Below are 72,089 nucleotides of genomic sequence, written 5' to 3'. Positions count from 1 at the left end.
GTCCTGTTCAATGAATGAAATCCTTTTCCAAGATGGCCGCCATGGAAAGCGACTGAGAGGCTCTTCGGAGCCCTTCTTCCTTTTCCATGGTGGCCGGAGAAATGGGGAAGTAGCTGCGGCGGCCTGCATCGTCACAACAAACAAGTACATGGGGGTGAGAAAAGGGGAAAAAAGTTTACAAAGGATGGGGGGGAAGATGCGGCGGGGGGACGGCCATCAGACAGCATGGAACGCGGGCTTGCATCCGCCGTTCAAGCCTATGTTCCTAGCCACCTCATTGGCTGCTAATTAGAAGTAAAACAGAATCCTTTATTTGTGCTTTAAGCTGCCAGGAAGGCACACCATGGGGCTGTGACTACTCCCCTTTCACTTCCTTCAACCATTAAACAATTATGACCTTCAATATCTTCCCATATTGCAAGCCAACAGATTAAATCAGTAAATACATACATATTAAATACCCGCGCTGAATATGGACTTGGGTCCTGCAAGCAATCGGAACAGTACTTGGCTCCACATTTGATTTGCTGTATAATTCCGAATAAACCTATTAAATCTCATGACCCCTGCAGTGCGATTCATAACCTCCAATGGCGAAAGCGATCTGGGCCCCCCATTGCACTTGGTGAAATGTTGGCAAACACAGGCAAACATCAAAGGCTGGCTTGTTTTGCATGATCCAGACCATTATGAATGGAGCCTGGGATTTGCATTGAACAATGCTGGATCTACAAAACTGAATGTCAAACATGCAACGTGGCCTTGTTAAAACTTTACTATGAAAACAGCAGTAAAGCATATGCGAGAACGGAGATCACCACTGTGCTTAATAAAAATCAGCTCCTAATAAAGGTGAGAAGGAAGAGGAGAGAGCAGGATACAGAAATGGAACATTTGTACACCTTGTTGACAGGACAATGCTTTCCAGGTCCTGTTGTTTTCCTGGATTTACATTTGTAAGTTAGGCACGGGTCTTCTCATTAGGCAAACTAAAACCAAAAAAAAGTGATTTATCAGAACCACTGGCATTGCTCTGGCATTGCTCTGGGCAACCTTCCACACCACCGTTTTTTTGCAAAAGTCGTCCATCATGTGCAAATCAGTCAGGAACTGCCAACAATGGTAGCAGCCCAGCCCGTAACTGCTAGGCCAGGTCCTATCTGCACGGAAACACAAGCAACCCTAGACATGTTTTGGCCTTGCTGGGCCTCCTCAGTAAGGCGCAGCTTGGTTCCCTATGGCACAGCGAGCAAGGGTCCCACGTCTGGGCATACCCTTTCTCACATAGGGAGACAAAGTAAAACCAAAAAACTGATGGGTGGAAGGCTTTGAATTAATCTGAGCCACTGGCATTGCTCTGGGTAACATTCCACACCACCTTAGCCCGTCTGCGCCACTGCAAAAAAGGGTCCAGCTATATGTAAATCAGTCTGGTATTGCCACCAATGGGAGAAGCTTTGGACAAACTGCTTTGCCAGGTCCCCTCTGGACGGAAACACAAGCAAACCCTGGCATCATTCGGCCTTGTTAGGCCTCCTGCGTGAGGTGCTACTTGGTTCTCTATGACGCAGCAAGCAAAGGGCCCACGTCTGGGCATACCCTCTCTAACATAGGGAGACAAACTGAAACCAAAAAAGTGATGGGTGTAAGGTTTTGAATACATCTTAACCACTGGCATTGCCTTATGAGGATGAGAAGGAAGAGTAGAGAACACTACACAGAAATAGAACATGTGTACACCTTCTTGACAGGACCATGATTTCCAATCCTGTTGTCTTCCTGGCTTTACATTTGGTGTTTTCCTGGCTTTAAATTTGTAATTTAGGCACTGGTCTTCTAATTAGGCAAAGCAACTCCAGAATGGTTCTTGGGATTGTTTTCAATGGTTAGCGCATTCTCTTATTTGTCAATTCAAAATCAATGGAAGTATTTGTTTTAAAAATGTGATAGCTATGTGTCACCTCTTCAAGAATTTACAGAATATACATTGAGTTTACACTTCCAACATGTCAATTAAAAGTTGGGGGTGGAAAAAGCAAAGAGAGAAAATATCCCTGAAAATAGAAACTATACCAAGCATCTCATCTCCGGTGATTGCGCTATGGGGAGGGAGCTGAACGCCCATACGACCCTCAGAACATTGAGGGTAACTACCACAGCATATTATGATTCATGGCATGCGATGGGTTGACCTATATGGACACACTAATAGAATGATGGAAGGAGAAGAAAGTGGACTTTAGACTGAAAGTAAGTACTGTGCATACCTCAGGCCACTAGGTGCTGCCCAGGTCTGGAACAGCAATGCTGGTCTATTCAAATCTGGTCAGTAAGAAGGCAATCATTTTCCTCCAGCAGTCAGGCAGATTAGAAGGAGTGAAGGCTGGTGTGTGCTCGGCGAGGGAGGGTCTAATGGCCCAGCCTGCCGGACGACCATTCAAATGAGGTTTGGGAGATATTGACCAGGGAGGTAGCACAATAGGTCTCACATCACCGGGACCACATGGTGATCATGAATAACCAGCGGTTCCTGATTTAGGAGGATAGCTCAGCGGCACCGTGCTCGCCTTGGAAGCAGGATGACATGTGCCAACACAGGTTTGATCCCCGGGTCTGCGCTTAGAAACCTCTGGGTATTAAGCACGTTATAAATAATCTATCATATCATTATCATATCATGGCTACCCCAGACTAGGTGGTGGTGAGGTTACCCCGGCCTGTGCTTTCCGAACTTACCTTTCCCGGAGGGGGTCGGGGGGGTTGTGATTAAGCTGTGACGTGAGCCTCTGGAGAGGCTTCAGTGCCCAGATAGGATAGATGACAAATGACGGGATGGAAGAGCGGATAGAAGGGGAAAGAGAGAGGGTGCCTTGTAATGCCCACAGATTACGGCTTACGCAAAAGGAACAGGTGAAATGCACACAGAATTAGAGGGGAAAAGGATAATAGAATGGTGGAAGGAGAAGAAAGTGGAATTAAGACTGAAAGTAAGTACTGTGCATACCTCAGGCTAGGCAGCAGTAGATCAACCACATCAGTCAGAACGAGGCTGTGCTTGCACCCACTGACCCTGAGAGTATAAATGCTGTCTTGCTTTGTCCTTCCACAGAAGTCTGTGTTTCAATAATTTGCCCATCCTGTCCTAAGGGTAAATCGTTCACAGAGATTCAAAGCATCCTTCGGGATATATACACAAGTCTTTCTCCTGTGTAATGTATTTTCATGTGTCTTCCACTGTGTTCCAAGCAGGAAGGAAGATAGTGTAAATTGGTTGAAAGACCAATGAAATATAACTCAAAGGGGAGTTAGACTGCTCGGCCAACTCTGTGCGGTGGAGGATAAATGTTAACCAACTCTGTGTGGTGGAGGTTAAAGCTCAGCCCACTCTGTGAGGTGGAGGATAAAGCTTGGCCAACTCTGTGTGGTGGAGGATAAAGCTCGGCCAACTGTGTGGTGGAGGCTAAAGCTCAGCCAACTCTGTGCCGTGGAGGATAAAGCTTGGCCAACTCTGTGTGGTGGAGCATAAAGCTCGGCCAACTCTGTGCAGTAGAGGATAAAGCTCAGCCCGCTCTGTGAGGTGGAGGATAAAGCTCGGCCAACTGTGTGGTGGAGGCTAAAGCTCAGCCAACTCTGTGCCGTGGAGGATAAAGCTCGGCCAACTCTGTGCAGTGGAGGTTAAAGCTCAGCCCACTCTGTGAGGTGGAGGATAAAGCTTGGCCAACTCTGTGTGGTGGAGGATAAAGCTCGGCCAACTGTGTGGTGGAGGATAAAGCTCAGCCAACTCTGTGCCGTGGAGGATAAAGCTTGGCCAACTCTGTGTGGTGGAGCATAAAGCTCGGCCAACTCTGTGCAGTAGAGGATAAAGCTCAGCCCGCTCTGTGCGGCGGAGGATAAATGTCGGCCAACTCTGTGAGGTGGAGAATAAAGGTTTTTGTGATGCAGATGCAGTTAGAGCCTGTCAGAGTCAAAGTGTACATAGTTGTGTACAGGTAAATCGAGTGAGGACTGGGTTATTGGCATGTGCTTGCCTGTCCACCCTAATGGGACTGGTGTGTGCACTCCAGTGCTTGGTAAGAAGTCATGATGCTCACCGAGCTAAGGATATCTGCAATGGAAGGGAGTTGGGGGGTCTACAGAATGAGGTGTAATTGGAAGATCCCAGAGTGGCATGAACTCTTCAATCTGTCTCCTGTTGAATTATACAGGTGGCACCTAGAAACATGGGAAGAGGAGGTTGCACACATGTCTCTCCACTGGCGTGGGAGGGCAAGAGGGCAGGTCTAGTGAAGCGGGTGTAGATGGAATCTTCTTTTTTTTAATTGTATTTTGTTAGAAAAACCTTTTTACAAAAACAACACATGTGACCATCATAATTTAAAAGACAAGTGAAACAAATGACATCCACATAAAAATGAAAAGGAAAATAAAAACGAAGCATACCATCACTTAAAAGAAATTCACATAAAATCATTTGATAACTATTCTTAACCAAAAAGCAAACATGGAGGAGGTGTAAGAAAGCGGAGTAGCAGAGGCATAAGCACTGAGAAAAGGGGCTTTGACCCCAATATCCCCCAACTCACAGTATATCATCATTTCCAGCGTTTGGACTAAAACTGTTTGAATGCTTGCAACCTTTCTATTGCCAATCTGTCCTCAGTGTGTCCAAACCTCTGCTGTGCTTTATAACTGACATGTTAAAGCACTGTCTGACTTCTTTCCAACACCTGAACCACTGCGATTACGAGAGCCTGAACTTGGCCAGAGACCAATCTGTCCCAAAAACATGTCAGGCATAAAGCGTGCAGTTCCCAGCCCAAAACCTGCAAAGAACACAGATCGCACCGGCCAGGTTCCCTCTCAGTCCATTAACAGGTGTTTTAAAGATTGTTCTTTGGGATGTTTGCATATGTTGCATAAAGCAATCGAATCTGCCCCCATACCTCTCCTAGAAAGGACTTCCCCTGTATGCGCCACATTTAAACGTACTCTGAGGAATGTTTTTCCTAAACTTCCCATCAAGGAACTTTTGCCAAATAACCCTGCTTTTTGTCAGCCAGCAAAAATGGATTGGGCTGTACTGAAGCGTGCATGGTAACGAGTGTGCCTACCCAATCCATTTCACGCCAGGATTGCTTAGCCTTCTCTGGATTCACAATTAGGGGTTTAAGATTTATGTTTGCATTTAACAGAGCTTCCTCTTCCCATGCACTCAGACTTGTAAGCATTTTGGATTTTTTGTTTTCCAGATGCGAGTTGATATCTGCATATAGTGACCCCTCTTTAGCTGTTATCAGGAGGCGAAAAAGAGAGATCAACTTCCATCCTGCTTGGGCCTTTGGAGAACATAGACCCAATTCAAATCTGAGACTTGGCATAGATAGACTCAATGGGAGTCCAAGAAATGTTTTCCGTAAAAGACCCTCCCGTTTTTCCTAATTGCCAAACCAGAGGAGGGGCTTTGCTTCCAATCCATATAGGTCAACAGGGAGAACTTTTGCCGGGTAGTATTTAATTAACGGGATGATTGACAACTTGCAGTCCTTCCCCATTACTTTCTTAATTTCTGCGGTGAGCTGCAAGATTTTGTTGTGAATATCCTGCTCCACGGGTGGAATCTACTTTATTCAGTGTTGCCGATTAGAATCTTTGTTGTCTTAGGAAAGCGGGCGGAACTTGGTTAATTTTTCCAGGCGTGGTTGATTTATCGAGGTGTTGGCTTGTTTTTTAAATATGCTGGATCATTTAAAATAGTGACCGGTCTGGGGTATTCTGTTTCCTTTCAGTCATCTGCTTAGTCTATGGTGGGAGATTTTGATTGACAGTTATTGGAAATTCAGGTAAACAGTGTTGAATGCTAATCGATTCCACGGGTGGTCACTTTTGGTGCTGGTATTTGCATGTCTAGGTATTTAGTACTGGTGTAGGGTTACTCACCAGTATGATACACATGTATCTTTTATTTTTGTTTATACATTTTTTTCTTTTTTCAGTTTTGATTCCTTTTTCATTTCTTCATTTTATTTGTTACTACATATTCCTCTGACCCTTAGTCCATTCTTTTTTAAGCTATTATGCCCGCTGTCATTAACTATGATATATTAGATCAGGCTTGCTATACTACTGTTTGTACATTGTGTATCATTTGTGTATTTTTTCTGATTTTAACCATGCTGTATGCATTTTATTTGTACTTTCACATGCTTGTGTATAGGTGTTTTGATTTGGTGCTTGCTAAAGGGCGACTGCTCCGAAACGCGTTCAGCAACACCTTTTTGTGCAGAATTCCTACTTTGACGATTGTTTGGATGGAACTAGTTTTGTTCTGTGTGAGGAGTAATGAAATATTAAGGACTGTAATTCTTAAAGTTTGACGGATCGCTTTTGGTCCCGAGATGTTGTGCACACCCTCGGCGGGGGATCCCTCCACTGATTGCAGGTCCAGTCAAGCTGCCTTCCATTTCATTTGGGATTAGAGAACCTGTGGTCCAAACTGGGCTCTTGGGAATTTCACCGATGAGCACACCCTTTGTTTAAAAACCTACTCTATACCACCCTTCATCACACATCCACAATGAACAGATGTGGACAAAAAGTGACATGTCTGACTTTAGACACAGAATACTTGTGTACACATAGTTGCAACCCCACTTAACTAATCTTCATAAAGAAGCTGGAAGGCAGCATCTCGGGGTACGCAGCCCCTTGAATCTCTTTACCCATAATTCTTTGCTTGCAAGTCCCTAATGCATTACAGGGAACGGAGGGCGGCGAGCAGCAGTCACTTGCTACAGGTGCAAGGGACCCGCAGACAGCTACTCCATGCATTGACTGATTGACCCGATGTAGGGGGGGGTCTGGGGTACCTCCCTATCCACATGGGGTCAGAGAGCGCATGTGCTTGCATGCGTCAGATTAGAAAGTGACTGTAACCCTGCTTGATAGGTGCTTCCTACATAAAGCAGTGAACATGTGAGGCACAGCTACTATAGAAGACGCTTGATACAATATCTCCCTATTGTAATAAGCCAAGGAAACCAGATACACATTGAAGGGCTGATTGTAGATAAATAACCATTTTATAATCTACATATCATAGAATAATCTGCCAGGGACCAGCCTGCATTCACAATTTGCACCAATCACTGCTAGATCCTCCCAAAGAACAGATCGGAAAATAACAAAAGGTGCTGCCAGTTGGTACTAGCAGGTCTGGGAGAGCTAGCAGGTCTAGGAGAGCTAGCAGGTCTAGGAGAGCTGACAGGTCTAGGAGAGCTAGCAGACCTGGGAGGGCTGACAGGTCTAGGAGAGCTAGCAGGTCTAGGAGGGCTTGCAGGTCTGGGAGGGCTGACAGGTCTAGGAGAGCTAGCAGGTCTAGGGGAGCTAGCAGGTCTAGGAGAGCTAGCAGGTCTAAGAGAGCTGACAGGTCTAGGAGAGCTAGCAGGTCTAGGAGAGCTGACAGGTCTAGGAGGGCTAGCAGGTCTAGGAGAGCTAGCAGGTCTAGGAGAGCTAGCAGGTCTGGGAGAGCTAGCAGGTCTGGGAGGGCTGACAGGTCTAGGAGGGCTAGCAGGTCTAGGAGAGCTAGCAGGTCTAGGAGGGCTAGCAGGTCTAGGAGAGCTAGCAGACCTGGAAGGCTGCCAGGTCTAGGAGGGCTGGCAGGTCTAGGAGGGCTAGCATGTCTGGGAGAGCTAGCAGGTCTGGGAGAGCTAGCAGGTCTAGGAGAGCTAGCAGGTCTGGGAGGGCTGACAGGTCTAGAAGAGCTAGCAGGTCTAGGAGAGCTAGCAGGTCTAGGAGGGCTAGCAGGTCTAGGAGGGCTAGCAGGTCTAGGGGAGCTAGCAGGTCTGGGAGGTCTAGCAGGTCTGGGAGGGCTAGCAGGTCTAGGAGAGCTCGCAGGTCTAGGAGGGCTGACAAGTCTAGGAGGGCTAGCAGGTCTAGGAGAGCTCGCAGGTCTAGGAGAGCTCGCAGGTCTAGGAGAGCTGACAGGTCTAGGAGGGCTAGCAGGTCTAGGAGAGCTAGCAGGTCTGGGAGGGCTGACAGGTCTGGGAGGGCTGACAGGTCTAGGAGGGCTAGCAGGTCTAGGAGAGCTAGCAGGTCTAGGAGAGCTAGCAGGTCTGGGAGAGCTAGCAGGTCTAGGAGAGCTAGCAGGTCTAGGAGAGCTTGCAGGTCTGAGAGGGCTGACAGGTCTAAGAGGGCTAGCAGGTCTAGGAGAGCTAGCAGGTCTGGGAGGGCTGAGAGGTCTAGGAGGGCTAGCAGGTCTAGGAGGGCTAGCAGGTCTGGGAGGGCTGACAGGTCTAGGAGGGCTAGAAGGTCTAGGAGGGCTAGCAGGTCTAGGAGAGCTAGCAGGTCTGGGAGGGCTGACAGGTCTAGGAGGGCTAGCAGGTCTAGGAGGGCTAGCAGGTCTGGGAGGGCTAGCAGGTCTAGGAAGCCTAGCAGGTCTAGGAGGACTAACAGATCTGGGAGGGCTAACAGGTCTAGGAGGGCTACCAGGTCTAGGAGGGCTACCAGGTCTAGGAGGGCTAGCTAGGCAGAGTAATTGCATTTGTAATTGAAACATATTACAGAGTTCTCAGTACCTAGCGGGGAGGTAAACATTCCATGCATAAAAGGCACTGTGATCATCTACGTGTGCCACTCCAAGTTTTATACCAATTTCATATATTTATCTTAAATTAGTGTGGGTGACCGAAAGAGAAAATGTTCTTTCAGAGATCAGTGTTATGTATGTACCCAGTATAGTACTTTATATACTGAAGCCCCTAAATTAAAAAAGGTTACAGCACACTTGCATTTAGTGTCAATCTGTGTGACGCATCCAACAGTGCTTTTTTGCCCTCTACATTACACATTGGACAGAGGTCTGCAACCTGCAACTCTCCAGATGTTTTGGAGTATGACTCCCATAATCCCTCACCATTGACTATGCTGGCTAGAGCTGATGGGAGTTGTACTCCTCATCATTTGAAGAGCGAAGGTTGCAGCTCCCCGACTTAGGATGACACTGCATAAGGCCATCTATTGTCTGGTGAAGACATGTGTATCCCCGTTGCTCCAGGATAGTGGTCTGCCTGGCTCCAAAATGACCCCCAGAAAAGTGCTTAACCTTCCCAAGTATCAGTAGGGACCACCTTGTACTGGCTCCGCCCATCCTCCACGCACTGTTTATTGCCTTCATGTAGGTCACAGGGACTCACCATGGTTGATGTCAAAGTCACAAATGTCACATCACCCTGGGGACTGAAACCTCAAACCACATTAGCCTTTGCTGACATAACACGATGTTAGAGGAGCCAAGGGATGTCCATGGACTTAAGCGTGTAAACCCATTAATTAGTAGTGCTGGTCCAAATAATTTGTGTGAACTTCAAACTATTCAAATTGACGGTAGTTGGACACAAGATTGAACCTATGAAAAGTCTAAACCAAATATTTCTGATTGTATTGTCTTGGGCAGCTTTCAGAGGGGCAGGAGCATTTGGGGGATACAGGTTTTAGAGATTTTTTTTTACAAATACAAGCAAATAAAAAATGAATCATTCATTTTAAGAATAACATAAATAATACAAATTATAAAACGATATATAGAAATATAAAAAATAAATATAGAGGTTAATATAATTAGAATTTAAAAACACATATGTATTGGGTTGGCGGAAAACAGAAGTGTCCCTGCGCGCTCTTCTGTATGTTGGTGCCAGTCAAAGCGTTGTGCAACACCACCTAATATTTTTAAAAAATACAAAAGACACAAAAGTGTCAAGACCGAACTAATGGTTTGCTCAGCAAGAAAAGGCAGGATGCCACAGTGTAATGCCACAGTATTTTCTTTATTTAGATCCAGCAGGCGACAAGTAGGACGCCAAGTCGACGCGTTTCACACCAACCAGGTGCTAGACCACCTACAAAGTGATACTTGCCCCGACAGGAAATATAAGCCCAAACAAGTCCTTGAGGCGTCGTTGTCAAGACGGGAAAACACAGAAAAAGAGGGCGAGGGCTAGGAAGCGGAAGGGGATGGAATCACTCATCAGGAAGAAAACCATACAGAGAGCCCCGGGGGTGGGCTCAAATTCCATCGCAGGAGAGACCTGCACGCTATGGAGGCCGGGCAAGAAATACATGGGAGCTCTAATATGCAAGTGTGTAATTTATCCAAACACTAGTTGCCTAACAAACAAGCACAGGTTCGGAGAATGGCCTTGAATTATGACTATGTCCAGACTAGATTGCATTTCAACCGTGTCAGGCGCAGCGTTAAATGAAAAAGAAATGATTTGCCATGAATTCCAAAAAAAAGCCATACATGTTCCAAGGAAAGGCAGGACCAATCTCACGACATGTGGTGTACCTACTTTAACAGATTGGATGCATATATCGGATGATGGAGCTGCAGTGACTGATATAAACCTGCAGGACTTTGACATCGATCCGGAATGTCCCGGTACAAGCAAACTAAGTTCAACCCTCCTCTTCTAACTGGGGGTTGCTCAGAGGCATTACACAATCTGGTTATAGCTGATTTGCAAGAACTCAGGACCAATGGTTTTCGTTGAAAATATAGGGCCTCATTACCAGCATGCAGGTCCGGTAACAACTCCGGACTGAGGTCCGGTAACAACTACCGGACTGGCACACTCCGAGTCTGCGGGTGGCTGCTGTCCCGCCCACCAGGCCTGCCCTGGCGGGTGGGACGGCACCCGCACGCAGACTTTCCGGGAAGCACCAGCACCGTTATTAGCGGTGCCGGTGCTTCCCTCATCCCCATTCCCATTGAGTCTTGTGGGACTCAAATAGGAATGGGGATTTACATTTTTTCGCTGCCTGACTTCCAGGAACATCGGGGTCGTAATCCCCCGGTGTTTCCGTGGAGCCAGGCGCTGGAAAAATGCACGAGTCCGGCGGCAGCCTGCTGGTTTTACCGGCACGGCTACCACTGGACTTGTAATGAAGGCCTCTGTGTTTAATGAAAAATCTGTGTTAAAGGGACGTTATGTTTAAGTTGCACTAACAAAACGCATCACATTCAGTGAGAAAAACATTTTAAAAAACAAGAAACTTGTCAGTCATGGTAAGCTATGCAACCATAACTTGTGCCACCAGTCATCAGTGATGCCATTTGTGATGTCATCTTTGATGTCCTGGGTGTTAGTGTTAGCAGTGCAAGGTGGTGGCACAAGTTATGGTGTCCTAGCTTCCCATAACTGGCACATTTCTTGGGTTTTTCAATTTTACTTGTAACCATAACGTCCCTTTATCAACATCTTTTCACTGAATTTGTTAGGTTTTCATTAGTACAACTTAACCATAACGTTCTTTAACAAAGTTGTTTCACTTAATTTCATGGGTTTTTCCCGGTGCACTCCATATTTTACTCACTTATAACATTTGTTGTAAACTTTACATAAAAAAATAATTTTGCCCACTATGCAGCAGTTCCGTCCGCGGATTTACCTGGCTGCTGGAGGCATGAGCTCAACCCAAAAACACAGGGGACAACACCATTTTTATGTTTTATTTCCACAGAAACAATATAAATAAATCAACTTTGCTAGCAATTAATACAACACAATGTCCATCTATACACACTTATATCTTTTCAAATCTAAAATATTATACTTTTACACATTACACAATGTTATGTATTATATCAAATCCTGTACACCTCATGTTGTTAAGGTTTTCAATCAGGCGACACACCCTGGTCTCAGCCTAGTATGCAGCGCACGACTGAAATGCTTATTTATTTATATAAAGATTAAATATTTGAGAGATACACCACTCATATACACATTCTTTTCAAATACCTCAGGTCACGATGGACCAGGAACCAGGCTGGTGGGTAAAGGTAATATGTATTTATTTATTTAAAAATTCAAAAGAAATCATACATGTTTTAATAAATGGGGCAGCAATCACCAATGTGATGATAATAACAGCAGGAATGTAGGCACTGTACTTAATAAAACCATTTAGTAACACAGATAGAAAACACCAGGGAATAGAAACACTTTTGGATTTTCGGAAAGATAGCACTCAAGTGAGGATTTCACCCTGCAATGTTCCCTCAACCCACAAATAATCACTTCTGAATGGATGTAAGGAAGCAGCAGGCAGTTAGGAATATGAATCTGGAAACATAATTCAAATCTAATTTTCTCTCCTCAAATGAGAGTGAAAGACGGATTTGAAATCCTTGCAATGTTAAAATGACACTCGGGAATGGCTGAATAAAACAATGAATGTGTATAAAAATCTTGAAACAAAAACAATTCTTTACTGGAGCAACACTGGAAAGATACTAGCAATCACAAGCAATGGATTGAGCAATAGCATACAATTCGAAATTTAATGGAAGATTTAAAACAGTTTATAATCAAAATGACACGTGGGAACGTTTGCAAATATTTCGATTCCTGCCTGGAGTTAACCAAACGGTTTTGATTTGGAGTGCGGTTTTTTGTTGGGGTGTAGCTATTGATCTTTCTTAGGTACAATATGGATGTAGAATTAGGTATCTAGCTGGTAAATTGAGTTAGTTATGCTGGATATAGTGAGGTTCGTTTTTAGGAAAATAGAGCAGAGAAAAACAGAAAAGCGACTTTAAAATGGATTGCAAACTTGACTTAAACTGGATTTAATGACTAAGGAAAAGAGATTGTCACCAGTGAATCTCCACAGTTTCGCAGCCGTTGTACCCTGTTTCCTTTATGGAAAATTAATTTATTTAATCAAAATCACAAATGATTTATATTCTATGCAAAACAAATATGAAGAGGTAAATCGGTGGTGACACAAGGAATCAAAGGTAGGGTTTAACGGATAATGCTGACAATTTAAGATATCGGGATCAGAATAGGATAGCTTAGAGACTGGGATAGAACAAAGCAAGACAAGGTATACTATGGTTTTCTATGGTTCCAATTGATACTCACAGTCCACTTTTTAGTTTTTGGATTTTGGACTGTCAAAGGTTCTGGTCACTACCCGATAAGGTGCCTGGCAAGACAGCTGGGCAGTTCTGGTCACCAGAGGGCACTGTACTGGCACTGGACTGGCACTGGACTGGTCACTGGATACTACAGATAAGCTAGATGGCAGATTTGCAGCAGGCATGCATTTAATGATCAGCAAGCCAGGTTAATTCAGGATGCTTCCCAAAATACCACAGCTTTTCCTTTGGTTATTGGGATTACTTTAAAATTGAGGCCTAGCTGAAGCAGGATCAGTAATGCTTGGCCTTGTGGTTGGGATCTGGAGTCTAGATAGATAAATGCGAGATGAAGACAGGAACAGACAGGAACAGAATGTCGGCGTAGGAAATCAGGAATCAGTGTCTCCCTGTGTGTTGTCAGGGGCTCTTATTTATAATGCCTAGTGACATCATAACAGTATATGACTGGGGCAGGCTTTACTAGACCCGCATCTAACAAACCGGATTGGGCAGGGGTAATGTCTCCACCTAGCTTTTTGCTGGTTGGATGGAAAAATTATGTCAGGTTTATGGGGTGAGTCTTACAGTGTCCAGAAACCTCCCATAGCTACTGGAACCAAAATCTAATTTCTCCACAAACATATATTTACCGAGTTGCAACCTCTTAGCAAATCAGATACACAGGTTATATATTTTGTGCATCACATTTCAGTCTAAACCTCCATTCCGTGAGGCCTGGTTTCACTCCTCTACCAGTTTTTCGTGCTTTTCAATTGGATTTATATCACTCAAAATTCTAAAACTTTATACAGAAGTGGGGATTGTCATTAGGGATTTATATACAAACATTTACATTTGCAACGTGCATGTTTTTCTTGTAATCCAACATATATCCCCTTTTCTTTCCACAAGATATCAATATATTCTACCAAGTTTTAAAATAAAGCCCATAAAATTAGATTTAAATTTGCGAACTTTTTACATTTTACTAATTCGTGCTGCAGAGATAAAACGTTTTAAAAGTTTCTTTATAAGATAGTCTTTGTAACCAAAAGGCAGTCCCTTTGTTACTAGATCCTGTTTTTTTTTCTTCCTCCAACTGGGAGCAACTGTCATTTCCTTCAAGGCAAGGGGGGTTTCCCATCTTAATTGAAGGTTTTATTGCCCCTTACACTTGACAGGTTAGTGTCCCAGGACTTCCATTGTTTGGGTCCCAGCAGAGACAAAAGTCTGTTCAATGCCGCCATTATCAGGGGGTTGTCAGTATCTGCTGAGTGTTTTTATGATAGACCCCTTCACCTTCGAGGAGGTTTCATGGCTGTCAACTGGAATGACTGTTTTTTCTGAGAGCTTGCAAATCCAGCCCATGTGCTTTAAACTCTTTAATTTCTTATTTTGGGTCTTGAATTAAACAAACCTGTGAAAGAAGATATGTGTGTATTATCACCACTAACATAAACCCTTTACATTGCAGGTTTTTATGCAACAATTTATTTTTAAACAGGCCATTTTTTCTCCAGCCAGAAAAAGACAATTTTTCCACATGTGTTAAAACTGTTAGCATTTCTTTCTTTAATTTTGGTTTTGCAGATGACTCAGATTGCTCACACTGTCTTTTCAGCTGTAGTCATTTCCTTGAAGCAGGAGTTTTATCTAAAGTATAGATACATTTACACTTGACCTGGCTCAGATATTAAAAATTCTCTTTGAACTGCTGCGCCTGGATACATTTTGGTAAGAAATAAACGCGTGTTCCTGTGCGAGTGAAAAGAAAGTTGCTTCTTAATTTCTCTAAGAGTTGGTTTGACTGGGCCTGTCACTCAGGAATTATGCCTGGTTTTGGTAAAGCACAGGGTCATATCCTGGGCATGACAGGGCTTTTTACTCACAGTGGTTTCAGAATGAACAGATGGAATTATGAAAAACAGCATTTTGAAAGGGTGAAAATGTTTCATTTTGAAGGGGAATATTGGGTTTTCAGCAAACCAATACTGCCTCTTGACTTAATTTCACTTATGTCTATCAGTACTTTATAGATTTTGGACAGGATTCCCTTTCTTGATGGGGCTTCGCTAATGAGCTTCTCAAAGGGAGTGAGGCGTCTAGATATCTTGGGGAGCCACCTCAGGTCGGACAGGATACCCTTCGGGCAAAGGTTCTCAAAAAAGCTCATGTAGTCCACCCCCAGGCACTCGGACAGGGGAGGGAACTCAATAATTGGACTCCCGGGAATAGTTGACTAGCTCTCTGTAGGCCATTTTCGGACCATTTTTGTGAGTGGAGAAAGCCCCTTCCACCAATCTCCAATGGGCGACTCCCACACGGAGCTCAACGGGGAAGGCCAGGAAGAGAGGAGTTTATTACTTCTACCCTTTTTCCATATGCTGCATAGGACAGTGAGAGTGGGATGCCTCCTAACGTGGACAGGGATAGCGTTTGTCGGTCACCACAGTAGATCTCTGACTTTCTTTGGGTGAGTACTCAGGTCTTTGATGTAGACTAGTATGTGCCTAGGTGATCTCTAAGGTTTTCTAATATGACTCGAAGTTGGGCTGCCTTGTAGTGCAATCAGAAGTCGGGGAGCCCAAAGCCACCAAACTCTCTAGGCAGGATTAGCGTTGTCATTTTAATTCTAGGCCTCTTCCCGATTCCAAATAAATTTGTTTATCAGAGCCTTTAATTTGGCAAAAAGGAATTCAAGGAGAGGGGTAGGGAGGGTAGAAAATAGGTACAGCAGTCGGGGAAGTGCATTCATCTTAACTGTCACCATTCTCCCAAACCAAAAGAGTGTCAGGGGGGCCAGCGGGTTAAGTCTGATTTGATCTTCACCAATGTAGGTGAAAATTTGTGGATTACTAACGTTGCAAGGGCCCTAGGGATTTTAATTCCCAGATATGGGGTCCCTATGTTCTCTATTCTCATCCCACCTAAGGTTCTCATGTCTCTAGTTGCAGAGTCGTCGATTCCAATGGCCATTATGCTAGACTTGGTAATATTTATTTTCAGGCCAGAGAACCAACCAAATTGGTTTCTTTGAGAGAGCAGTTCCGGCAATGACTTATCTACATCTTTCAAGGAGTTTAGGATATCATCTGCAAACAAGGAGAGTTTGAATTCCAAGATACCACAGCGAATTCCAGTGAATTCTAGAGAGGTGGAAGGGGACTGAGATAGTGCTGTTAACTGCCACTGTGTCCATCAGGTCTTTATAAAGGGCCACAATCCATTGTCTAAAGTTGGTACCAAATCCAATTTTTTGCAGGACCTTCCCCATATTGCACCATTCTACACGATCAAAACATTTCTCGGAATCTGTTGATACCAAGCTCTCATCCCCTTATTTTGCACCCTGTGCATTAAGTTGATCGATTTCCTAATATTATATGAACCCAGGCATACCGGGATAAACCCTACTTGGTCCCCGTGGACCAGGGAGGGCATTGTGTGATGGGGTCTATTGGCAAAGACTTTTGCCATGATCTGTACGTCAGTATTCAACAAGGAGATTGGGCGGTAGGATTTGCATAGCGATGGATCTTTGCCGTCCTTTGGGATAACAACTATGAGGGCTGAGAGCATGTATCACAGGAGGGATCCAGTTTCAAGGGTGTCATTATGGATCTTGGTCATAAAGGAGGCTAGGGTAAAGCAGAATGTTTTAAAGAATCTAACTGTGAACCCATCTTCCCCTGGAGCCGTACCACCCTACACTTTGCCTATGATATTGAGAACTTCCTCCTCAGTAAAGGGGGCCTCCAGGGCATCTTCTTTGTCCGATGACAGACAAGGGATGGGGAGAGCATTTAAAAATTGCTCAATGTGGGGGCCTTCATCATTAAATTCGGCCGTGTAGAAAGTTTCATAATATTAACAAAAATTCTTGTGCTATCTGGGCGTAATCTAGGGGTTTTTCGCCTCTCTCTGATTGTATTGCTGCTAGCCTCTTAGAGTTTCTCTTCTCCCTTAACCTCCATGCTGAGATTTTGTCAGCTTGCTCACCCTTGTCCATGTGTTTTTGTTTAGGAACGCCAATTGACGTTCCGTTTAGTGGATGAGGAGGGCCTTTTGTTCTGCTCTAAGCTTCTGAAGTTTCTCCTCGTCTCCAGGCTGCATTTGAGACCTTAGTTTCCCCCCAGTTGCTGATTTTCTATTTTGCCCCTAAGTGCAGACTCTTGTGCTGCTCTTTCTCTCTTCCTATTGGCTCCCACTACTATTAAGACTCCTCGGATAGTAGCTTTTAATGCCTCCCACACACCCGGTACCCCCACCTCACCATTGTCATTGAAGTGAAAGCATTTCAACAGTGTTTGGGCTACCCCTTTATCTTTTAATAACAGGTTGTTAAATGACGATTTTGTATTATATTTGTCTGAGAACCATTCCCCTAATCTGATTCTAATATTAGGATGCAGGCATAAGAAGTTGTGCCCCGGCCTGACCCCACAATCTTTACATTGATTCTAACCATGTTGTGGTCGAACCACGGTATGGACACCAAGTGTCCCCCTCCACTGTGCCTGCTCCCCACGCACCAATGATGGCCTCCTCACCTCCCCTACCCTCTCTCATTCCCTCCACAACACACGCTGTTTCCATGACGCAGTTTGCTTTCAAATGTCGGTTATTCGTGGCTATTCTGTCCATAGCCGGGGCTACAGAAAAGCTTTGTTTTGCAAACTCAGTCCCTAGACCCCCTCTAATTTGCATATTTCCATTGGTGTCCTCTTACCCCCACCTTTAGACCAATGGCATGTGCATGTTTTATTACCTGCAAATGGCTTTTTTCCTGCGTTTCATTTTCAGATAACCTCGGCTATATTTCCAAAAAACCTCAGTTTTGGCAATTTACCCGAGATATAGCTAAGGAACCCCCTTCTCTGTCAAATATTTAAAAATAATTGCATGGAATAACCCCAAACCACAAAAGGGCCTCCAGTAAATGCTTCATGCCCAAATTGTTTCGGACCTGGTCCAAATCTGTCCTGTGGTATGGGCTGTGCAGTCCGGCAAAAATTGACCTTTTGCCTGTGGGAAGTAGGCCACAACTTTTCTTTTTTTTTCTCAATAACTTTTTTATTTTTAATGAATCTTTACCAAACACTTTTCAGTCGTGGGGGAGACCATGCGTCCCTAATTGGCTTCATATATATATATATTCAGTGAAAAAACTTTGTTAAAGGGACGTTATGGTTCAAAGTAAAACCGAAAAACCCCTGAAATTCGGCAGTTATGGTAAGATAAGCAACCATAACTCGCGCCGCCACCGTGCACTGCTAACACTAACACCCAGGACATCAAAGATGACATCACAAATGTCATTGATGACATCACTGATGACATCACGTGGCTGGCTCTCCCTTTTTTTCCTTTCCTGACATATCTAGGCCACATGATTTTCTTCAGTAACAGTCAGGAACTAAAAATTGTAAATTACTATATTCGTAGACTTATCCTTCAAGTATGTTCTTAGAATAATTCCATTATGGTCCAGTCATATCATATGAAACATATACATAGGAGAAGTCACAACCTTGAAAGACAGCAATCCTTTTTGTGCATTAAAATTATCAGTAGATTTATCAGCACTTTCTGATACTTTTGATGTTTTTTTATTACTGTACTTTCCCTGTATATGCACATATTTTTATATGTTGTACTCACACTATTTTCCTTAGGGTCCAGACACATCATGTGATATATATAGATAGGGTAAGTAACAGCTTTAAAACAGAGCAATCATTTCTCTCCATAAAGGTAATCAGTTAGGTTATGAACACTTTCTGCTACTATTGCTGTTTCTTTTTCCTACTTCAATTCCCTTGTATATATTCATATTTGTATGTGGTGTTGTCTCTTTGTGATTTGTGTATAATAATGCAATTATGTAGTAAGTGGGTTTTATTACCTACTTATCACAAGTTTCACTGTACGCAAAACTATAATATGAAAACAGTTATTTCAATATTCAACATGGCAAGCTTATGAATGTTGCACCTCCATCATGTATGCTGCACACAATGCCTATGTTTCTACATGAGTACCTTAGTATACTGGATTGAAGTTAATAATAGAATGCTATTTATATCAATGCATAGCTTAATGCACTGATTAGCACTTGATATTTTTTCCAATAATCTTTGACACTTTTTTTTTATTAACATTACACTAAGAATCCCTTGTACAGACTTTTCATGAAAGGTAAATGCACATGTGATGTCATCAGTGATGTCATAAATGACATTTGTGATGTCATCTTTGATGTCCTGGGTGTTAGTGTTAGCAGTGCACGGTGGCGGCGCGAGTTATGGTTGCTTATCTTACCATAACTGCCGAATTTCAGGGGTTTTTCGGTTTTACTTTGAACCATAACGTCCCTTTAACAAAGTTTTTTAACTGAATTTCATAGGTTTCTAGTAGCGCAACTTAACCATAACGTCCCTTTAACAAAGTTTTTTTTACTGAATTTCATAGCTTTTTAGTAGCGCAACTTAACCATAACGTCCCTTTAACATTTTCACTGAATTTCATAGGTTTTTAGTAGCACAACTTAACCATAATATCCCTGACTTCATATACATGTAACATAGAACATACTAACCTCCTCGTAGTGATTTTCATGTCCGCGGATTATCGCCATGTCCGCGGACACATCAAAAATCTGAGCGTGGTGAATGTAAATTTAAATATTGTGCCCCATTTCACCTTTGAAGTTGGCTCTGAAAAGAGCCGTTGTTTTTTTTTTTTTTACAGATGCTTGACAGACACCTGTTATTTTGTAATTTTTTTCTTGTTTTTTTTTCTTACTTTACTCCTAAAATCTTTACATAACCTTCTCCAAAGCAACCCTTATATTCCAAAATAGAAAGGCATTTCCCGTAAAAGATAAAGAAATGCCATCTTCTTTAAAATTAACAGCATTACTGGCATCAATATTGTCATTGTTACAGAAGAACATACCAGCTCTAAGCATGAAGGCACACATGCCTCGGTTGATGACACACCTAGCAATGTTTTGCTGAGGACAAAAAACTGAACTATTGTCCCATATTGCCCTAGGTAGTAACTCCTAAAATCTTTACATAACCTTCTCCAAAGCAACCCTTATATTCCAAAATAGAAAGGCATTTCCCATGAAAGATAAAGAAATGCAATCTTCTTTAAAATTAACAGCATTACTGGCATCAATATTCTCATTGTTACAGAAGAACATACCAGCTCTAAGCATGAAGGCACACATGCCTCGGTTGATGACACACCTAGCAATGTTTTGCTGAGGACAAAAAACTGAACTATTGTCCCATATTGCCCTAGGTAGTAATCCAGAAAAAATTACTTTCGCATTTGGAAGGATCTTCATTACAGCTTGAACCAAGCGTTCCAAATCAGCCAACAAAGTAGGGGCACTGACGTTGCCCAAATGGAAAGCACCATAGTACAAAACTACCACATGCCTGCTGTTCATCGTGGCCATATCCTCACAAACTTGTACAATTCCCTGTACATTGCAATCAGGCACAGTGCTCCACACCACCTCCACTCCTTTTACATCAATGTTCTTTGTAACATGCCTGCATTCAGCGTACTGCTGTAAACCATGCAAAAACATGTCTCCGAGCACCAACACCCTGACTTTCTCCACTTCTGCCATCTTCACCACACACAGTCTCTTTCAACACAAATCCACAACCTCGACATCTGATTGGCTGATCCGTACAGTCTTCTTTCCATGTTGGATTTCCTGGAAAAACCTGGATGTAGCACGCTCTGTCCACGAACAGCCGCGGTGTCCGCGGAAGGCGTCCACTTTACAAATAATTTAACCGGTCTATAGACGGTCAAGCGCTCTACTCCCTGTGCCACTTCACTGTAGCCTGTCAAATGGCACAGCGAGTACAACGCTCGCTTTGACATCCGTGCACAGCTTGCTAACGCAAGTTCGAATTCCGGCAAGGCCAAACTCAGCCTTTCATCCTTCCGTGGTCGATAAATGAGCACCACACACCGTGGTTAATAATAAGCACCGCTTAGATACCTCACGGCTCTTAGCGCTATATGAATGGGAAAATATTATTATTTTATTATTAACATACTTCGTTCCACTATCTTCGATAGCAAATAGTTTCACGCCCTAATAAATAAAATGATGATTTTTAATGAAGATCGGCTGGTGAGACTAATTTATGTTTTTTAAAACAGGTATGTGGCCTCATTTTGCCTATGTCACGATTTACAGACTCCAGCGGATGGGGTCTTCAACTGCCAGGTGCATGTCCAAATATGCAACTTCATGACCCTCACCATTTTATGGGACAATCGCCAAGGACAAATATGCCCTTATGCAGTACTAGCGGCTACAAACAACATATCAACCAATAGGGTGGTCTAATGGCTCGTTTTTGAAGCAGCCTTCCGATTATCAGAGCAACCATTTACTGCTTTTATCATAAACCAACACCCTCTGTACCGCAAAGGAACATCGCGTGCCTCAACATGAACTTTTGCGGATCGACAACAAAGACAAATGCAAATTGCTGAATAGTCTCTAAACATTTGATGTCAAATAAATGTACTTTACAAAATTTACAATCTTGCTGTTTGCTTTCAAATCACTGTTTCATATTCCGAATTGTGGCGCGCTGTGTTGTGACATAATATGTGTTGTCTTCCGGGTTCTGTGTAAAGTCACTTAGGACTGGAGAGGACTGGACGCGTTTGATGACGCACCCTGTAACATCACGGAGAGAGGCGGGGAATATGAATGCTTTGATAATATCAGGCTTAGGGGCGGGAGATATGATTTAGTGTCGCAAAAGCAAGTCAGCCAGGTCAATAGCGCCAGTCATAGGATTATCACATAATGTCGGCGCACACCAGCCGGATTTATCGTTTCTTTAGTGGACAAAAAGTCGGTTGACGCCCATAGGAAATTGTACTATTAGCGGACAAAAGGAGTGGTCTTAAAACACTTTCACCCTGACAATGAACAATACAAACAACGTTCTCAGAACACCCCCATTTTGTGTAATTGCAACCATTTCGGGACACCGTGAGTGTTCTTAGAACACATTCAACTAGACAGATTACAATACGGACAGCGTCCTGAGGACACCCCCAGTTTGTGTATTTACGAACAATTAAGTACACCGCGAGTGTTCATAGCTCATTTTTACCTTCCTTGTGAACAAAAATGACACATACTCCGTCCTCTAAACACCCCACCATTTAGTTTATTTACAAAATGTCAGAACAGCCGTGTTCCCCGCGGACAAATCGAACGCAACAAAAACGTCTAGCACATAAAAAAACAAAACATTGAACCTATCTCATACTCCCCCCACCCTCCCCAAACACTCTTACACACCAACACAGGGCACTAAATACAATTTTTTATCCACGTTTCACCGCTCTGTACGCGGTCGACGGCGAATACAAGATGGCGGGCGCCACAGAAAATCTGACGTGCTCCACGCCCCTCGCTGTCTAATCAGCGAACACGTCACATGTCCGCGGACATGACGCAAGGCCATGGGCCAATCGGGGTGCTGTCCGCGGAGTGAACAGGGAAGTCCGTCCGCGAAGCGAACACAGATATCACTCATTTTTTTGCCTTACATTTTGGTCATTTTTTTAAAAACTACTGGACGGATATACACCAAATTTTCAAAAGCACGCTTTCTGGACCAGGCCGCCGCTCCTGCCACAAATTTGGTGTAAATCCGTCCAGCGGTTCGGGCTGTAGCCGTGCGTAAAGTTTTTTCCCATTCAGTCTATGGGGAAAAAAAAAGTTTTGGGACCCCCCCTATAACTTTTCCCCCCCTGGATGAATCCTCACCAAACTTTGCAAAGAAATTCAGAGTGGGCCATATACTTTTTTTGCAAAGTTTGGTGAGGATTCATCCAGGGGGAGCGAAGGTATAAGCCGCCCAAAAAGTGTTCTTCCTATGGAAACACCAACTTAACCATATATATATATCACTGAAAAAACTTTGTTAAAAGGACGTGGTGTATGCTGCAGCCAATACCTACATTTCTGTATGAGTAGGTTCCTGTACCGCCCACCTTTTAGAATCATTTTTAACACTTTTTGCAACTATTTCAACTAGTTTTGCATCCGTAGACATCTACGAACATCTGACTTCATTGCGGACCTTCCAGACAGTGCCACATGACCATACGCTGGCGCGCAGCATGATGACGTGTCTGAGAACCCGTCCGCACTGCATGATAAGATCTGTCTTTCGTGGACAGTTCAGAACCACATTTTCTACTGATCTAGGAACTTTCAACTTCAAAATTTCCCTAGCATACCCCCTACATTTGTTTGTACTCATTATCCATTACCAATCTAGTACACAGTACATACTTGTAAGAAATTTATCAAAACTGCTATTTATCTTAGAAAATGCATCAGTTATTGCCATCCCTCCTCCCCAAGAGCCACCACCAGCTGGAGGACCTTCACAACAACAAAAGCACAGTACTTGCAAAGACAATGAAGAGGACCAAGAAGATGAGGTAGAGAATGTGCCTACTACTAGCACCAAGATCGAATCATGGGTGTGCCAGTTCTTTGCTACTGTTGGGAGTGTACCAAAGGCTAAAGCTGCCAAAGTGAAAGTACTCAGTCGTAGACTAAGTCCATTAGCACCCCTGGTTCCCAAAGCGGGAACCCAGGGTGCTAAAACATAGATTTTTCTTCCTATAGCGGGACGCCGGAGGCGTCCCGCTGTAAGAAGGAAGGATTATTCTTCCTACAGCGGGACGCCAGCGGCGTCCCAGTGTAGGAAGGAAAATCCTTTTCCAAGACATCCAACATGGAAAGAGAAGGCGGGCCTCCATACACAGCCCCTCTTCCCTTGCCATGGCAGCCTGCAAAACTCTATGAACATATTACCACAAACACTATTTTTCCCTTTCAAACCTATCCTTCCTTCGAATAACTTTACCACATAGCCAGTCCCAGGTAGACATAGCCACTTTAATACCATTTTTCATCCCTAACGGTCATGGCCAATAGCCAGATTGTCTGTGTCATAACCTTATGCCATGACCCATGCCATCTGGCTACTGCCCACCGCCACAGGCAATACCTCAGTCACCAAAGGTATATGACTATTTTTTGTACCTACATTATTACACCTGTCAAAAAATAAAACACGGGCAAATTTGCAAAATCATGTTTTAATGTCCTTGCCAATGCTCCTCACGAGTTTGCTCGAAATCCGCCCATGTTTTTTTTTTTTTAAAGTGTCAAAATCTATGTACATACAATAGTCATATAACTTAGCCCCCACTTGACCAAACGTCACCAAACTTTGCACAAAAATTCAGAGTGGGCCATATTTAAAGTTTGGTGATGATTCGTCCAGGGGGAGCGAAGTTATAAGCCACCCAAAAAGTGCTCTTCCTGTGGGATTAGCAACTTAACCTTAACTACACGGCCACTACCGTACACCTTGTAATACACACACACACACACACATATAAGACAACGCTTATTCTATTCAAATTTAAAACCTTGTTTTGGGGCAGGCGAGAGGACTGCAACCCCCCCCCCATTTGGCACTCGCTTGAAATAATTCCCCATAACATCGGTTCCATTTCCAGTGTTTTAAAGTGCCTACATATACGTACGACTGTTGATTAACAAGGGTTGCAAGGCTCTTTCCCGTTTTGAGGAGGGGGCAGATGTTGCATACAATCGCAGCCAGCTTTGCATAAGGTCAGGTCGCCAAGCAGTTATTTATGCTTCCAGACAGTTGGGGCAGGAACTGCGTGCACCCCCCAATTAGCCTGGCACTAAACGCAACGAATGTCACGCACAGTCTGTGGGCTGTCTCGGGTACATGCAGAGAATTTAGCAGATATCGGAGAAATGACAACGAGTTAATGTTCGACAAAGAAAAATGCCTATCAATGCAATCTGAGTGTCATACAGTCCAATTTGGAGACAGAACCCCGGCTAAACTTGAGAGACCTGTATAGTGGGAGAGAGGCCTATCAATGCAATCTGAATATCATACAGTGCAATTTGGGGACAGAACCCCAGTTAAACTTGACAGACCTGTATAGTGGTCTATCAAAGCAATCTGAGTATCCTACAATGCAGTTTGAAGACAAAAACCCCAGCTAGGCGAGAGACCTGCAAAGGTGTGTACAGAGCAGTGGCTCGGAGTCTGGGGTAGAGTGGTTGCTCTGCTCCTGACCCAGGACACTCCTACCTTACTGGTCCTTGTAGTCGATGGTTGACAGCTGGCCACTGCTTCCCTTGCAGATACCTGTTGGCCCTTCCTGGAACTGCCTCTGCTGAAGTTGCCCCGGGTCTTTGGCCCCTAGCCGCGGTCTGCTCGGGCAGAGGGCTGCACCGGGGGGAGTGGTGAATAGGGCTGAGAGGACCAATGGATGCAGGGGGGTCAGGTTGGGTGGTGGGAGGAAGAGGAGCAAGAAGAGGGCGAGAGGTGGGAGAGAGTCTGCAAGGGGCTTCTGGCCTTGTTGAGTACACACAATAATCCCAAAACCACTAGCGGTAGCCAGGGGTGAGGCTATACGCGCTCCAATTAATGCAGCACCCGGAGAGGCTGGGGGCTCACCCACTCACCTGCATGGCCCAGATGGTAGTGGCGTGCAGGACGAGTTAGGATATATGCACGGGCTAAGAGCAGCCTATCAGGGCTGGTGGGAGGGAGGGAAGGCAGGCACTGGGGGATGCAGGAAGGACGCGGCCTGCGCTGGGGACACACGGGGGGCTCTGAGAGGAAGCGGGCAAGGGCTTGAGGCCTAAGGGGGCTGGGGGCTCACCCACTCACCTGCACGGCCCGGATGGTAGTGGCGTGCAGGTCGAGTAGGGATGTATTCACGGGAGGGAGGCGGCCTATCAGGGCTGGGGGATGTAGGAAGGACGTGGTCTGCGCTGGGGACATGCGGGGGCTGGGGGGCTCTGAGAGGAAGCAGGCAAGGGCTTTGAGGCCTAAGGGGGCTCACCCACTCACCTGCACGGCCCGGATGGTAGTGGCGTGCAGGTCTAGTAGAGATATATCCACGGGAGCAAGGCGGCCTATCAGGGCTGGATGGAGGGCACGAGGGTGGGCACTGGGGGATGCAGGAAGGACGCGGCCTGCGCTGGGGACACGCAGGGGACTGGGGGGCTCTGAGAGGAAGCAGGCAAGGGCTTTGAGGCCTAAAGGGGCAGGGGGATCACCCACTCACCTGCACGGCCCGGATGGTAGTGGCGTGCAGGTCGAGTAGGGATATGTTCACGGGAGGAAGGCGGACTATCAGGGCTGGTGGGAGGGAGCGAGGGCAGGCACTGGGGGATGCAGGAAGGATGCGGCATGCACTGGCGACACGCGGGGGGGCTGGGGAGGGCTCTGAGACGAAGCGGGCAAGGGCTTGAGGCCTAAGGGGGGTGGGGGCTCACCCACTCACCTGCACTGCCCAGATGTTAGTGGCGTGCAGGTCGAGTAGGGATATATTCACAGAAGGAAGGCGGCCTATCAGGGCTGGTAGGAGGGAGCGAGGGCGGGCACTGGGGGATGCAGGAAGGACGCGACCTGCGCTGGGGACACGTGGGGGGGTGGGGGGATCTGAGAGGAAGCGGGCAAGGGCTTTGAGGCTTAAGGGGGCTGGGGGCTCACCCACTCACCTGCATGGCCCGGATTGTAGTGGCGTGCAGGTCGAGTAGGGATATATTCACGGGAGGAAGGTGGCCTATCAGGGCTGGTGGGAGGGAGCGAAGGTGGGCACTGGTGGATGCAGGAAGGACGCGGCCAGTGCTGGGGACACACGGGGGGGCTGGGGGGCTCTAAAAGGAAGCAGGCAAAGGCTTGAGGCCTAAGGGGGCTGGGGGCTCACCCACTCACTTGCACGGCCCGGATGGTAGTGGCGTGCAGGTCGAGTAGGGATATATTCACGGGAGGAAGGCGGCCTGTCAGGACTGGTGGGAGGGAGCGAGGGCGGCCACTGGGGGATGCAGGAAGGATGCGGCTTGTGCTGGGGACACGCGGGGGGCTGGAGGGGTCTCTGAGAGGAAGCGGGCAAGGGCTTGAGGCCTAAGGGGGCTGGGGGCTCACCCACTCACCTGCACGGCCCGGATGGTAGTGGCGTGTAGGTCGAGTAGGGATATATTCACGGGAGGGAGGCTGCCTATCAGGGCTGGTGGGAGGGAGCGAGGGCGGGCACTGGGGGATACAGGAAGAATACGGCCTGCGCTGGGGACATGCGGGGGCCTGGGGGGGCTCTGAGAGGAAGCAGGCAGGGGCTTGAGGCCTAAGGGGGCTGGGGGCTCACCCACTCTCCTGCACGGCCCGGATGGTAGTGGCGTGCAGGTCGAGTAGGGATATATTCACGGGAGGAAGGCGGCCTGTCAGGGCTGGTGGGAGGGAGCGAAGGCGGGCACTGGGGGATGCAGGAAGGATGCGGCTTGTGCTGGGGACACGCAGGGGGTTGGGGGGGCTCTGAGAGGAAGCAGGCAAGGGCTTAAGGCCTAAGGGGGCTGGGGGCTCACCCAGTCACCTGCACGGCCCGGATGGTAGTGGCGTGCAGGTAAAGTAGGGATATATTCACAGGAGGGAGGTGGCCTATCAGGGCTGGTGGGAGGGAGCAAGGGCAGGCACTGGGGGATGCAGGAAGGACAAGGCCTGCGCTGGGGACACGCAGGGGGCTGGGAGGGCTCTGAGAGGAAGCAGGCAAGGGCTTGAGGCCTAAGGGGGCTGAGGCCTCACCCTCTCACCTGCACAGCCCGGATGGTAGTGGCATGCAGGTCGAGTAAGGATATATTGACGGGATGGAGGTGGCCTATCAGGGCTGGTGGGAGGGAACGAGGGCGGGCACTGGGGGATGCAGGAAGGACGCAGCCTGCGCTGGTGACACGCGGGGGCTGGGTGGGCTCTGAGAGGATGCGGGCAAGGGCTTGAGGCCTAAGGGGGCTGGGGGCTCACCCACTCACCTGCACAGCCCGGATGGTAGTGGCTTGCACGTCGAGTAGGGATATATTCACAGGAGGGAGGCGGCCTATCAGGGCTGGTGAGAGGGAGCGAGGGCGGGCACTGGGGGATTCAGGAAGGATGCGGCCTGCTCTGGGAACATGTGGGGGGCTGGTTGGGCTCTGAGAGAAAGCGGGCAAGGGCTTGAGGCCTAAGGGGGCTGGGGGCTCAACCACTCACCTGCACAGCCCGAATGCTAAGTAGAAGCGGCGTCTGTGTGTGGTGCTATGAAGCTCATATCCTAAATCCAAGATGGCGGGCGTTACAGGGAAACCGACGCATTTCGCGTGTCCCCTCCATCCAATCAGCGTCTGTGAATTTTTCTGGCCATTCATAGGCCAGGCAGCGGACCAAACAGGGAAGTGAGTCCGCGAACCGGACATAGATATCACTAATTTTGTTGTCTTATGTTTCGGTTATTTTAAAATAAACTACTGGACGGATTTACACCAAATTAAAAAAGCACGCTTTTGGTACCAAGCCGCCCCTCCTGCCATGAATTTGGTGAAAATCCGTTCAGCGGTTTGGGCTTTAGGCATGAGCAAAGTTTCTTCCCATTATGTCTATGGGAAAAAAAGACATTTTGAGACCCCCCTATAACTTTGCCCACCCTGGACCAAACATCAGCAATCTTTGCATAAAAATTCAGAGTCGGCCATATACTTTGTTTGCAAAATTTGGTGAGGATTCGTCCAGGGCGAGCAAAGTTATAAGCCACCCAAAAAGTGCTTTTCCTATGGAAACAACAACTTAACCATAACTACTTGGCCATGTAATATATAAATATTATATATGTTCTGAAATGTTCGCAAATAAACAAAATGGGGGTGTCCTGAGGACGCTGTCCGTATTGTTCTCTGTCAAGTTGAATGTGTTCTAAGAACACTCGCAGTGTCTTGAAATGTTCGCAAATAAACAAGATGGTGGTGTTCTGAAGACGCTTCTAAGAACACTTGCGGTGTCCTGAAATGTTTGCAAATAAACAAAATGGGGGTGTCCTGAGGACGCTGTCCGTATTGCTCTTTGTCAAGTTGAATTTGTTCTAAGAACTCTCGCGTTGTTCTGAAATGTTCGTAGGGGGTGTCCTGAAGATGCTGTTCGTATTGTTCGATGGCAAGTTGAAAGTGTTGTAAGAACACTCATAATGTCTGCGGACATTAAAAGTTTCCATAGGCCATAGTTGAAATGTTTGACTCTATGGATGTGATATGCTGCGGTGGTTGTTGCCAGGGCATAGAGTCTTGGGTGCATGTTGGCCATGCACCCAAGACTATATGCCCTGGCAACAACCACTGCAGCATATCACATTCATATTTTCTTATAACTTTGGGTGAAAAACAAATGTATAAGGAACAAAGGTATTAGATACTATGGATGTGATATGCTGCTATGGTTCTCCTTATTATTGTATACTTACTGTTTGGTCTAGTAACCGGAGTACATGTATTTCTTGTTAATTTCTGTGATAAAAGAAAATAGCATGTTAGTATTAGTATTTTGTAATGACTTATTACATTGTATAATCAACATACTTTTTTTTGGACCCTCATATTTAGTAGATTACAAATCAGAGTACTGTGCAATTTGCTCAGTTTCTGTATGTGTTGCTAAAATCATTGGGTCTGTGGGAGAAAAAAATATCCATGTTGGATTAAAAAAAACCTTTTTCTGTTATGCTACAGTTTATTTGTTTGTTTGTTTTCAGTGTTCACTTGTTGTTTCTGGCTATTTGTTTGATATATTTTAGTGGTACTGATTTATCTATTTGGATATTGTTAAATTTTGGGACAGTTAGATACCAATTGGCGTATTCTAACTGTGTATTTTTTGGTCTAATTTAGTGGTATTCATTTATCTGATTAGTTGTTGTAGAATTTTTGAGCAGTTAGATAGCTTTTGGAGTATTCTAACAGTTTATATTTTTTTAACACGTTTACTTAGGGTTTAAATACAGTTTAGTTATCAAATTTTGGTTTTAAGAACATCAAATAAGCATTTGTAAGATTTCCTGGTAATATCTGCTTTAGAGTAATGGTACTATCATTACATTCAAACCATCCACATTTCTTTTTTTATATATGCAGTATAGTGCCCTGAATTGGTTGTGGCTCCTGCGTGGTAGATTATACCTATTGTTGTGAAGGTTTTCTTACCAAGTGATATTTGACCATGTGTGAATCCAGTCAACTTGCAGTTGTTTTTGTTACCATCTGCATTGTAACGTAGAAGCATTAGTATTATGTATTTACTATGTGTCTGTATTACTAACGTGGAGCGATTATCTGAATTGCAGGTAGAGCATAATCTACCATGGTTTGCATTTTGTACAAGTCGCTGAAATGGAATGGATTCACAATTTGGTATTGATATATATATGAAGCGTTCATTGAGGATTTCTTCTTGTGTCACATTGTTGCAGAGAGTGCATGTATGTTTCCACATGTATGAAATCTGAAAGATTTCATTTATAGGTATGTTTTTGTTTTCCAGTACTTGTAGTAAGTACATTAGAAATTCTTGTGGATCTTCCTGTGAGTTTATAGTGAATTTCACCATTCCAGCACAGTAGTCCAATTGATGTCTTATTCCATAAACACTATACGTGTTGTCAGGATTGTTTGCTGCATTTCTGTGAAGTACTAACATTTGCAAACACAATGGGTCTGTACTGTGTAAGTAAATGTTGTCAACAATTGGTGGTAAATGAAATAGAATATTCATTGCTACATTTGCGTAGCAACTTACACCAACTATATTTGAGAATTGAAATGGTCCAGGTAGTTCTGTATCTAACTGCTTTTTTTGGAGTTTGTCTTCCTTCTTTAAAGAAGTACCTGGTTTACTTTCCCTAATTGATTCTTTTTTGCTTGTAGTACTTGATGAAGTTTTAGTTTCTTTTACTCTCTTTGGAGGATTTGCAGTGACATCCTGTTGCATTTCTGTTTGATTTATTTTTCTTTTATAACGTTTTACTTTTTGTGTAACGGAATATGTGTTTAGGTGGGGGGTGTATAGTAAGCGAAGTCTATTGTATTCTAAAATGCAAGGAATAGCAGCGTTTATTTTACTTGCATCAAAGTTGATTAGAAATAGACCGTCAAGTGTACGTAAGCGTGATAGTGCTACGTAGCTCATGCCTTCTTTAAAGACTGTGTTACCAATATCTATCATTGCTTTGTCTAGGGGAAGACCTTGTGATTTATGAATCGTGACTGCGTATGCAAGAGTTAGAGAAAATTGTATATTTTTGAAGAGAAGGAATCTAGCTGTTGAGCGTCCTATCCTTTTTACTTCTATTAACAAATTGAATTTTGTTGTCGCGTGGGTATGTTTGAAAGCCAACAACTGTACCCAGTGCTCCATTAACTAGTGCTTGGTCCACGTCAAGGTTACGTTTAAGCATTACTCTGCAGTTTAAGGATCATTTTAATATCTTTTCTAAGCCTGCTGTGTTTGAGATTGATTTTTATAAACTATTTAGTCTTGTTGTGGCTTGCGTAGTGTCATACCATGTACATATAGTTTGCCTGTGGTGCTAATTTCCATGATTGGTTGCATTTCTTTACTTAGCATGATTTCATTGAATTTGAAACAGCTTGCAAGAGTTGGCATTAAGGCCATACAATTGACATTTATGTGGGCTAATTGTTCCATAACATCTGTAGTACATGCATTATCGCCACAAAGTGCATTAATGTGCCGGGTTTTCAATATTGCTTCTGCTTCTTTAGAAAGTATACCAACTCTGATACTTTTTAAAATGTTGGCATAAGTGAGATCTGTAGATTGCTGCATGTTTTCTGTTAATTCTCTGTATTGGAAATGTTGCCAAAGGTTGACATTTTCCAATGCTGCCAACAGTTTTACGGCAGAGTTTGTGTCCTAATGTTTTAAAAATAGGCTCACCTTTTACTGGTGTTAATTGAAGCAGATCTCCAAAAACAATAATGTGTTTTCCTGCAAAGAGCTCTTCATAGTCTGTTTTGAGTAATTCTTGTAATCTGAGGTGAATCAAAGCTAACATCAGGTTGGACACCATGCTCACTTCATCTATTAGTAGCATTTTCGTTTGTTTCAATACTCTGCGTAATTCCATTGCAGCTTCTGCAGAAAGTTTGTAATAGTCTAATTTGTTCTGGTGTTCTACTGGTAATAGTAGTAATCGGTGTAATGTAACACCACCTATGTTGTTGGCAGCTAAACCTGTGGGGGCAGTGACAACAGCTGACAGTTTGTTGTTTGTCAATTGTTGAAGGAAATTACTAATGATTTTCATTAGGAATGTTTTGCCAGAACCAGCTTCACCACTGACGTACAGTGGTATAGGTTTATTATTATGGCAGGAACATTCTTTATTTTCATATTTTACACCATGTGCAATTTGTTTTGTTACTTCTTGAAAAATGCTACTTTGCTCATTGTTTAGTTTTGATAGTAGTATAGTTAAGTCTTCTTTATCTTCATACTGACACATGGGGGCCGATTCATGGAACAAACGTGCGCCGAAAATCTTGGCGCAAGCAGGCGATTCATGGAAGTCCCTGCGCGTGTTCACCTCGGGATGTGCGCCAAACCCGTGCATGGCGCACAAGTCACTGCAACATCCCGAAAGGCGTGCGCAACGCGCACAGTGAAAGCGCACAGTCTCGGCGCATACACCAGAAAGTGGGCGGGACATGGGGCGTAACGCGCGGAATGGGGAACAACGCGCGAAAATAAGGGCGGAACTGGGGATGTACTGCAGGGAAGCAGATGGAACGCCCACACGCACTCAAACCACACGTATTCATGGAATCGAATAGGGCAAAGCCACGTACAGCCAAATACATGCACAAGCTGAAACACGTCCGCCACACGAAGGCAGGCGGTAGAGTCCCAGCGCATCACAAAAGTGGCAACATACAGCAATTGGGCCTGTGCGAGCGGGGCACATGTATTGCGGGGGTGCGCGGGAAGCAACACACGCGATCGAGCGGGGTACGTGTATTTCGGGGTGCGCGGGAAGTCACACACGCGATTGAGCGGGGTACGTGTACATCGGGGGTGCGCAGGAAGTTACACGCGATTGAGCGGGGTACGTGTATTTCGGGGGCGCGCGGGAAGTTACACACGCGATTGAGCGGGGTACGTGTATTTCGGTGGTGCGCGGGAAGTTACACACGCAATTGAGCGGGGTACGTGTATTTGGGGGGTGCGTAGGAAGTTAAACACGCGATTGAGCGGGGTACGTGTATTTCGGGGGTGCGCGGGAAGTTACACACGCGATTGAGCGGGGTACGTGTATTTCGGGGGTGCGCGGGAAGTTACACACGCGATCTCATCAGGGTACGTGTATTTCGGGGGTTTGCGGGAAGTTACACACGCGATCTCATCAGGGTACGTGTATTTCAGGGTGCGGGGGAAGTATCCCACGCAACATCAGCAGGGTACGTGTATTCCAGGGGTGCGCGGGAAGTTCCACACGCAATTCCATCAGGGTACGTGTATTACAGGGGTGCGCGGGAAGTTCCACACGCAATCTCATCAGGATACGTGTATTACAGGGGTGCGCGGGGAGCAGCACACATGAATTGCACGTGTGGGTCCTCCCAGTTGTTCCCTCTACACCCTCCACGGCCCCTGCAGGTGGCTCACACCACAGGGGCCTACCCTGCACATGTCCTGCAGGCACCCCATCCACCATGGCCATGCCCCCCAGCCAACCCACATGTCAACTTGCACTACTGCCCACCAACGCATGTCCCCCTGCACCCCCAGCCACCAGGGGCATCCTCCACCAGGCCCCCACCCATGTCTCCCAGCACCCCCACCCCCCAGCCACCAGGGGCAGCCTCCACCAGGCCCCCACCCATGTCGCCCACCAACCCACCCCCAAGCAGTGCAGGGGCAGCCTCCACCAGGCCCTCACCCATGTCTCCCAGCACCCAACCCCCCAGCCACCAGGGGCAGCCTCCACCAGGCCCCCACCCATGTCTCCCACCACCCCCACCCCCCAGCAGTGCAGGGGCAGCCTCCACCAGGCCCCCACCCATATCTCCCACCACCCCCACCCCCCAGCCACCAGGGGCAGCCTCCACCAGGCCCCCACCCATATCTCCCACCACCCCCACCCCCCAGCCACCAGGGGCAGCCTCCACCAGGCCCCCACCCATGTCTCCCACCACCCCTACCCGCCAGCCACCAGGGGCAGCCTCCACCAGGCCCCCACCCATGTCTCCCACCACCCCCAGCCACCAGGGGCACTTACCACCAGGCCCCCACCCATGTCTACCAGCACCCCCACCCCCCAGCCACCAGGGGCAGCCTCCACCAGGCCCCCACCCATGTCTCCCACCACCCCCACCCCCCAGCAGTGCAGGGGCAGCCTCCACCAGGCCCCACCCATGTCTCCCACCACCCCCACCCCCCAGCAGTGCAGGGGCACCCACCACCAGGCCCCCACCCATGTCTCCCAGCACCCCCACCCCCAGGCCACCAGGGGCACCCACCACCAGGCCCCCACCCATGTCTCCCAGCACCCCCTCCCCCCAGCCACCAGGGGCAGCCTCCACCAGGCCCCCACCCATGTCTCCCAGCACCCACATCCCCAGCCACCAGGGGCACCCACCACCAGGCCCCCACCCATGTCTCCCAGCACCCCCACCCCCCAGCCACCAGGGGCAGCCTCCACCAGGCCCCCACCCATGTCTCCCAGCACCCCCACCCCCCAGCCACCAGGGGCAGCCTCCACCAGGCCCCCACCCATGTCTCCCAGCACCCCACCCCCCAGCAGTGCAGGGGCACCCAACACCAGGCCCCCACCCATGTCTCCCACCACCCCCACCCCCCAGCCACCAGGGGCACCCACCACCAGGCCCCCACCCATGTCTCCCAGCACCCCCACCCCCCAGCCACCAGGGGCAGCCTGCACCAGGCCCCCACCCATGTCTCCCAGCACCCCCACCCCCCAGCCACCAGGGGCAGCCTCCAGCAGGCCCCCACCCATGTCTCCCACCACCCCCAGCCCCCCAGCACTGTGGGGCACCCACCACCAGCCCCCCCCATGTCTCCCAGCACCCCCTCCCCCCAGCAGTGCAGGGGCAGCCTCCACCAGGCCCCAACCCATGTCTCCCAGCACCGCCACCCCCCAGCCACCAGGGGCAGCCTCCACCAGGCCCCCACCCATGTCTCCCACCACCCCCACCCCCCAGCAGTGCAGGGGCAGCCTCCACCAGGCCCCCACCCATGTCTCCCACCACCCCCACCCCCCGGTCACCAGGGGCAGCCTCCACCAGGCACCCACCCATGTCTCCCACCACCCCCACCCCCCCAGCACTGTGGGGCACTCACCACCAGGCCCCCACCCATGTCTCCCACCACCCCCACCCCCCAGCAGTGCAGGGGCAGCCTCCACCAGGCCCCCACCCATGTCTCCCTGCACCCCCACCCCCCAGCCACCAGGGGCACCCACCACCAGGCCCCCACCCATGTCTACCAGCACCCCCACCCCCCAGCCACCAGGGGCAGCCTCCACCAGGCCCCCACCCATGTCTCTCACCACCCCCACCCCCTGTAACGCTCACCTGAATCCCGTAGAGGCGCCGGTCTTGACTGGGCATATACCGTATCTTCAAAGGTGATGTGTAACACACGGCTGGCTCTTTGGGCTGGACCTCTGTGCACTGTATGTCTGACTCGAAGGGTAAGATGTCTTAGGTAAGTGAACGCCGTGCTCTCCATCTGCCTCGGGGCAGGGTGCTGTAACCAGTTTCTTCACTGGATAAGGGGAGCAGGCCTCTTGACTTCAGAGGACTGCTGTCCGTCGTTTACTGCACGAACGGTAAGTTTCCAGTAATTCTAATGTCTTTAAAAGTCTTTAGTAATGATGTCTCTTGTTTTGCAGGATTCCGGCGATGGCGGATGACGGGCTGAAGTGAGTTGAAGATGGAGCCCGTGTGATGAATAGAAGCGCCTGGAAGCACGTAAGTAAGCGCTTGTTGCTTGCTTCACGATGCGCTCTAACTGTCTTTTTATTTTGCAGGTACAAGTTCGGAGCGGCTGCAGGGTGCCGGAATACCCACTGGGTTAGATGTGGAAAGGAGTAATGGCACGTGAGTATTAAAGTTCCCCAATGTCTTTAAACGCACCTTGTTTTGTCTTTCAGATGCGGGATGCAGCGCCGAAGGCCTCCGGAGCGTGCGAAGAGTTGGTAAGCTTTTGTCTTTCAGATGCCGGAATGCAGTGAGAAGACCTCCAGAGCGCACGAAGAGTAGGTAAGCCTTTGTCTTTCAGATGCCGGAATGCAGCGCGAGGCGTTGGTGACAGCCGATGGACCAGGTAAGTGAAGCGCTGTCACTGAAGACCGTAATGCTAACCTGTTCTTCCTTGTCTTTATAGGTGTTGCTGAAGACTGGATTCAGGATGGTAAGCCTTTTTCCTTAGGCCCAGGATCAGATGCAGAAGACACGATGAGCGTTCTGCTGCAGAGGATGCAGAATAACACAAAGCAAGATTCATCCATCGGGTGTGGTTTAAATAGCCTCCTGTAGTGCTTAGGTGTCTAATTCCACAGCCACGCCTAGGTAAGAAAAGAGTTCCTGCTTTCCAGAAGAGTTCCAGTGTTCTGAACCTAGGGAGTGGCTCCTGCCCCACCCAACAGGAAAAGTAGTTCCAAACAGAAGAGGATCAGAGGCTCAACTGGCAGGCAAGTAAGCAGCATGGTCTGCTGCAGGTAAGTCCACCCAAGCATTATGAGCCTGGCGCTTCCAGCGCTGGGACTGGGCATATTTATGAGCCTGGTGCCACAAGCGCCAGGACTGGGTCCAAAAGGTCCCAATTGGGACTGGTTGGCACTTGGAATCTGGGTTATGGATCTGCTTCCAAGGGAGTTGGGAAAACCCTGACCTTTTGGAAGCAGAGATCATGACAGTACCCCCCCTCAAGGCCCCTCCCAAACCGGGCTTCTCCGGGGGTTTTGGCTTGTCAGGAAATGTTCGGTGAAATCTTTTGATTAGGCGAGGAGCGTGGACATATTCAGCAGGTTCCCAGGATCTCTCTTGGGGGCCGTAGCCTTTCCAGTCAATTAGGCAAAATAGTTTAGATCTGGAGATCTTGGAGTCCAGAATGCTTTTGACTTCAAACTCGAGTTCTCCATCAACTGGGATGGGTTTTGGAGATTTAGTTAGTCGGGTTTGAGGTTGCACGGGTTTTAATAGAGAGACGTGGAAGACCGGATGTATCTTCATGTGCGGGGGCAAGTCCAACTTGACCGCTACTGGGTTTACTATGGTAGTGATGGAATAGGGACCAAGGTATCTTGGGTTGAATGTGCGTGGCCCTTTTAGAGGTAGATATTTGGTGGATAACCAGACTTGATCCCCTACTTGATATTGAGGGGCTTCCTTCCGATGTTGATCTGCTCCTTTCTTGTATTGTTCTTTAGCCCTTTGAAGGTGAGAAACAGCTTCCTTAAAGGCTTGGGTGATTGTAGAATGCAGGTAGTCTACTGCTGGTGTTTCAAGATCTTGGAGGGGATCCAACTCCGAGGTTCGAGGGTGACTGCCGTATAAAAGAAAAAACGGGGTTTTCCCAGTTCCCGAATGGACAGAGTTATTGTAGGCATATTCGGCTATCCAAAGGATGTCTTTCCAAGTTTTTTCAGTTTGTTGCAGCATGCAGCGTAATTACTGTTCCAGAGTTTGTTTGGTCCTCTCGGTTTGTCCGTCGGTCTGAGGGTGGTGACTGGTCGATAGTCTCACATCAATTTGAGCCGACCGACAGCAACTTCGCCAAAAATGAGAAATAAATTGACTACCTCGATCCGAAATTAGAACCGAAGGAAAACCGTGCAGTCGGACGATGTTTTCGAGAAATTCTCGGGCCAGAGTTGCTGCTGTTGGCAAGCCTTTGAGCGGAATGAAATGCGCCATCTTGCAGAATAAGTCCACGATTACTAGAATCGTATTGTATCCGGAGCATGGAGGTAGATCGGTGATGAAGTCCATAGAAAGCGTATGCCAAGGGCGAGGTGGGATGTCAATAGGGCGTAAGAGGCCTGCTGGTCTTTCCTTTTGACTCTTGTTTTGGGCGCATACTCCACAGGACATTATAAAGTCTCTGATATCTTTTTTCCAAGACGGCCACCAGAAGTAGCGCTTGATCTTTTCTGAGGTCTTGGCCATACCGGGATGTCCTTCCATTAAAGAATCGTGATAACAAGAGATTACTTTTTTCTGTAAATCTGTGCTGGGCAGGTATAACCGTTCTTGGAAATACAATAAGTTGTCCTTTACTGCAAAGTCCTTTCCCTGCAGATGCCAATTCTGTATGTCTGCTGGAGTTACAATTTGCCTGGCTTTATCCTTAACTTCCTCTATGGATTGTGTGGCGATTACACCCAGAATTCTTTGTTCGGGAATGATTGGTACAGGTTTAGGGTTGATCAAGTGTTCTTCCACTCCCATCCGAGAAAGGGCATCAGCTTTACCGTTTTTTGTACATGGTCGATAGGTAATTATGAAGTCAAACTCGGCAAAGAATAATGCCCAACGGAGTTGTCTAGAGGATTGGGCTTTTGCGGTTTTCAAATATTGCAGGTTTCGGTGATCCGTAATCACAGTAACGGTGTGTCGGGCCCCCAGCAGATAATGCCGCCAAGCCTTAAAGGCAGACTTGATAGCCAGAAGTTCCTTGTCAGTAATCGTGTAATTGATTTCAGGAGGCGAGAATTTGCGGGACCAAAATGTCACGGGATGCAACTGATTGGTTACCGGGTCCTTTTGTGATTGAACTGCCCCCATGGCAAGGCTTGAAGCATCAGTTTCCACGATGTAGGGGAGTTCGGGGCGAGGGTGTTTTAAGATTGGTGCAGAGATGAATTTAGTCTTCAAATCCTGGAAAGCTTGTTCCGCCTCGGTAGACCATTCAAAACGTTTGTTTTTCTTTAACAAGGCAGTGATGGGCTGGACTATTCGAGAAAATTCGGGGATAAACCTGCGGTAAAAGTTAGCGAAGCCTAACATGCTTTGCACACCTTTTACGGAGGATGGTGATGGCCATTTGAGAACTGCATCGACCTTCTTTGAATCCATACGCACTCCGCTAGGTGATAATATGAATCCCAAGAATTCAACTTCAGTCACGTTGAAAACACATTTTTCCAATTTAAAAGTTTGTGTTGACGCAATCTTTCGAGGACCATTTTCACGTGTTTCCGATGTTCAGATTCCGATGAAGAATAAACAAGGATGTCGTCAATGTAAACAACAACACACACATCTATGAGCTCTCTGAGGACATCGTTCATAAAATATTGAAAGGCGGCCGGGGCATTGCAAAGTCCGAAGGGCATGACCTGATATTCAAATAGCCCATATTTGGTGCGGAAGGCCGTCTTCCATTCATCGCCCTCTTTTACTCGTACCAAGTGGTAGGCTCCTCTAAGATTCAGCTTTGTATATATGCATGCTTTCTGACTTGGTCCAGGAGTTCAGGGATCAAAGGTAACAGATATCTATTCTTGACGGTGATCTGGTTCAGGGAGCGATAATCTATACAAGTTCTAAGGTCTCCTTCCTTTTTTGGAACGAAGAACAAAGCTGAAGAAGCAGGGGACTTGGAAGGACGAATAAACCCATTTGCCAGGTATTGATCCAGGTATTGTCGAAGGTGAAGGTTCTCAGGCTCGGTGAGGGCATACATTCTACTACAAGGAGGAGTAGATCCAGGTATCAGGTCTATCTGGCAGTCATAAGACCTATGAGGAGGTAGAGAGTTAGCCTGGTCCTTCCGGAAAACATCTTGGTATTCTAGGTATTCGGGAGGTAACTGGGGAGTCTCTGAAGAAATTGCTGCCAGTGCAACACCAGGTGGAGGGTGACAAGTAGAGACAAATTCTGGAAACTGGACCGTTCTTGCTCGCCAATCGATCAGAGGATTGTGTTTCTCTAACCAAGGTATTCCTAGAATAATCTGAAACTGAGGAGCCTAGATCACATCGAACACGATCTTCTCATGGTGTCCATTTTGACTTACTAGTGTCACTTCTTGAGTGGTATGCGTTACTGGTCCGGAGGCTATCTCCGTTCCATCCACCGTAGTAATGACGTCCTTTACAGCCTTGGGACAAAGAGTTAGATTCATCCTCAAAACCATTTCATGATCCACATAATTGCCGATGGCACCGCTGTCGACGTAAGCTTCAATTGCATGTAATCGATCCGGATTATCAGGGCTAATGAGGACCATAGGTATCACGAAATGCGAGGTCACGGAACTGGTTTTCACGCTCGGCAAGAGGACCTCTATTCTTGTCGGGCGAGGTCGTTTCCCTGCTCAGAGTTTGTAACTTTGGTAACTGCAGCTCCTACTGCCTTCTTGGCAGGTTTCACCGGACAGTCTCGAAGAAAGTGCCCTGAGTTTCCGCAATAGAGGCATAATTGCAACTGTTTTCTCCTTTCCCGCTCCTTTTGTGTTAGAGGACCTTTCAGGCCCCCTATTTGCATGGGTTCCCTTCTTAGAGCGTTCGTTTCCTGACGGGCTGCATGCACTTCTGCCCTTAGTTCCCCAAGTAACTGGGCTAGCTGGTCGGTATCCGAGGTTTCCATAGCGCCTGGACGGGAGTTTTGCGGTAGGCTTTGCGTTCTGTAACGCTCACCTGATTCCCGTAGAGGCGCCGGTCTTGACTGGGCGTATACCGTATCTTCAAAGGTGATGTGTAACACACGGCTGGCTCTTTGGGCTGGACCTCTGTGCACTGTATGTCTGACTCGAAGGGTAAGATGTCTTAGGTAAGTGAACGCCGTGCTCTCCATCTGCCTCGGGGCAGGGTGCTGTAACCAGTTTCTTCACTGGATAAGGGGAGCAGGCCTCTTGACTTCAGAGGACTGCTGTCCGTCGTTTACTGCACGAACGGTAAGTTTCGAGTAATTCTAATGTCTTTAAAAGTCTTTAGTAATGATGTCTCTTGTTTTGCAGGGTTCCGGCGATGGCGGATGACGGGCTGAAGTGAGTTGAAGATGGAGCCCGTGTGATGAATAGAAGCGCCTGGAAGCACGTAAGTAAGCGCTTGTTGCTTGCTTCACGATGCGCTCTAACTGTCTTTTTATTTTGCAGGTACAAGTTCGGAGTGGCTGCAGGGTGCCGGAATACCCACTGGGTTAGATGTGGAAAGGAGTAATGGCACCTGAGTATTAAAGTTCCCCAATGTCTTTAAACGCACCTTGTTTTGTCTTTCAGATGCGGGATGCAGCGCCGAAGGCCTCCGGAGCGTGCAAAGAGTTGGTAAGCTTTTGTCTTTCAGATGCCGGAATGCAGTGCGAAGACCTCCGGCGCACACGAAGAGTAGGTAAGCCTTTGTCTTTCAGATGCCGGAATGCAGCGCGAGGCGTTGGTGACAGCCGATGGACCAGGTAAGTGAAGCGCTGTCACTGAAGACCGTAATGCTAACCTGTTCTTTCTTGTCTTTATAGGTGTTGCTGAAGACTGGATTCAGGATGGTAAGCCTTTTTCCTTAGGCCCAGGATCAGATGCAGAAGACACGATGAGCGTTCTGCTGCAGAGGATGCAGAATAACACAAAGCAAGATTCATCCATCGGGTGTGGTTTAAATAGCCTCCTGTAGTGCTTAGGTGTCTCCTTCCACAGTCACGCCTAGGTAAGAAAAGAGTTCCTGCTTTCCAGAAGAGTTCCAGTGTTCTGAACCTAGGGAGTGGCTCCTGCCCCACCCAACAGGAAAAGTAGTTCCAAACAGAAGAGGATCAGAGGCTCAACTGGCAGGCAAGTAAGCAGCATGGTCTGCTGCAGGTAAGTCCACCCAAGCATTATGAGCCCGGCGCTTCCAGCACTGGGACTGGGCATATTTATGAGCCTGGTGCCACTGGCGCCAGGACTGGGTCCAAAAGGTCCCAATTGGGACTGGTTGGCACTTGGAACCTGGGTTATGGATCTGCTTCCAAGGGAGTTGGGAAAACCCTGACCTTTTGGAAGCAGAGATCATGACACCCCCCAGCAGTGCAGGGGCAGCCTCCACCAGGCCCCCACCCATGTCTCCCACCACCCCCACCCCCCAGCAGTGCACGGGCACCCACCACCAGGCCCCCACCCCTGTTTCCCAGCACCCCCACCCCCCGGCCACCAGGGACACCCACCACCAGGCCCCCACCCATGTCTCCCAGCACCCCCACCCCCCAGCCACCAGGGGCAGCCTCCACCAGGCCCCCACCCATGTCTCCCAGCACCCCCACCCCCCAGCCACCAGGGGCACCCACCACCAGGCCCCCACCCATGTCTCCCAGCACCCCCACCCCCCAGCCACCAGGGGCAGCCTCCACCAGGCCCCCACCCATGTCTCCCAGCACCCCCAGCCACCAGGGGCAGCCTCCACCAGGCCCCCACCCATGTCTCCCAGCACCCCACCCCCAGCAGTGCAGGGGCACCCAACACCAGGCCCCCACCCATGTCTCCCACCACCCCCACCCCCCAGCCACCAGGGGCACCCACCACCAGGCCCCCACCCATGTCTCCCAGCACCCGCACCCCCCAGCCACCAGGGGCCGCCTCCACCAGGCCCCCACCCATGTCTCCCAGCACCCCCACCCCCCAGCCACCAGGGGCAGCCTCCACCAGGCCCCCACCCATGTCTCCCACCCCTCCCACCCCCCCAGCACTGTGGGGCACCCACCACCAGGCCCCCACCCATGTCTCCCAGCACCCCCACCCCCCAGCAGTGCAGGGGCAGCCTCCACCAGGCCCCCACCCATGTCTCCCAGCACCCCCACCCCCCAGCCACCAAGGGGCAGCCTCCACCAGGCCCCCACCCATGTCTCCCACCACCCCCACCCCCCAGCAGTGCAGGGGCAGCCTCCACCAGGCCCCCACCCATGTCTCCCACCACCCCCACCCCCCCAGCACTGTGGGGCACCCACCACCAGGCCCCCACCCATGTCGCCCACCATCCCCACCCTCAAGCAGTGCAGGGGCAGCCTCCACCAGGCCCCCACCCATGTCTCCCAGCACCCCCACCCCCCAGCCACCAGGGGCAGCCTCCACCAGGCCCCCCCATGTCTCCCACCACCCCCACCCCCCAGCAGTGCAGGGGCAGCCTCCACCAGGCCCCCACCCATGTCTCCCACCACCCCCACCCCCCAGCCACCAGGGGCAGCCTCCACCAGGCCCCCACCGATGTCTCCCAGCACCCCCACCCCCCAGCCACCAGGGGCACCCACCACCAGGCCCCACCCATGTCTCCCAGCACCCCCACCCCCCAGCCACCAGGGGCAGCCTCCACCAGGCCCCCACCCATGTCTCCCACCACCCCCCAGCAGTACAGGGGCAGCCTCCACCAGGCCCCCACCCATGTCTCCCACCACCCCCACCCCCCAGCAGTGCAGGGGCACCCACCACCAGGCCCCCACCCATGTCTCCCAGCACCCCCACCCCCCAGCCACCAGGGGCAGCCTCCACCAGGCCCCCACCCATGTCTCCCAGCACCCCACCCCCCAGCCACCAGGGGCAGCCTCCACCAGGCCCACACCCATGTCTCCCAGCACCCCCACCCCCCAGCCACCAGCGGTAGCCTCCACCAGGCCCCCACCCATGTCTCCCACCACCCCCACCCCCCCAGCACTGTGGGGCACCCATCACCAGGCCCCCACCCATGTCTCCCAGCACCCCCACCCCCCAGCAGTGCAGGGGCACCCACCACCAGGCCCCCAACCATGTCTCCCAGCACCCCCACCCCCCAGCCACCAGGGGCACCCACACCAGGCCCCCACCCATGTCTCCCAGCACCCCCACCCCCCAGCAGTGCAGGGGCAGCCTCCACCAGGCCCCCACCCATGTCTCCCAGCACCCCCACCCCCCAGCCACCAGGGGCAGCCTCCACCAGGCCCCCACCCATGTCTCCCACCACCCCCACCCCCCATCAGTGCAGGGGCAGCCTCCACCAGGCCCCCACCCATGTCTCCCACCACCCCCAACTCCTGGTCACCAGGGGCAGCCTCCACCAGGCACCCACCCATATCAACCACCACCCCCACCCCCCCAGCACTGTGGGGCACCCACCACCAGGCCCCCACCCATGTCTCCCAGCACCCCCACCCCCCAGCAGTGCATGGGCAGCCTCCACCAGGCCCCCACCCATGTCTCCCAGCACCCCCACCCCCCAGCCACCAGGGGCAGCCTCCACCAGGCCCCCACCCATGACTCCCACCACCCCCACCCCCCAGCAGTGCAGGGGCAGCCTCCACCAGGCCCCCACCCATGTCTCCCACCACCCCCACCCCCCAGCCACCACGGGCAGCCTCCACCAGGCCCCCACCCATGTCTCCCACCACCCCCATCCCCCAGCCACCAGGGGCACCCACCACCAGGCCCCCACCCATGTCTCCCAGCACCCCCACACCCCAGCCACCAGGGGCAGCCTCCACCAGGTCCCCACCCATGTCTCCCACCACCCCCACCCTCCAGCAGTACAGGGGCAGCCTCCACCAGGCCCCCACCCATGTCTCCCACCACCCCCACCTCCCAGCAGTGCAGGGGCACCCACAACCAGGCCCCCACCCATGTCTCCCAGCACCCCCACCCCCCAGCCACCAGGGGCACCCACCAGCAGGCCCCCATCCATGTCTCCCAGCACCCCCACCCCCCAGCCACCAGGGCCAGCCTCCACCAGACCCCCACCCATGTCTCCCAGCACCCCCACCCCCCAGCCACCAGGGGCAGCTTCCACCAGGCCCCCACCCATGTCTCCCAGCACCCCCACCCCCCAGCAGTGCAGGGGCACCCACCACCAGGCCCCCACCCATGTCTCCCAGCACCCCCACCCCCCAGCCACCAGGGGCACCCACCACCAGGCCCCCACACATGTCTCCCAGCACCCCCACCCCCAGCCACCAGGGGCAGCCTCCACCAGGCCCCCACCCATGTCTCCCACCACCCCCACCCCCCAGCAGTGCAGGGGCAACCTCCACCAGGCCCCCAACCATGTCTCCCACCACCCCCACCCCCCAGCCACCAGGGGCAGCCTCCACCAGGCCCCCACCCATGTCTCCCACCACACCCACCCCCCAGCACTGTGGGGCACCCACCACCAGGCCCCCACCCATGTCTCCCAGCACCCCAACCCCCAGCAGTGCAGGGGCAGCCTCCACCAGGCCCCCACCCATGTCTCCCAGCACCCCCACCCCCCAGCCACCAGGGGCAGCCTCCACCAGGCCCCCATCCATGTCTCCCAGCACCCACACCCCCCAAGCAGTGCAGGGGCAGCCTCCACCAGGCCCCCACCCATGTCTCACACCACCCTCACCCCCCAGCCACCAGGGGCAGCCTCCACCAGGCCCCCACCCATGTCTCCCACCACCCCCACCCACCAGCAGTGCAGGGGCAGCCTCCACCAGGCCCCCACCCATGTCTCCCACCACCCCCACTCCCCAGCAGTGCAGGGGCACCCACCACCAGGCCCCACCCATGTCTCCCAGCACCCCCACCCCCCAGCAGTGCAGGGGCAGCGTCCACCAGGCCCCCACCCATGTCTCCCACCACCCCCACCCCCCAGCACTGTGGGGCACCTGCCAGCAGGCCCCCACCCATGTCCAACTCATGTTCTCCACCACCCCCACCCCCCAGCAGTGCAGGGGCAGCCTCCACCAGGCCCCCACCCATGTCTCCCACCACCCCCACCCCCCATTCACCAGGGGCAGCCTCCACCAGGCACCCACCCATGTCTCCCACCACCCCCACCCCCCCAGCTCTGTGGGGCACCCACCACCAGGCCCCCACCCATGTCCAACTCATGTTCCCCACCACTCCCACCCCCCAGCACTGTGGGGCACCTGCCAGCAGGCCCCAACCCATGTGCAACTCATGTTCCCCAGCCAACATGTCATCACAATCTAGATCCCTGGTCCCTATGGTCAGCCTCCAAATGCAAAACACCCACCCGAGTATTGCATCCACCCACTCATAATTTGCAATTACATCACAGAACACCAATTGCAAGTTCCGAAACAAACACATTTCCCTCACATACACCCAATGGGTGTCAGTGAATCTCAAAACCCATATCATGAAATGCATGAAACCAATGAGATACCACACATTGAAGTTCACTAAAAAAATATGTATTAAAGGAAACATAAATAGAATCAAAAATAAAGAAACAGAAATGTGAATGTACAAAAATGAAAAGAAGCATGTCCGTGAAAAAAAGCAAAACCAAAAATCAAATTCCAAAGTAATGGTGTCCAAAGTCACTGTCCACAAAACAAAATCCAATGGGAAATAAAAAAGAAAGCCATTGCTCCATGGTTAAAATGTGAAAAAATAAATACAATCCAACAGTGAACTATGTACATGGGAACAAGCCAGGGTCCATTATCCCAACAAAAGAAAGGAAACCTATCTAACTACACTAACTAATAAAATAAACTATATACAAAAATGTGGCCAATGTCCGAAAGGTCCAAATAAAATCAAAACAAAAATGAAACCTAACACTACCTACATAACTATGTACAAGGGCAGCGGGCTAGTTTCACGGCTCACTTGTGGATGTCCCGGGCCAGGGCATCATCGAACTCCTCCTCAATGTCCCGGAGGCGGTCCTCCTCCATGGCCCCGAGGGTCCGCAGAGCCATCGACGTGTCCACCTCCAAACCCCTGCGGATTGCCTCGAGGCACTCGGCCCGCCTCAGGGCCCTCCGCATGGAGTTCTCCGCCCTGACCATTGTGAGCCGTGCCTCTTCCGCCCGCTGCCGCTCCGCATCTATGGTGTGGCCCAACCGCTGCCACACGGAAGACACTCTCTGTCCTGGGTCCTCCTGCCCTCCGGCCGATGCCTGCCCCTCCGATGTTGAAGGCCCCGAGCCTTCATGGCTCCCACCACGTTGCTGCTGCTGCTGTGCCTCTGCCCGTGCACTGCCTCCTGCTGCCTGCACATCCTCCGCCGGCTGGGGTGCAGTCGTAGATGTGGTCACCCCTGCTGGACGTCCCACTCCCGACTGTGGCAGGGATGCCTCCTCCACCAGCCTGGCCGCACCGTCAGAGGCAGCTCCACAGGGCACCCAGGTGACTGATGGGTGGGAAGATGGCACGGAGGACGACTGGCGCGTAGGGGGTCCAGTTGAGGAGGGGGTCGTAGCAAGCCCCATCAGACGGAGGAATCCGGCCTGGGTGACCTGGCCCAGCAGGCTGACGTGGTCAACGAGCCATTCGAGATGACGTGCAGTCTCCTCATGAAAAGACTGCAGGTCACCTCGCATGGCCCGTTGAAGCAACGTCACACCAGCCAGGACAGGCTCAACCCGGACCCGGATAGCCACGTCCGCAGGCAGAGGAAGGCCAGTTGACGTGAGCTCATCCCCTGCCTGAAAACGGGTCTGGGCGTAGGCATCCCTGCTGGTGCAAGTTGATGCAGGGACAGGATCAGGGACAGGATTGCACACAGGCACCTCCGCGGCGGCCTGTGCTGCCTCCTGTCCCTGGTCCTGCACTGCACCACTAGCACCAGTAGGATCCCCACCTCCAGACCCCGTCTCTGGTGCTTGCACGGCCTCCTCCTCCACCAAACCCCCCACCAACCTGGATGACTCCGTGCCATCTTCCCCTGTTGGGCCCTGTGGGGTCCCAGCTGCCCCTTCTGCTGCCGAGGAGTCCAACTCCAACCTCTGCCTCTTGGACCTCCCCCCGGCAGCTGCGGCCTGGGACACGGCACCGGACTCCTCACTCCCCGACGAGATCACAACATGGGAGGGGAGCCGGGCCTTGCGTCTCCGGCTGGCGGTGGGATCCCCACCGCTGTGCTCCACAGCACCTTCTCGGCCCTCTTCATCAGTTGACGCTGCAGACAGGGAGAAACAAAACACAGGCATCAGGGCACTGTACAATGGACACATACACACATGGCAGTTGTACATGAGTGGCATTGGCAAACCTCAGACATGTCATCACAATCCCCAACACACATGTCATTTCAACTCGCACACATGAGCCATACCACAGCCATATCGCAACTGCCAGCACCATCCATACACATACAACAGCATGAGCAGCCAAAGGTGAGCCAGACATCACATGCAACACAGGAAGTGCACCACACATGTACACACACCACCACACTTGCATGCATGTGTACACCTCTGCCAAGTGTCGCAGTGTTAAGACGGCATCCATGTCACATCTGCCAATCAGGCTTCCACATACCGCTGTCAAATGCATCCATGTTGCATCACTGTTGCACCCTTGTCAAATACACACACATGCACATGTACACAGTGCTGATACATGCAGCCGAAAACAACATACATGCTTGACATCACGGACATGTCTACTTACATACACATTCATCCAAACATGTGTGCCCACACAACTGCATTTGGCATGCAAGCCTACACACACAAGCACCATCCATGTCTCACACATACCAGCCCTCGCAAATGTTAGCCCCACGGCCCTGTACACCCCCACCCATACTCGACCCCATACAAACAGATGTGCAACCTGCACGCTACTGAATAATCACCACACGCACTGCTCACAATCAGGATGCATGTACATGTGCACTCACCGCTCGACTCCAGACGGGTCTGCCTCTCAAGGACCTGGACGTGGAGCGCTGGGGATATGCGTTCCAGGACCCTCATCTGTTCTTCCGACAAGTGGTCCCGGCACCCCTGGGCATCCGCTGCCTTCAAGAGGCGCCGGGCCTTGTTCAGGGTCCTGGACCTGAAGTCCTCCCAGCGCTTCTTGACATGTTGTAAGTCGCGGACTGCCACCCCCTCCGCGTTGATGGCAGTCACAATGTCAGTCCGGATCCGAGTCCGTCCTTCCTTGTCGGCGCGGGAACTTCTGAAGAGGGCATCACACTGCCCCAGGACTTGCTCCACCAGGACACCAACTTCGGTGGCACTGAAGCTGGTGCCCCTCTGCCTCTCTGGCCGGGGGTTGTCAGTTGTCTCAGATGGTGTTTGCCCCAACATGACAACCCCAGAGGCAGGAGTGGGTGAGCAACTGGGTCCTGGGGCTGGGCTGTGGAGCGATGGAATCCCAGTCGGGAGTCTTCGGTTCCAGCAGGGGTGGTCACAGCAACAGCACCCCTGGCTGATGTGCAGGCAGCAAATGGCAGGGCACGTGTGCAGCAGGCAGTCAGGCAGCAGCAGATGGCAGGTGGGAGCATGCTAGGGGCTCTGGGGGGCAGTAGTTCGGCCTTCTGGGCAGGAGCGTGGTCTTCCGTGTGCTTACGCGTGGCCAGCTTGATACAGAGTGATTTGGCACGTGAAAAATCTGCACGTCTGCGTGTAATTCGAGGGAAGGCCCTTAGCGCGTCTGCATGCATACGCATTTTCATTGGACAGAAGGCCCCTCAAGCGCAAGCGCCCCTGTGACGTGACGCGTACAGATGTGCATGGGCATTTCAGCACACGTGGAAAACTGCACGTCCGCGTGTAATACGAGGAAAGGCCCTTAGCGCGTATGCACGGCAGCACACATATGCGATTTCATTGGACCAAAGGCCCTTAGCGCGTGAGCGCGTCTGTGACATGACGCGTGCGGGTGTTACCCTCATTGCACGTGATGACAGAACACACGTGGATTTCCACCAATCGCGTGTGAAAGTTCCCGGCACCCCGGAACACACGCACCCAGGCCAATCGCGTGTGGAACGTCCCGCGCACCCCGAAACACACGTACCCAGGCCAATCGCGTGTACGCTCACTCCCCTCCGATCACACGCAATGACACTCGGACCTACAGTCTTACCACGTATCCGAATACGGGAAACCCGCGCACGGCAAAAGACGTGCACAGGCGTCAACGCGTCCGCCCACACGAAGGCAGGCGGAGGCGTCCCCGCGCACAGCATAAAAGTGCGCGCAAACAACAAACACGAATATACAGCTACGATGAATGCCCCATTTGTCGCTGCACTGATCGTGGGACACCGCAGGAGGAGGAGAATAGCCAGGGCACTCATTTTCGCACCACAGACAAGCCTTTTTGGGATGCCTGACGACCAGGTCTACGGCAGGTATAGGTTTCCACCCCATATCATCCTAGACCTGGTCAGGGAGAGGGAAGATGACCTCACATCCCCCACCCTTTGCTCCCAAGCATTGAGCCCCTTGGAGAAGCTGTTCAATGTCCTGCATTTTTTGGCCACTGGGTCATTTCAGCGGACCACTGCCATAGTGGGGGGGGGTCTCACAGGCTACGCAGTCACGCTGCCTACACCAGGTACTGGCAATCATGACAGCGCGCCCCTCAGTCCGCAGGCACATATACATGCCCAGAACACCCACAGAAAGGCAGGCCGTTGTCCTGGATTTTTTCAGGGTTGCACACTTCCCCAAAGTGCTCGGTGCCATAGATTGCACCCATGTGGCCCTACGTCCACCTAGGGCCATTGAGCACATCTACCGAAACCGCAATCACTGGCATTCCATCAATGTACAGGTGGTATGTGATGCAAAGGGAATCATCACCTCTGTCTATGCAAACTACCCTGGCTCCACCCATGACAGTTTCATATACAGAATGTCCGCCCTGAGCCGGGCCCTGGAAGCTGGGCAGCATGGCGACACATGGCTCCTAGGTCAGTACAAATGCCCTTGCACATGCATGCAAGTCACACACAGACAAATATCCAAACCCTAATGATCTCAACTATTATCACCTCCCCAGGGGACAGTGCCTACCCTCTGAGCAACCACATGATGACGCCAATCCGGAACCCTACCACACCACCCCAGGTAAGATACAACGCCGCCCATATTGCAACCAGGTGCATAGTGGAGCGCACATTCGGAATGCTGAAGTCACGTTTCCGCTCCCTTGACCGCTCTGGTGGGCAACTACTCTATGCACCACCAGTAGTGTGCAGGATCATTGTGGCAGCATGTGTCCTGCACAATGTTGCAACACGGCAGGGCGTCCCGGTGGACATGGTGGTGCCCCCACATCCCCAACCACAGGCACAGGTGCTGCCCATGGGAGGGCACAGGGCACGTGGCGAGGAAGCCCGGACCCAGCTTGTGGCCACATTTTTCACCTAAACTCCCACCCCTGCGGAGTGCACACAGGCCTGGCACATACCAGGTGACAATCGATGATGACAAAGAGACAGTCAACTGTCACAACCCTACCACCCTGAGATAGTTGCCATGGAAGTGCCACATCGTCTGCATCCCTAGCTACTGAAACACAAGCTATCCTGTGTGACCAAAAGGCACACATATGACATATGACATATGACATGATATGGGCCATACACAAGTATTTCAAGGCGCAATGAGGCAGGGAGGGGGGAACAAGGGAAGACAGACAACGGTACTACTAGGCCAGGTGTCATTGAGATCGTGCAAGTGCAGGGGTAGGGGGAAGGGAAAAGTACAAGGGGAAGGGTGGGGGGGAGTCCAGTACAGGGGAAGTAGCCCCAAAAAATAATACATAGGTCGACTGGTGGCAACTGCAAAGGTAAGTGCAGACAAGTGCTGGGAAGGGAGGGCTGTAGGGATAGAGAGACAGTACTGCAGTGCAGGGGTTGCCAGGGAGGCAGTGCAAGTGGAGAGTGGCTGGGCCAGGGACCGAGGTCGGTGAGAGTGGCCCAGTTGCAGCTCCTGTGCAGTTCCAGTTAAGAATTCTTCAAGGGAGAGGCAGAGAGTAAGCAGAAGCAAAGAGGAAGGTCTTGAGGTGCTTCCAGAACTGGAGATGGTTCCCCTCAAGTTCAAGTCAGGCATGAAGTCTGTTCCAGGGGGAGGGCCCTGCTGTGGAGAGAAATCTACCCCCAGCTAGTTGCTCTGAGAAGCGGATGACCCGGACATGCAAGGTGTGCATCACACACACCTGCAAAACAGGCGATGGCCATCACTATCATGTCACTCAAACCCTCCCAAACATCAACATGACATGGCAAGCAATACCCATACACAAACACAGTAACGATAAACTACACATTGTCATGTCCTAAATGTACAGTGGCATCGGACAATGATGCCTGACCCGGAATCAGATGAAATGACAGACCAACAAAATCGCCCACCCAAAATAAGTCATTTCCAAATGCATTACAACCGTCGTAGACGTAACATAACAATGAATGCCTGTCTACATGCACATTATGCATTGCAAAATCAACACTGCAGCTCATGTGTGCAGTGTCCTACTCTTGCATCACACTGCTCAGCGCACAGCACAGTGAACAGCCATTGTGTGTGATGCACACCCTGAGCATCACATCTAAGTGACAGACCACATCAAACATCAAATTAGGCATGTACTGGATCCATAATCGGTCACAGAACATGTGCTGCCGGGACACAGTGGGCACCAGAAGGCAAACAGTGTACACATGGATATGCAAGGATGGGAGTACATGTAGTGCATCAGAGTGCAAGTGTGTGGTTCTGCAAGGACATGCACTCCACATATGCATGTGCACTCAAGTGACCATCAGTGTTCCCTACACTTCACATGTGAACATCCACCATGTGTACACCCCAGCATGTCAAACCACAACTATCCCCTCGCACCTGAAAGGAAAACACAACACATGAACAGGCATTGATCAGCAGAACACAACATGTACATAGGATACCACCATTACTATGTCAGAGTTCCCATCACACTGAAGGGCAAGGCAACTATCGACAACAACCCCCCCACCCCTCCCTCACAAATGACCATGACCCACTGAACAACTGCACCTGGGTCATGGAGCCCCCAACCCTCAATTCCACCTGGCCACAGGATCACCTTTACCCTTTGTCACCATCTCCCACCTTGTGTGTAAAAAGATGCCTGAACCCTCAGAATCCACACTCATTTCCAAAATCACAAAATCCAAGGCATAAAAACGAACCCGAACACCCTCCAGTAGATGACTTGACGTAGCAGTACCTCACAAAGGCCAAGTACTACCACAATGATGCAACAACCAAGGTAGCACAGCAAAACAATGTCAAGACAGGATGTGAGACATGTGTGGTACATGACATAGGATGATACACCATGAATGGATGTGTACTGTCACAGGTCCCCTGTACAGGCGCGGGAGTGTCACGAAACAACCACCCCCACCATGTCCCGGGTGCCTGCAAGGTCAAACTCACACAGGCCCCTGAGACCCTGGTGGGGAAGGAGGTTCAGGGATATGCAGTCGGGACAGGTGTTGACACACTGGATGACTGGAATGAGTGGCAGGAGAGGTGAGGAGGAATGACACAGGAAACTAGGGAATGCACGAAAATGTACAACCTGCATGAACACATACACAATCCAAACAAACTTGGACATCATTGTCATGGCCTTCTGCAGTCCAGGCTCAGGAGTGGTACGAACCAACCACCCACTCTAGGGTTTTGGCGCCTGCAAGTTCGGGGCTTACACAGGCATCCGCAACCCCAGTGGGGAAAGAGGGTCAGGGAACGTTGCTTGGATAGGTACGGGAAGCAGGAACAGCGGGTAGAGGGTACAGGTTTCAAAATTGCATAGGATCACGAGTGATTAGGGAGAAAAAAACATACCAAATTGAACCACACATACATTCATGCATCAGTACACTCCCCAGCAAGCCTATGCAGAGCAGTTCAAAAGAAAAACAACAAGACACTTAGCTCTGGTTTTGAGTGCTGGCCTCCTGCCTGCGCACTCTCAGGTCCGGTTACAGGAGCACTGCAATGCTGCAAAGAGAGCCACAGTCAACAAACTGTACGTGCCAATTACACAAAAACACAACACCAAACATGCCCCATAGCAACAAACTACTCTACAAACAGACAATCTGTGGTCGATGCTTCGTACCCATATATAACATCACCCCTGTGACGGGTCATACACAGTCAATGCAGTAAGTCAGCCGCTGGTGGGTGCGTGGCAAATGGAACACCAATGTGTCACAATTCACACAACATGCAATGTTCCCTGGGTAATCAGACAGACCCATATAGCAAGCCATGACTACAGAGCAAGTTGCGTACCACCATGACCGAAACAAAGTTGGCAGTGCATTTATCATGAAGTACGTGGAAAAGACATGCACTGCACCCGAGTATGTCCCTTGCTGTATGTCCCTGTGAGCTGCCCCTTTCCATGTCTCGGAAGGCTACATGGTTGATACAAGTGCCTCAATGGACCTTGGTGTACCGGAGGGTATGTGCCACTGCCCCTGCATGTGTCCCAGACAACCCTACTATCAACAGCCATCAGTCCACAAACACATCTGAGCTGCATTGTGTGCTTCAACACCAATATTCGTCTAAGCTCACCCTCAGTGCTGTGACTAAGCCTGCATGTGCAACTCTCCTGGTGCAAGCTTTGCTGTGTCGTGGCCCCCCTGTGATGCTCACCTTGCCTGGAGTTCCTTGGAACATGTCAGCAGTTCTAGGATGTGGGTCTGCAATCACTGTGCCTCTGCTTGTGCACACATGCGCATGTGGGCACCAACAAACGGGTCCAGAATTCCGTCGCCCAATGGGCCATGTCTGCTGACAAAGGTGCTCTGGAGGCTCATCCCCCTGCAGAAAGGGCATGAAACACATGAATAATGCTTCAAAGTCATCTGTGTGTGTCCCATCAGGCATCTCATTACTTGACCATGTCAGAGAGTCACATCACAAATCACACCATCAGTCCGTCTTTCACCTCCAAAGTGTGGAACACTATCTACAGCATGAATTGCAACAAGCACGTGTACAGGAAAGATATGAAACATACTACACAATGCATAGCAATCAATGTACACATTAATCATGACACACCCCATCTAGCAAAAGCTGAACAGTGGACAATGACACCTAAATCATCCCCACTAGGGGTGTCAACACAAGTCACACAGCACCAGACATGCCACAGATATGACAGTCCAAAGCCCTTGTGTAATATTCTGTAACACCGAACCATCCTTGCGAGCCCATGGATAAGGGAGGCAGGAGTGGCATATGTGAGTCAAGGACCCCAAGCAGCAAACACATACACAAGACAACCATGAAGGGCCCAGCTGGAACAGACAGTGGATGCCTTCAAAAGCCACAAAGCACCGCACCGTCACATGAAAGCACAATAGACTAGCAATTTTAAACTAACTCAACTATTAACTAATTACACTAACAATGGAAAACCTACATTACCTATTTAAACTAACTATCAAACAGAAACTTAACTAACTAAACTAAAAGAAAAATCAAAAATGGCCACATACGACCCGGGGGGGGAGGGAGGCACCCAGGAGGGGGGAGGTACAGGGTGCTGCTCAACATCCACATGCGATGATGCTGAGCCAAAAAAAAAATCCTCCATGGGCTCAACGCCTGCACAGCCCGACCTATGTGGGAGATAGATGGTCGTCCGAGTCTGGCTCATCCTGTAAAGGAGGACGTGGCACAGTAGCCTGGCCACGCCTAGCCGCAGCTTGCCCCTCGTCGGCAGCAAGTCTGCCGGACGGGTGAGCCTGGTTCTGTGTGGCGATGTGACATAGGTCTGCATGCAGAACCTCACGTGATACACGTGCTTCCTCTTGCAAGGTAGCACATGTAACACAGAGTTCCTCCTGCAAGGCCTGGCTGGACAACCGCTGCACCTCCCGGCAAGCCTGTAGCTCAGCCGAGATGGTACGCTCAAGCTGTGCAAACCTCTCCTCTGCCTGCTGCCTCTGGGACATCATAAGGACACCCAGAGTGAATCTGAGGCAAGCATACTCCTCCCTCAGGGCATCCATGTGTGCCTCTTCGTGAGCAGCAATTGCTTGACGCAGAGATGACATTTCAGCCTGGCGTGCCCTGTCTGAGGCCGCCATGCCCAGCCTGAGCGAGCGGGCCGTGGACCGAGCCGTCTGCTGCTGGAGAAGCACCTGCCTAGCAGGGGGGAGCACAGATCGGGCCACACGCTCCATGCTCTCAGCGATGTTCTCCATTGCTGCCCCCTGCCGTTCGGAATTGGCAGTCATGTCTTGCTCCCACTCAGTATACAGCGGTTGTTCGCGGCGACCGCGTTGCCGGGCTTGACCCCTGCGGGACTCAAGGACCGGGGGTCCTCGCTGTGTTGGCACCGCCTGCGGCTGCACGACTACATGCCCCGTCGACGTGATGTCCCAGGCACATCAGTGACTGGTGTGGAGGGTGACCCTGCGTCCCGATCCACCACGGGCGGAGGAACCAAGACTGTCTGATCCCTCAGTGCAGGTGTCGCAGACAGAGGAGTGTCCACATCAGAATCACTCACCCCTGACACATGGACTTGATGCTCATCCAACTCAACATGGACGTCAGAGTCGTCATCAAGGCTGGACTCATAGGCAGCCAGAGACAAGATGGACTGCAGCACTTGGGGGTTTTCGTGGCCTACCACCCCACGACCCCCACTAGTGCCGGGTTGATGTGGTGTTACCAACCCTGTGTCTGGCATGACAACACCATCCTCCGCCTCCATTGCGTCATCACCTGAAAAATAGAGAGAAAAAGGTCACTACACATGTCAGAAGCACACGACACACACACACACCGACAGCAAAGGCATCCGGCCGACATGTGACACACAACATATAACCTGGCATGCATGCTGGGTCTACTTTGAATAGCTTCTGTGATCAGACCTGTTGAAAGGTGGCAGTTTCCATGGAAGTGGGTCTATGCAGTGCAGAAAATGTGTACGCCACTCACTACCTACATGTACAAGCACTCCATGGTGTGTGCCAGGAAATGTGAAGGCAGTGCAATGTCAAATTCAGACATCACGTGCATTGTGCATTCAATGTGTACCATGTCTAGAAGCCAAGCACCCCTCCACCCCAGTACCAAAGCAGGGATGCCTAGCATGGTATCAAAAGGCTGACCATATACCTGTGTATTGACAGGCAGTGTTGACTGGCATCAACAGCTTAATGTGATTCAAATTACAACACTGCAAATGATGGTGGGACAGTGGGCAGGACACATGATGAAAACTCTAGAGGCCGCCCACGTGTGAAGAAGACACAACAAGAGTTGGACAGAGTCATTGGCCATTGAACAGGCTGAGGCCTGTGAGCCACACAGATTGTCAGAGCCTAAACATGTGTGCAACGCAGGACTGAGCCACAGTTGACATGGGGAGGCCGATGAGATGGCAGGCAATGTATGTAACCAAGGACTCATATTACAGTGATCATCCAGTCAAGGACACATAGGGGCATGCGTGCAATGCACATGGAGCATGAATGGGCACTCATGTCCCTGCGGGACATCTGACCCATGCACAGTACAAGTGGGATACCCTGCATCGAGTACTAAGGCTGTACCACACGGCATATGTCTGGCAGTTTCTACGCTGGAAGTTAGCATCTACACAGGACACATGAACAAGAAACTACACATTGGCAAGATTGAAGCAGACCAGTGCAAAGGTGGAACTGGGGTGCAGAGTGGCGGAGGAGGGCAAGGGAGCATGCCCACATGGAGTCCCGCATGCAGGCAGAGGAGACATGCATGACGGTAGCATTGCATTACTTACACATCAGAACCATGTACACGTCACATGTAGCAGCAATCATGCACAACACATCCCACAAGTGAAACACACACGTCCTCAACAAACACGCATCAACACTCACTTGACTGGGCATCAAAGTCCAGCATCTCTCCCACTCCTTCGACCAATTCAGGTGGTATGAACTCCCGAACGAGAGCCTCATGCGGAGTGAGTTCTTCCTCCTCTGGTGCAGGCCCACCGCCAGTCACCAGAGTCAAGTTGTAATTTGAGGCACGCTTAGCCTTAGTGCTGCGCTTGATGTCATTCCAACGCTTTTTGCACTCCTGCGCCGTGCGCACCTCATGGCCGAATGAACTGACATGTGCCGCAACATGCTTCCAGTGGGTGTCACGTTGGGCAGCCGTAGTCTGACTATTGGCACCCACTAGCATGTCACGGCTGTGGCCCCGCACGTAGTCCACGAGGAAGTCCAGTTCCTGCTTACAGAAAGGCTTCTTCCTCGACGTGCAGGAGGTCGTGGCTGTGTGTGGGGTCCCAGCCAGTGCTGCAGGTGCAACCTTCCTCCTCTTGGACTGTGGCGCAGACCCTGGCTGGCTAATGCCGCCCTGACCAGTATGGCCAGTGGGTTCGGTGGATTGAGCCAAGGGAGTAGCAGGTGGAGGGATGACCAAAGGCCTGACTTGTGTCAGTGGCAGCTGGGTGCCCACTAATGGACCCTGCGCAGCAACATCAGCTGTGGCAGGGTCATTGACCGCAACGGTCCTGGTTGGCAGACTCACAACCGGGGTGCTGTTGGGTGCATCTGCCCCTGTACTTGCCAACACCCGGCTGTTCGGGGCAGCAGATGACATGACTGCCCCAGGGACACGTGTCTTGGTCTGAGCAGCCTGGCGTGCCCCTATGGTTTCCCCCCTGGCCTGTTGGAGATCTACCAAGGGCTCTTCAAGTGCCAATGCAGCCTGCCCTGGCAGACCCTGAGCCTGGGTGGCGGTGTCCACAGCTGCACCTGCAGCTACCACTACCCTTGGGCCCGTGGCAGTCGATGGAACGGACTGCCGGGTCATACGGGTGCCAGTGCCAGAAGCAGGAGCTGCATCCCCCGGAACCACAGGGGGTGGTGGCATGGCTGCACCAACACATGGCACAACATTGTGCTCAAGTGGCGCACCCCTGCCTCTTCCCCCTCTGTGGCTGCCCTGGACACCGTGGAGTCCCCCTACTCCCTGGTCACCATGGCCACGTCCCCGACCACGCCCGCCACGAGGAGGACGCCCAGCTGAGGCGCCCCTCACCTTTGGTGGCCTCCCAACCATGGCACAGATGTAGTAGTGCTGGCACAGATGGAGTGGTGCCAATGGGAGGTGTACACCACAATTGACCTGGGCAATTGGGGTGAAGGGGGTGGGAAGCAAGATGTTAACAGCCCCCCTGCACCTGCAAGGCTGTATGTGACCCCGGTGATGTGGTGACGGGTCACGTAATGCTCAGGCACCCCAAAACTGCAGTAAAACTGTGCACGCAACCCTGCAGCCTACATGCGTGGATTCAACCTCCCGCAGTACGCGGTGGCACCCAGTAACACGAATAACGCGTACGCGTGGGACACGCAGGCTACTATGACATCGAAAATGGGTGCGATACACAGGGGCACCCGCAGTGGGAAAAAGAGCATGTGCGACTCACCGTCTGACTAGCGCGATGCAGAAAAACACGCGTAGCCAATACCCCCGCCAAAAGAAGAGATACGTCCTTGATAGCTGTGAAGTTGTGATGGTGCGCGAAACAACAGGAAGCAGCAACACACGTCGGTCTCCATGAAAGGCACGTACAGCGAACTGCTGGGCCCGCTCACCTTTAACCTGTGCTGAGGGAAACGCACGCGCGTGTCACGTCACTTACGCGCATGGGCCCTTTCCTCGTATTGCACACGGACGTGCAGTTTTTCACGCGCGCTTACGCGCATGGTCCCTTTCCTCGTATTGCACGTGGACGTGCAGTTTTTCACGCGCGCTTACACGCATGGGCCCTTTCCTCGTATTGCGCGCGGACGTGCAGTTTTTCACACATGCTTACGCGCATGGGCCCTTTCCTCGTATTACACGCAGACGTGCAGTTTTCCACGCGCGCTGAAATGCCCATGCACGTCTGTACGCGTCACGTCACAGGGGCGCTTGCGCTTGAGGGGCCTTCTGTCCAATGAAAATGCGTATGCGTGCAGACGCGCTTACGCGCTAAGGGCCTTTCCTCGAATTACACGCTGACGTGCAGATTTTTCACGTGCCAAATCACTCCGTATCAAGCTGGCCACGCGTAAGCACACGGAAGACCACGCTCCTGCCCAGAAGGCCGAACTACTGCCCCCCAGAGCCCCGAGCACGCTCCCACCTGCCATCTGCTGCTGCCTGACTGCCTGCTGCCCACGTGCCCTGCCATTTGCTGCCTGCACATCAGCCAGGGGTGCTGTTGCTGTGACCACCCCTGCTGGAATCGAAGACTCCCGACTGAGATTCCATCGCTCCACAGCCCAGCCCCAGGACCCAGTTGCCCACCCACTCCTGCCTCTGGGTTGTCATGTCGGGGCAAACACCATCTGAGACCACTGACAACCCCCGGCCAGAGAGGCAGAGGGGCACCAGCTTCAGTGCCACCGAAGTTGGTGTCCTGGTGGAGCAAGTCCTGGGGCAATATGATGCCCTCTTTGGAAGTTCCCGCGCCGACAAGGAAGGACGGACTCAGATCTGGACTGACATCGTGACTGCCATCAACGCGGAGGGGGTGGCAGTCCGCGATTTACAACATGTCAAGAAGCGCTGGGAGGACTTCAGGTCCAGGGCCCTGAACAAGGCCCGGCGCCTCTTGAAGGCAGCGGATGCCAAGGGGCGCCGGGGCCACTTGTCGGAAGAACAGATGAGGGTCCTGGAACGCATATCCCCAGCGCTCCACGTCCAGGTCCTTGAGAGGCAGACCCGTCTGGAGTCGAGCGGTGAGTGTACATGCATCCTGATTGTGAGCAGTGCATGTGGTGATTATTCAGTAGTGTGCAGGTTGCACATCTGTTTGTATGGGGTCGAGTATGGGTGGGGGTGTACAGGGCCGTGGGGCTAAAACATGCGAGGGCTGGTATGTGTGAGACATGGATGGTGCTTGTGTGTGTAGGCTTGCATGCCAAATGCAGTTGTGTGGGCACACATGTTTGGATGAATGTGTATGTAAGTAGACATGTCTGTGATGTCACGCATGTATGTTGTTTTCGGCTGCATGTATCAGCACTGTGTACATGTGCATGTGTGTGTATTTGACAAGGGTGCAACAGTGATGCAACATGGATGCATGTGACAGCGGTATGTGGAAGCCTGATTGGCAGATGTGACATGGATGCCCTTCTTAACACTGCGACACTTGGCAGAGGTGTACACATGCATGCACGTGTGGTGGTGTGTGTACATGTGTGGTGCACTTCCTTTGTTGCATGTGATGTCTGGCTCACCTTTGGCTGCTCATGCTGTTGTATGTGTATGGATGGTGCTGGCAGTTGCGATATGGCTGTGGTATGGCTCATGTGTGCGAGTTGAAATGACATGTGTGTTGGGGATTGTGATGACATGTCTGAGGTTTGCCAATGCCACTCATGTACAACTGTCATGTGTGTATGTGTCCATTGTTCAGTGCCCTGATGCCTGTGTTTTGTTTCTCCCTGTCTGCAGCGTCAACTGATGAAGAGGGTGGAGAAGGTGCTGTGGAGCACAGCGGCGGGGATCCCACCGCCAGCCGGAGACGCAAGGCCCGGCTCCCCTCCCATGTTGTGATCTCGTCGGGGAGTGAGGAGTCCGGTGCCGCGTCCCAGGCCGCAGCTGCCGGGGGGAGGTCCAAGAGGCGGAGGTTGGAGTTGGACTCCTCGGCAGCAGAAGGGGCAGCTGGGACCCCACAGGGCCCAACAGGGGAAGATGGCACGGAGTCATCCAGGTTGGTGGGGGGTTTGGTGGAGGAGGAGGCCGTGCAAGCACCAGAGACGGGGTCTGGAGGTGGGAATCCCACTGGTGCTAGTGGTGCAGTGCAGGACCAGGGACAGGAGGCAGCACAGGCCGCCACGGAGGTGCCTGTGTGCAATCCTGTCCCTGATCCTGTCCCTGCATCATCTTGCACCAGCAGGGATGCCTACGTCCAGACCCGTTTCCAGGCAGGGGATGAGCTCACGTCAACTGGCCTTCCTCTGCCTGTGGACGTGGCTATCCGGGTCCGGGTTGAGCCTGTCCTGGCTGGTGTGGCGTTGCGTCAACGGGCCATGTGAGGTGACCTGCAGTCTTTTCATGAGGAGACTGCACGTCATCTCGAATGGCTCGTTGACCACGTCAGCCTGCTGGGACAGGTCACCCAGGCCGGATTCCTCCGTCTGATGGGGCTTGCTACGACCCCCTCCTCAACTGGACCCCCTACGCGCCAGTCGTCCTCCGTGCCATCTTCCCACCCATCAGTCACCTGGGTGCCCTGTGGAGCTGCCTCTGATGGTGCGGCCAGGCTGGTGGAGGAGGCATGCCTGCCACAGTCGGGAGTGGGACGTCCAGCAGGGGTGGCCACATCTACGACTGCACCCCAGCCGGCGGAGGATGTGCAGGCAGCAGGAGGCAGTGCACGGGCAGAGGCACAGCAGCAGCAGCAACGTGGTGGGAGCCATGAAGGCTCGGGGCCTTCAACATCGGAGGGGCAGACATCGGCCGGAGGGCAGGAAGACCCAGGACAGAGAGTGTCTTCCGTGTGGCAGCGGTTGGGCCACGCCATAGATGCGGAGCGGCAGCGGGCGGAAGAGGCACGGCTCACAATGGTCAGGGCGGAGAACTCCATGCGGAGGGCCCTGAGGCGGGCCGAGTGCCTCGAGGCAATCCGCAGGGGTTTGGAGGTGGACACGTCGACGGCCCTGCGGACCCTCGGGGCCATGGAGGAGGACCGCCTCCGGGACATTGAGGAGGAGTTCGATGATGCCCTGGCTCGGGACATCCACAAGTGAGCCGTGAAACTAGCCCGCTGCCCTTGTATATAGTTATGTAGGTAGTGTTAGGTTTCATTTTTGTTTTGATTTTATTTGGACCTTTCGGACATTGGCCACATTTTTATATATAGTTTATTTTATTAGTTAGTGTAGTTAGATAGGTTTCCTTTCTTTTGTTGGGATAATGGACCCTGGCTTGTTCCCATGTACATAGTTCACTGTTGGATTGTATTTATTTTTTCACATTTTAACCAGGGAGCAATGGCTTTCTTTTTTATTTCCCATTGGATTTTGTTTTGTGGACATTGACTTTGGACAACATTACTTTGGAATTTTATTTTTGGTTTTGCTTTTTTTCACGGACATGCTTCTTTTAATTTTTGTACATTTACATTTCTGTTTCTTCATTTTTGATTCTATTTATGTTTCCTTTAATACATATTTGTTTTGGTGAACTTCAATGTGTGGTATCTCATTGGTTTCATGCATTTCATGATATGTGTTTTGAGATTCACTGACACCCATTGGGTGTATGTGAGGGAAATGTGTTTGTTTCGGAACTTGCAATTGGTGTTCTGTGATGTAATTGCAAATTATGAGTGGGTGGATGCAATACTCGGGTGGGTGTTTTGCATTTGGAGGCTGACCATAGGGACCAGGGATCTAGATTGCGATGACATGTTGGCTGGGGAACATGAGTTGCACATGGGTGGGGGCCTGCTGGCAGGTGCCCCACAGTGCTGGGGGGTGGGGGTGGTGGGGAACATGAGTTGGACATGGGTGGGGGCCTGGTGGTGGGTGCCCCACAGACCTGGGGGGGTGGGGGTGCTGGGAGACATGGATGGGGGCCTGGTGGAGGCTGCCCCTGGTGGCTGGGGGGTGGGGGTGCTGGGAGACATGGGTGGGGGCCTGGTGGAGGCTGCCCCTGCACTGCTGGGGTGGGGGTGCTGGGAGACATGGGTGGGGGCCTGGTGGTGGGTGCCCCACAGTGCTGGGGGGGTGGGGGTGGTGGGAGACATGGGTGGGGGCCTGGTGGAGGCTGCCCCTGGTGGGTGGGGGGTGGGGGTGGTGGGAGACATGGGTGGGGGCCTGGTGGAGGCTGCCCCTGCACTGCTGGGGGGTGGGGGTGGTGGGAGACATGGGTGGGGGCCTGGTGGAGGCTGCCCCTGGTGGCTGGGGGGTGGGGGTGGTGGGAGACATGTGTGGGGGCCTGGTGGAGGCTGCCCCTGCACTGCTGGGGGGTGGGGGTGCTGGGAGACATGGGTGGGGGCCTGGTGGAGGCTGCCCCTGGTGGCTGGGGGGTGGGGGTGCTGGGAGACATGGGTGGGGGCCTGGTGGTGGGTGCCCCTTGTGGCTGGGGGTTGGGGGTGCTGGGAGACATGGGTGGGGGCCTGGTGGTGGGTGCCCCTGCACTGCTGGGGGGTAGGGGTGCTGGGAGACATGGGTGGGGGCCTGGTGGAGGCTGCCCCTGGTGGCTGGGGGGTGGGGGTGCTGGGAGACATGGATGGGAGTCTGGTGGAGGCTGCCCCTGGTGGCTGGGGGGTGGGGGTGGTGGGAGACATGGGTGGGGGCCTTGTGGAGGCTGCCCCTGGGGGGTGGGGGTGTTGGGAGACATGGGTGGGGGCCTGGTGGAGGCTGCCCCTGCACTGCTGGGGGGTAGGGGTGCTGGGAGACATGTGTGGGGGCCTGGTGGTGGGTGCCCCACAGTGCTGGGGGGGTGGGGGTGGTGGGAGACATGGGTGGGTGCCTGGTGGAGGCTGCCCCTGGTGACTGGGGGGTGGGGGTGCTGGGAGACATGGGTGGGGGCCTGGTGGAGGCTGCCCCTGCACTGTTGGGGGGTGGGGGTGCTGGGAGACATGGGTGGGGGCCTGGTGGTGGGTGCCCCACAGTGCTGGGGGGGTGGGGGTGGTGGGAGACATGGGTGGGGGCCTGGTGGAGGCTGCCCCTGGTGACTGGGGGGTGGGGGTGGTGGGAGACATGGGTGGGGGCCCGGTGGAGGCTGCCCCTGCACTGCTGGGGGGTGGGGGTGGTGGGAGGCATGGGTGGGGGCCTGGTGGAGGCTGCCCCTGGTGGCTGGGGGGTGGGGGTGGTGGGAGACATGGGTGGGGGCCTGGTGGAGGCTACCCCTGCACTGCTGGGGGGTGGGGGTGCTGGGAGACATGGGTGGGGGCCTGGTGGTGGGTGCCCCACAGTGCTGGGGGGGTGGGGGTGGTGGGAGACATGGGTGGGGGCCTGGTGGAGGCTGCCCCTGGTGGCTGGGGGGTGCGGTGGTGGGAGACATGGGTGGGGACCTGGTGGAGGCTGCCCCTGCACTGCTGGGGGGTGGGGGTGGTGGGAGACATGGGTGGGGGCCTGCTGGCATGTGCCCCACAGTGCTGGGGGTGGGGGTGGTGGGAGACATGGGTGGGGGCCTGCTGGAGGCTGCCCCTGCACTGCTGGGGGGTGGGGGTGGTGGGGAACATGAGTTGGACATGGGTGGGGGCCTGCTGGCAGGTGATCCACAGTGCTGGGGGGTGGGGGTGGTGGGTAACATGAGTTGGACATGGGTGGGGGCCTGCTGGCAGGTGCCCCACAGTGCTGGGGGGTGGGGGTGGTGGGAGACATGGGTGGGGGCCTGCTGGATGCTGCCCCTGCACTGCTGGGGGGTGGGGGTGGTGGGAAACATGAGTTGGACATGGGTGGGGGCCTGCTGGCAGGTGCCCCACAGTGCTGGGGGGTGGGGGTGGTGGGAGACATGGGTGGGGGCCTGGTGGAGGCTGCCCCTGCACTGCTGGGGTTGGGGGTACTGGGAGACATGGGTGGGGGCCTGGTGGTGGGTGCCCCTGCACTGCTGGGTGGTGGGGGTGCTGGGAGACATGGGTGGGGGCCTGGTGGAGGCTGCCCCTGGTGGCTGGGGGATGGGGGTGCTGGGAGACATGGGTGGGGGCCTGGTGGAGGCTGCCCCTGGTGGCTGGGGGGTGGGGGTGGTGGGAGACATGGGTGGGGGCCTGGTGGAGGCTGCCCCTGGTGGCTGGGGGTGGGGGTGCTGGGAGACATGGGTGGGGGCCTGGTGGTGGGTGCCCCTGGTGGCTGAGGGGTGGGGGTGCTGGGAGACATCGGTGGGGGCCTGGTGGTGGGTGCCACTGCACTGCTGGGAGGTGGGGGTGCTGGGAGACATGGGTGGGGGCCTGGTGGTGGGTGCCCCTGCACTGCTGTGGGGTGGGGGTGCTGGGCGACATGGGTGGGGGCCTGGTGGAGGCTGCCCCTGGTGGCTGTGGGGTGGGGGTGCTGGGAGACATGGGTGGGGGCCTGGTGGTGGGTGCCCCTGGTGGCTGGGGGGTGGGGGTGCTGGGAGACATGGGTGGGGGCCTGGTGGAGGCTGCCCCTGGTGGCTGGGGGGTGGGGGTGGTGGAAGACATGGGTGGGGGCCTGGTGGAGGCTTCCCCTGGTGGCTGGGGGGTGGGGGTGCTGGGAGACATGGGTGGGGGCCTGTTGGTGGGTGCCCCTGGTGGCTGGGGGGTGGGGGTGCTGGGAGACATGGGTGGGGGCCTGGTGGTGGGTGCCCCTGCACTGCTGGGGGTGGGGGTGCTGGGAGACATGGGTGGGGGCCTGGTGGAGGCTGCCCCTGGTGGCTGGGGGGTGGGGGTGCTGGGAGACATGGGTGGGGGCCTGGTGGAGGCTGCCCCTGGTGACTGGGTGGTGGGGGTGCTGGGAGACATGGGTGGGGGCCTGGTGGAGGCTGCCCCTGCACTGCTGGGGGGTGGGGGTGCTTGGAGACATGGGTGGGGACATGATTTGAGTGTGTGTGTATAAAGAAATAAATAGTATAAAGGTTTATAAGTGATAGTTGATTTTAGGAAATTGAAAAAAATACAGTAAATTCATTTTACAGATTACACAAGCTAAAAGTCTGTTTGAAAATGTGTTCATCTACTGTACAGAAAATATGCATACCTGAAGTTTGTGTTCATGCATATGGATATGCATGGAGCTGCAAGTAGAAATCTTGGAGACTTGTACAGTATTTCTGGTAGATGGTGCTTACCAATGATATGACACTTGTACTCAGAGAGATTCACAGTACATTTGCAGTGCTGATCTATGATGATGCAGTTAGATGTAGATGTCTTGAAAGTGATTGGTGCATGGTCATGTGATTTCTTAGCTACATCCAATGAGGGAATGGCAGAGAGAGTGAAGTGGAAATGGTAGAAGGTCTGTTCATGTTACGATATGTCCGCGGACATCAGGAGTTACATCCAGGGATTTTTGGGTTCAGAAGCTATGCAAATGAGAATGAGTACTAAAAGGGATTGGACAGGAAAGTTTAGTGGGTGTGTTGTGCCAGAAGAGAGTTTCTCATATACTGTTTTTGCTGAGAGAACAACAGATAGCTATGTCTGTGTATTTTAGGAAAAAGATTGTATGGATTTTGGGAGATTCATGGATATATTGGTTGAAGGTGCATGCAGAAAGCTGTGGAGTAGCTGTAGATCTTGAATTCCCACATGCGGAAGTACACTGGCATGGAGTACGTGGAATGAAGTGGTTGGACTTGCTACCTCTCTGTGCTACTTTGGAGACAGAGCAACATCCAGACATAATTGTAATTCATTGTGGAGAGAACAGTTTAGGACATGTGACTGGAATTTTTTTGCAATTTGCTATGAAAGAAGGACTTGGGAAGGTTATGGACATGTTTCCTAATTCTCAAGTGATATTTTCACGGATTGCGCAGAGACAAATGTGGCTTCGTTCTTCTTCATTTGGTCCACAAATGGAAAAAGCAAGGCGCAATGTGAATAAAGCTGTTTGTGCCTTTCTAAAAGATTTTGGCATGTCTTCTTTTCACAATGAAAATGTTCTGTTTCGTAGTACAAACATTTTTTCGCAAAGATGGAGTCCATCTTACTTATGGTCGCAATCAGATTTTTCTGAGAAAGGTACAAAATGCATTGCGACCTTTTTTGAAATTACATCATCCATTTTGAAGTAGTTGTTAAGCATTTATAATTTTTGACTTAAAAACACCTCCCAAAGGCTGTTTTCAGAGCCACCACTTCCTTCCAGAGAAAATTGCAATGTTTGTGATAGGGTAGCAACCCAATTTTTTAAATGTTCGCGAACTGTCCGCGGACTTCTAAAAAATACAAAGGGCCCTGCTTCATTTATTTTCACTTCTATTTTTTAACTGTGAAAGGTGGCTCTGAAAAGAGCCTTATTTATTTTGTTGATTTTTGATATTTTGTATTTTGTTTGGTTTTTTATACACGACACACTAGGAGAGGAGGGGAAGGAAGGTAAAGGGGGGGACACCAACCACTGGGATAAGAAAGGGCGAGCTGAGAGAGGAGGATGTAGATTGGGTTTTTTTTGGGTAGTGAGCAGATCTTCTAGTGCTCTGAGATGTTAGTCTCAAAAGCACTACGAAGTCGCTCCCCCCTGCAGAGTACTGTGTCACAGTACATACATACAACTGTGACCCTCGAAAGGTAAGGGTCATCAGCATTCTGTATGGCCTGTGAGGCAGCTTGAGGAAGACGCTGTCCCACAGAGGTGGTCCTTGTGGTGACAGGATCAGAAACAGAGGATGAAGTAGATGAAATCAACCCGTTACATTCTTCGCAAGGTACAACCCTGCGAAAGCCCCAGAGTGAAATGACCTCAGGTGTCGCTTCATAGTAGTGGTCCCAAAGCTGTACTTACCGTGCTTCCCGCGACTGAGTATCATTTTGCTCTCATTGCAGGTAACACGGTTCGCACGAGCCTTAGGAACATTCCCATGAATGGTAAATAACCGCCACACCCAACACTCACGCCTAGTGCGGTCAGTAGGGTTTTCCTCTACCTCATTCTCATCATCCTCTTCTTCCTCCTCTGCATCCTCACTCCTGTTCCCCTCTTCAGGCCCTTGGGGAGGTGGTGGTGGTGGTGTGTGATGTCATCTTTGATGTCCTGGGTGTTAGTCTTAGCAGTGCACGGTGGTGGCGCGAGTTATGGTTGCTTAGCTTACCATAACTGGCGAATTTCAAGGGTTTTTCGGTTTTACTTGGAACCATAACGTCCCTTTGACAAAGTTTTTTCACTGAATTTCATAGGTTTTTATCAGCGCAACTTAACCATAACGTCCATTTAACGTTTTTTCACTGAATATATATATATATATTGTTAATTGCATTTACTATTGGATCGCAAGCCTGTTGAGTCACGCCCCACTTATCCAATATGGCGGCTTAAGTGTGCTGATGATTCCCGGTCCGTTATTGCTCTAGTTATCAGGGAATGGAAATACACGCCAGGCCTGTCGGATCTTTTATAATCCGGAAACCCTTTTAACTTTCACAATCTGACGAAGCCCGCCAGGGTGAAACACCTAGTTGTGCTTTTCTCTGCTACCTCCGGTCCACCATGCGTTAATTAAAGGACATTTGAAAGAGTCCTTGCGGTCATCGTGAATATTGGAATTCAAGGAGGAGTGCCGCTGCAAACTGACAATGCACAGTTTTCCATATATATATATATTTTTTTTTTTCTTCTATATACATATTCAAAAACCGTTGCCCAAAAGGAACAGTGCCATGCCTCTATTACTAGCTGGTTCCCCAGGGCTGGAGTAGGCTACACTCCAAATTCATTAGCAAAAACTGTCTCCCAAGGTCAAAAGGCATGAGCCTTAACTGGCCAATAGGGGAACAAACAAAGCCCAGGCACTCAAAACCTTATTGTAGTATCAAAATGCAGTTTAGTATTGTTATAACATCACATCATTAAAAAGCATATTCTGGTAATATACCCAATATTGGCAGACCAGGGAAAGAAGCACATACCCCCTTGGGTAAAAAATGCAGCACGCTCTTAAAAATCCATATCATTTGAAGAATTTCTCAGAGCAAAACGAATTTGCAGTAATAATTTTGATGATCAGACTGAATCCAAAACCATTAGCCAGAGATTTGTGAAGAGAGGTTACAAAGAGAACACCACAGAGAAATCCATTAATAAGGCTGAGCAATGTTTAACTCTAACCACAAGATAATAAGATTAGATTTATTACAGGTGTTAACCATCAAGCTAAGGAAGTGAGAACCATCATGCTTAAACACTGGAATATACCTACTAGTGACAGAGACTTGGGTGAAGTGTTGGGCACTTTCCCTCAGGTCACATTCTATAAAGCCCTGTCACTCAAAAACATCTTATCGCCCAATAGGTTGAGAACAGGGACTGACAACAACAGTAGGTTACACATTAAGAGCCGGCCAGTTGGCTTTTACAAAGGCTCTCAAAATGTGCACATATGTCACCAAAGATCCATATGCAACACTGGGTGGAAAAACTTGGACATATAAGCACAATATCAACTGTTTATCCAAATTTGTTGTTTAGGATATTTCATGTATTTGTGGTTTACACTACATAGGTTCGACGATTGGCGCATTAAAGTTGTGCAGGACGCCATCTTTGAACATTCTAAATGTTATGTAGGTACACATAGAGGGTCTAACCTATTATAAAAATACACTATCCAAGATTGCTGATGTTGTAGACAGATTTGTAATTGTAATTGGTTATTTATAACGCACTTAATACCCAGAAGTTTCTATTAACAGATTATGGGCCTCATTAGAACCCTGGCGGTAGCTGTGCTGGTAAAAACGGCACGGCTGCTGCCAGGGTTTTTTTTTCTTCGGCACCTGGTAATGGGGACTTACCAGGCATTACAGCCATGGCGGTAATTCCCCTTCGCCGGGCGCTGGAAAAATTACTCTCCATTCGAGTCCCATTGTGCAACAGTGCCAGTGCTTCCGTCAAAGTCTGTGAGCGGTTGCCAGACACCCGCTCGCAGAACGCGGCGTATGTTGGTCCGGTAACAACGGTGCCGGTAGCTTACCAGCACCGTTGTTACTGGACCCACACTCGTAATGAGACGATGGGCCTCATTACGACCCTGGCGGTATGGGGTTAACGGCGCCGGTAGAGCTGCCAGCGCCGTTAACCCCATACTGCCTCATTACGATGTCCACTCGCGGGACCCGCTCAGGACGCCTGGTTTTACCAGACGTCCTTAGTTGGTCCTGCGAGCGACCCAGCATGCTAACAACGAGTCCGTCATTAACGAGCCCGTTGTTAGCATGCTCCCCATTCCCATTGAGCCCTATGGGGGCTCAAATGGTAATGGGGATGTACCGAGTCCGGGTTCCTTGAATGGGGAAATACCGGGCCTTCCTAGGTCGGAATGGCCCGGTATTTCCCCATTCAGGGAACCCGGACCTGAGTTTGGAGGCAGCCATGCTCTTGTTAAGGGCATGGCTGCCTCCAAACTCGTAATGAGGCCCGATGTCTCTAATTCGCATGTCCACAACACTGAAAAATAAATCTCTACCATAATGTTAAAAACCATTCAGCATAAGCATGCTGGATAAAGTGCAAGTGCCTCAATTGTACAAATAAGAAGGTTCTTCACGATGTATACATCAACAACATTGCAAGATACCCCACAATGGCATAGCACCTTTATCCTCCTGCGCAATTGCCCATGTTAAAGTGCAAATTGAGATCAAGCACTTCACATATTTATAATCGTTATCAGGGACGTAATTTCACCAAAATGCCAGAGGTAGCGCGAGTGACAACACACGACCTTTGACCTCTGATGACATCACAGAAAGTGATGTCATTTGACCCCATCCTGAAGTGACCTCACGAGAAGCGACACAACCTTTCAACTCCTTGACAAAACAGAAAGTGGGATCACATAGCATTGTTCCTAAGTGCACTATGAAAAGAAATGGTTACGATATCACTATAATGTGATATACATTTGATATAAGAATGTATCACCATATGTATCTTTAATATCATTGTGTATAGCCCCATAATACCAAATTACTGTGAAGGCAGGCAGACGTCCAAGGCCAAATGATAATGATGTGTTATTATATAGCACTTACGCTTAAGCGCTTTATACAGAACAAATATACCTACAATATCACCCAACCTGTGTTGGTACTCATTTATCGACCTCAGAAGGATGAAAGGCTGAGTTGAGTTGTTTAAGAACAGACTAAATCAGCGACTCACCCCCTAAAGTGTGCCTGAAATTAACCTTTAATGAGCCTAGCAATTATTGTATAGAATTCCAGAAAGACAAATTATTTGTTATTCCTATTCTTTCTTATTTAGGGTCACTGCTGAAAGTGTTACACTTGCAGAACCACCAGTTTTTCTTAAGAGGCCTGAGCGAGAAAACAAGCCACTCCAGAAAAACACATCCACATTACACAGGCCACAGCCCAGGAGCTTACATATATTAAAAACAAAAAAGAAAAAAGTATTTTTTTGTCATTTTTTTGGAAGGGTTGCAAGGGAGACCACAGGGGTAGCAAGGGAGACCTCAGGGGTCGCAACTGCAACCCCTTGCAACCTCTAAATGACATCCCTGATTGTTATACAAGTGTACACGATTTATGTTGCATTTCTGTATCAGAGATGCAAGGAGTGTGATGTCAAATCACATAAGGTGCAAAGTGCATATTGGTATACAGCAATACCTTTCAATGTGCAGATTTGCTAATAAGGTGCCTCTATATCCAACCTTACAACACTGCTACTTTACTGGTTCATGTGTTTACAGTGGTGACATATACTCCTCCATTGTGTTACACTATAATATATTGCTCTAAATAAAGAGCAAGTGACTAAGTTTGGGCGGGACACCATTGTGCTGTGTGCTTCACTCCAACAAATCATATTGTGCAAATGTGCTAATGCTCTGAAATTGCAA

Source organism: Ambystoma mexicanum, chromosome 4q (genome assembly GCF_040938575.1).
Source record: "Ambystoma mexicanum isolate Mex_15411 chromosome 4q, UKY_AmexF1_1, whole genome shotgun sequence".
Classification (NCBI taxonomy): domain Eukaryota; kingdom Metazoa; phylum Chordata; class Amphibia; order Caudata; family Ambystomatidae; genus Ambystoma; species Ambystoma mexicanum.
This window is presented reverse-complemented; position numbering follows the sequence as displayed.